The sequence below is a fragment of the Bos indicus genome, chromosome 4, assembly GCF_029378745.1.
Source record: "Bos indicus isolate NIAB-ARS_2022 breed Sahiwal x Tharparkar chromosome 4, NIAB-ARS_B.indTharparkar_mat_pri_1.0, whole genome shotgun sequence".
Taxonomy (NCBI): Eukaryota; Metazoa; Chordata; class Mammalia; order Artiodactyla; family Bovidae; genus Bos; species Bos indicus.
In genome coordinates this window covers 107,982,561-108,045,896 of record NC_091763.1, presented here as the reverse complement: position 1 = coordinate 108,045,896, position 63,336 = coordinate 107,982,561, and the positions used below count along the sequence as shown (strand labels likewise).

Genomic DNA, 63,336 nt, shown 5'->3' with positions numbered 1-63,336 from the left:
TTCTTCCTTCGGCCCTCACCTCACTCTGGGGATGTTTCCCTGGAAATTCTGCCAAGTGAAGGGATGCTGTGCTTCACCCTCTTCCCAGGAAGAGGCTGGAGAAACTCCCACTCCATAATTGGCATTGGAAACGGGTGGGTTGGAAGAAATGGGTCGAAAGCCATTAGGGATAGAGAATGTTTTCAGTCTACCTGAAACATGACTAACTCTGGCGTCTGTCTTCCTTTAGTTCATTTGCTTGTAACCTTTGGCCCCTTGGCACACCTGATTTCAGGAGATTACGTTAAAAAGCAGGCTTTGCGCCACTGCAATCACACAGCTCCTGAGTCATATTTATAGCAGATGCGGCTCTAAGGTAACTGAGCTGTGTGAGTGATAGGGTCAAGTCACCACCGGCAGAAGGATATTTACCTAGAGGTGTGGACAACCAAGTGCAAGCTCGCCCAGGCCTCAGTGATGTGTCTCCGGGTGGGTGGGTGAGGTTCCGTTTTGTCTATAAACGGCTGCTGCACCAAAATACTGCATTTCTAATCTGACTTCACAAACCAGAAGAAGTTATGATAAGGAGAGCATCACTAAGTAGAGACAATTATGGGTCCAAGAGGACACTGGGTTTATTTCAGGGGGATAAGTATGTGTGTGAAAGAAAGAGAGCCAGGGAATGTAACTTCTTTACATTTTCAAAGACTTTTAAACAACTTCTATCCCAAAGACTAATAAAAACAAAACAGGGACCTCCCTGGAGGTCCAGATGTTAAGATTTTGCCTTCCACTGCAGGAGGTACGGGTTCAATTCCTGGTTGGGGAGCCAAGATGCCACGTGCTTCGTGCCCAAAAAGCCAAAATATAAAACAGAAGCGATATTGTGACAAATTCAATAAAAAACTTTAAAAAATGGGCCACATTAAAAAAAATCTTAAAAAAAAATCAGTCATCCTAGGACCAAAGTCCATTTTACTTTGTGTTGTGGATATAGGAGTTGTTTAAGAGAAAATGAAATCAGGGGAAATAAACACATCTCCAACTGTGAGCCTTCCAGATACTGACATGTAAGCTGATCTTATTAAAGTCATTATAAATGACCGTGACAGCGTAAGTGCTGAACTCTAAGAATCATAACATCACAGTTAGCTCTAAATGAAAAGCTGATGGTGAAAATAACCTTTACAAAACAGCTTTCTAAGTCGTGTGAGTGGATAAAATTGACAGACGGAAATTCAGTGGGGTCAAGAGCCCAAAGGAAGTGACTCAGCATATATCTATAGGATTTTTAAGCTCCAAGCTTGATACAGTTCAGCAAAGGAGCAGTAAATAGGACTCCTAAAGACACTGTGCACGCTTTTCCTCAAAAAAAAAAATGCCAACAAAATACCGTCTCTCGTCGTATGCGCCTCAAATGCAGTCTGTCCAGAAAGTGCTGGTTAAGAGTTGTTTTCATAATTTCTCATAAGGAATTGCTAGGTTTCTAATGCACTGATGCCAAGGAGGGGTAAAGAAGAAGAACTTGAGTTAAATTCTGAAAAGCTGAAGAAGGAAGGGACAGTATCAAGAACTGTGCCCAACTGTTTGAAACCCAAAGTATAAAAATGTAGTAATTCAATTCAGGAAACGTTCTTCACACCTAAGCTCTTTTGCTGCTGTTGTCGCTTGTTTTTTGTTTTTAAAACAAAGGATCTGAAGACAAGTGGAAATCAACTGTCTCTTAATTTCCCAGATTAGGTGAGGAGAACCTGATTAAACAAACATCTATTAAATACCTCAAGACAATTTCAGCTTTAATAGAAGTCAGCCTAAGGGGACTCAGAAAGCCTTAGCAACTTCAAGCAAAGAAGCAGTCACTTAACTAAAAACATTTTTTTTTAACATGTATATCATTCAGAAGTTGACATTTTATCTCCCTGGGAAAGTAAAGGAGAGTTTGCCTAGAAAATATAAGGTTGGACATGGCTCTCTTTGAGTCATACGGCCAGTGTTCAAATACTGGTATGAACAAAAGATCTGGATCAAAATTACTGTTATTGCTATTAAGAAGAATCAGTTGTTAGTTTACATATAATATATACATTTAACATATATTAATACTTAAAAGCTAGCTTTATGAAAAGACGTAAAATCTCAATTGAACTTCTCTCAAGTCATGTCTATTTTAGACTTTTTAGCACTGTCAGACTGTTTAGGATTAATTAGTATTATTCCGAACTTAATTAACTTAATAGTGATAACTTTTCTAAAGATTAAGTAAGCTAACTTACATTTTAGGATGGATTGTAAACAAAATGTGTTATCAAAAGTGATACTGTTATGTCATATCACAGTTAATTGGGTATGAGACCAAATTTAGAGTATTATTCTTACCTTTGTATAAAGCTGCAGTGCAATTCTACCCTGAGGGCCTCTAAAGATAAAGCATGGCAAAGGAAGAGGCAACCCACTCCAGTATTCTTGCCCGGGAAAGAAATCTCATGGACAAAGGAGCCTGGCGGGCTAGAGCCCATGAGGTCGCAAGAATTGGACGTGACTGAGCAACTAAACCACCGCCGCCAAAGATAAAGCCGAGGGGTAGAATGTCCAGGATGGACCACAATGTGCCCACTTAAAAGATGACGGTACCATTGCTGTGTGACGACTCGATATGAGGAAAAAGATGTAAGCGGGGATGTTCTCCACCTGAGAAAGGCAAAGTGATGGGAGATAGAGAATCATGCATCACAGAGTCGGACGGGAGTCTGGAGGTTACGTGGCTCAATTCTGCATTTTGCATTTAAGGAAACCAAGAAGTAGGCAGGCTGCGTCGTGGTGAGGCAGTAACTGGAAGTGAGGTCTTGTGACCTGGATTCTAGGATTCTGCACCATGCTCTTTCTCACACAGAGGATGATGCAGCGGTGATGACAGCCTTCCAGTATCTAAAGTCAAAATATAAAATCATGGAGGGTCTGAGTCGCAGTCCCACATCCACCGAAACTAGCTTAGACCTTTCAGTTAAAAAAAGGTTTGGAGTTTTCATCACCCATCAACTCATTCTACTTTCTGATACAAACTCTGAGGCCATAACAAGCAGAAAAATTCCCCAAACTCTCCACAGTCAAAGAAAGAATCAGCCACTGATGTAACCCAGTCAGCATCGTGGCCTTTTATAACATCTGAACCACGGGATCCCATGTTCTGAACCTCACTCAATGCTCAGGAGTCTGGGGAGAAAACACTCGGAGAAGTGCCAACTTTATTAGAGTGAGAGCGTATCACCTCACATAGCCGACGACAGACCCCAGAGACCCAGGCACTGACCTTGCCCAGTAATTATGGGATATCTCCAGGGTTGGAAGATACCTTAAAAGGTCACCGGGTTAACCCTCCCATCTGATTTGTCCATCCTCCTTAAACATCTCCCTCCAGATTCTGTTTAACACACGGCCATGATGGAAACTCTGGTCAGCTCTGAATCTGTACTCTGAAAGCGTTTAGCTGCAGAGCAGGAGAAGTAAAGTTCCTTGGCTTAGGCCCCATGGATCCCTTTTTCTATGAGAAAAGGTTCTCAGAGTCCAGTGCAAAGTCCCTCAAAATCCCCGCACCAAGTACAAAGCACAAAAAAAGAGGAGGCTTGGGACTAGCTCCTGGCAGCTGGGTGTTGTCCTTGGGCTTTAGAAGGCCTAGTTCCTGATGCACAGAAGGCCTCCACCACCGTGTCCTGGGCCAGCCCTGTCCAGGAACATCTCGTCCTTAAGCTCGGGGGTTTCCTCCCAGAAAACGGCTAGGTCTGCTGCTCCACCAGCTGTAGCTTGGCAGTCTTGACTCGGTGGGCTTCCTTCAGGTTCCGTGCGCGGACCTCTGGGTTGGAGATGAACTCTACTTGTTGTAGAGGGAACCAGCCTTGCTCCCCATCGGACAGTCTCACGCCTTCCAGCCAGCCTATGGGCATAGGGTGGGTGGGAAGAAGAATTACCTGCAAAAGACTCACAGTAATTTCCCCCGGACCTCCTTCCTGGACACACTTGTGAATTGAAGGCTAAAGGAACTGGAGAGTCCCCAGCATGGGGAATTCAGCCTCCCGGTGTACTCGCCCCGGCTGCTCTAGGTCTGATACAGTCTATAGCTGCCCACCTCTGAGCCTTCTCCACTCTTATGGGTGATCTGTATTTCCCCAAAATATATGTTGAAGTGCTAAGCTCAAGAGCCTCAGAATGCAGTCTTATTTGGGAGCAGAGTTGTGGCAGGTATTATTAGTGAGGTTAAGATGACGTCATGCCTGAGCAGAGTGTGCTGTTCATTCAGTATAATTGGTTGTTGTTGTTTAGTTGCTAACTGTGTCCGACTCTTTTGTGACCTCATGGACTGTAGCCTGCCAGGCCCCTCTGTCCATGAGGATTCTCCAGGCAAGAATACTGGAGTAGGTTGACACTGCCTTCTCCAGGGGATCTTCCCAACCCAGGGATCGAACCCAGGTCTCCTGCATTGGCAGGTGGATTCTTTACCACTAAGCCACCTGGGAAGCCCAATCTAATTGGTATCTTTATTAAAAGAGGGAAATTCGGACACCTACACATACACAGAAGGAAGAAATAGAGCTTGGACTGATACTGCCAAAAGCCAAGCCAGCTGGGGCCACCAAATCTGAAAGAAGCAAGGGAAGACCTTTTCCTAGTCTTCAGAGGGAGCATGGCCCGCCCAGCACTTTGACTCTGGACTTCTGGCCTCCAGAACCATGAGAGGATACATTTCTACCCATTTAAGCCACCCAACTTGTGGCACTTTGTTAGAGCAGCCCTAGGAAATGAGGCCGTCCACCCACACCATCCCACTTTCCATACCCAGCCTGTCCCCTGTGGATTCCTCTCTTACCATCACTGCTCTGCTGGGTCACCATCACCACGTCTGCCTTCTCGAGCGCCAACTCGTCATTCTCTCGGGGTTTGTAGGCTCTAAGGCACTGCACTTGTGGGGAGTCTTGGAAGAGAAGACCGTGAGAGGGGTAAGGAAAGGCAGGAACTAGAACATGAAGGAGGACCCGCAGGGGTGGTAGCTTGAGAGGACTTGGAGGAGAGAGAGTTTAAACTGTTGAAAGTTACACACAGAGAGACAATTGGAAAAGTCTCCATCTTCTCCCAGGGAACGAGATGGGTGATTAAGAGATAGAAATGCCATCACTGAAATGAATCAAAGATTCTCTCTAGTAAAGATGAGTTGAGAAACAGGTTGTGACCGCCTTTTAATAACCACTGTTACAAAGAACTGAGATTCTGCTAAGCACTGAAATCCTCCCTGTGTCTTTCATCTGCATTGGATTCTGAACTCCTGTAAAACTGTCTACAACAAACCATTTATCTTTTACCTAATTGTTCCAAGTTTGTGTTCTGCCTCTCCAACTCCATTGTAAACTCTGAGACTCATTTTTCATTCTTCTCCATGGTACATGTTGTGGGACTAAATGAGACTTATCCAGTGGGCTTCCTGGTATAATCTAAGCACCGCATGCCCTCTCGTTTTGGTTTCCTTTTCTATAAATGACTGAGCTGATCAAGATGACTCAAGGACATTCTGGATTTTCTGTGGTTTTGTGATCCAGGGGAAATTTCCAAAGTTTTGAAGTTCAAAATTGAGAAGCCCCAGAGTATGCCTGACCCACAGTCTTCTATCTTACATGGGTTTATAGCTCTTTACACTTTACCACACTGCATTGGTTCTCTTAGAGACTAAATAGACCATGCACTGTTACCTGTACTTAGCTTGTCTGTATCTCCCATTCACAAGATCACAGTGATGCAGCAAGAATTGTCTTGTTTTCTTTCTCTTCTGAGAAAGTGAAGTGCAGCAGATGGATTGCACACTGAACAGAACTCCATTTATATCCTAGTTCTCCTACATCCTTTCCCAAAGTGCCCTGTATTTGTTTGTTCTTTGGAGTCACTAAAAGCTCAGTGTTCCTTTGAGTTCAGTTCCTCTCTGGATGTAAATTAGAGTCCTTGCTGGAGGACAACTATGAGGCTTAACACAGACACTTCCTAATGAGTGGGTCTGCGGGTGCCTGGGGGTGCCTGGAAGCCTAGAGTAGAGGCAGGGTCTCAGGTCGTCCTGTACAGGGGAGGGGTGCTCAGGACATATCTACTATATTGCTATACCCCCCAAACCCCACTCCACATGGACTTTCTCCCCCTATTTCCCCAAGACCTTCAAGTCAGTGAAATTTAGGCAAACAAGTAGCAGGATAGACTTAAAGGGATGAATATTCAAAACGAGTGAACTACTGTCCAAGACAAGGAGTGTATGGGGGGTGGGGTGGGGCACTGCCACGGCCATGAGCAGTTTTAAGCAGATGCCTCTTGGTACCACCCAGCCTCCTAAACTGCATCCACAGCAGACTTCTGACCACCCCTCCCTCTCTCTTGGACTCTAACCCACCGTAACACTCCAGAAGGTCCAACTCCTCCCTCGGCATAGCCAAGGCTGAGATCCAGCGAAGCTTTTCACTTCTGAGAAAACAAAGCAGGGGCATGCTTCAGCAGCAGCTCTGGGGGTACAGGACAGGGGCAGGTGATGGGGAAGTGGAGGGACCGTGGGAAAGACTTGTCTAGTTCAGCAATATCCAGGACAAAAATCAGTGGGGCTCTGCTGGGATGGAAATTTGACCAGATCATGAATTACACTTTCATGTGTCTTGTCACCATTTCTCTTTCTCTTTCTCTTTCCAAGCTTACCCGCTTAAGGACATCTTGTGTCTTTCAAGTAGAGGCATAAAGTCAATGTCAATTGTGCGTATGTAGATTTTCCATTCGGGGAAGTCTACTGAGTGAAATGTTCAGCTCAGTTGAGCTTCCCTCTGCCACTCTGCATACTTTTTGACACTCTGCCCACCTTCCTTCAGTCAAGATCTCAGAGACGAAATTATTCTGTAATCATAACTGGGTCAGGTAGCTGTATCTACCTTTTTTTTTGGTCATGTAATAATGGGTTGGTCAAAAAGATTGTTCGGGTTTTTCCATAAGATGTTATAGAAAACTCCAAACGAACTTTGTGGCCAACCCAATATGATCGGAGCCTAATTCTGTAATTATCTGAAGGTTTCTGTACTATCTGAGCCTCTGCCTCCAACCACGCTGGAGTAACTGAGAGCTGACACTACCACTGTTCCAGGAAGATGCTGCCCAAAGTACTAGACAAAGAATGTGAGTCTGTATCCGATGATCTGGCTTTGGTGATATTTTGCACCTGTACAGCCCCTCTGTCCTGTAAGTGAGGGTAGGCATTACTGATCCTACCCTGAAGTGCCTTCCAATGGGACAAAATCGTAAAGCATCTACAACGTGAGGACCCTCGGACCATTAGGTGTCAGGTCAAATGTTTCAAAGAGGAGGTTTCTTATATCTTCTGTAACAGCTGTAATAGCTACAACTGTTCATTATGGTAGGTACTGTGTACCAGACTTTGAGACATTATTTTGAATACTCTTTGCACTGCAGGCATGGGTGAATATATTTTATTAATATTATTATTATTAAAGAGATGAGCCAATCATAGTTCTCAACACTATGAATTTCTGTTCAACAGAGGACTGGGTGGGAAGATGGCAGCAAAGAAAGCTAAAGGCACCCAGTGCTTATCTAATTCATGGCTTATTCACGCATACACCCTCCAGCCATGGGCACTGAGGAATTTCTGGCTCATACACATTCAGTCGTGGATGTCAGTAAACCAGTTATGCACTTTGTCCTTCTTAGCATAACAGATGCTAAGCCTTGGCGGTAACAGCGACTTAACACCTTCTCTCACCCCAGGCTCCTCAAAGTCATCTATCAGCTCTAGGAGTTTGGGTTTAGCTGGTCTGTAGATGCTCCCTGGTCCAAAACGGACTGACTGGTGCTGTAGCTGTTTTCTGGATATGTTTTCTGCCCTGATCCCTCTTCCTTGCCCGACTTCCCCCTTCCCTCCCCACAGCTCCCCTGAGCAGCCCCATCTCACTGGGTCTCTGTGCGGAGGAGGAACTCGGCCTGGGAGCCCTGGGCGTTGCGCCGCAGGAAGAGTCGGAAGAGGTTTTTGTGAGCTCCATGCAGCTTCATTTCACACTTTTCCCCACGGACGGCAGAGAAGGGAGCATGGTCGAATACCAGGAATCGGCTACCCCTGAAAAACACAAGGCTTTTTAGCCTGACGCTGGGGTGCTTGGACTTCATCCACCCGCTTATCTTTACAATTCAAAATCCCTGTCCTTAGCATGTTCAGCCTGTAAATTCTCATCTCCTCATGCTAAGATGGTGTCAGCGTGCCCCTGGAAGGGATCTGTCAATGGCTTGGCAAACTACGTAGCCAGGGCAATGGATGTTCACCACTATAACGAGTTGAAGAAACAGAACCAATATAAAGTTTCTAAGGACCAGAGTTAGGATCTGGAACTGGCTAAGTATTGCTAAGCTAGTAGGCTGAGCTCAGCCCAGAATGTGTGTTAGTTGCTCAGTTGTGTCTGACTCTTTGCAACCCTATGGACTGTAGCCCACCAGGCTCCCCTGTCCATGAGGATTCTCCAGGCAAGAATACTGGAGTGGGTTGCCATTTCCTTCTCCAGGGAATCTTCCCGACCCAGGGATCGAACCCAGGTCTCCTGCATTGCAGACAGATTCTTTACCATCCGAGCTACCAGGGAAGCCCAGAGATAACATACTTATTCAAAAAAGTGATAAAGCCTAATACGCTGCATTTTGTCATGCCTGTAACATGGTCGAGGTCCTCCTGGGTGATCTTGGGATATAATTCAGTGGGATCCCCCTCTTTGGCTTTGGATCTTTCTTCCTCTTCTCTAGGTCATGACCAGGACTCCATGGGGCAAACCATTGAGAAGGTTCCTCTATAGGACCAGGACCCTGCTCTGTCCCCTTTAGCCCTTCCCTCTCGCCTCATCCCACTTCCCCCTCGTGTTCTGGCCTCCCATTCCAGTCACTGACTCTCGGGGCCGAGACAGCAACAGACAGTCGTTGAAGAGGTGCAGGTGGACCGGGCGGGTGGTCAGCTTCCTCCGCAGCGCCTGGGAGACGCTGAGCTCCAGGGCCGTCAGCTCCCCACTCTTCACCAGCCAGCGCGATTGTGAAATGAGCGGGAATATCTATACGGAGCAGGAAAGAGAAAGTAGGTGGCGTCACACACAGGATACGCACGAGGCTTTCTCCCAGGCCAGCCTTCATCACCATGCCTCTTCCTCTGAAGTCCCACCACCGACAGTGATCCCTTCACATCTTCCTCCTTGCTCACAGCCCATCCACTTAAATTCTGCTTCTCTCTGAAACATCTGACTGCCGCTGTCTCCTGACTACTGCTGGGTGGCTCCCAGGTCCCCAGCTCATGCAAATGGAAGATGCCCTAAGGTTCAACCCAGGAGAGTGACTCCATGAGACTGCTCAGCTGTGGAAACTAGAACTGAAGAAGAGATGGGAGAATCTGACTGGGACGGGGGGACGATGCCCCAGAGCTGAGACCAGTATATGATGTGTCTCGTAGAAGTTAAGGGTTAGGGTGCTTCTGACGTCTGTTCTTTCTTTGATTATAACCTGAGACATGAGAGGAGCAGTCAGAAACAGATGTGGATGAGAATACAGAGAACTCAGTGGGGTCTGCCTGGAATTTGCATAACATTAAGGGTGCTGGACACCGATGAACATGTAGATGAGGGATTTTCGTCTCCTCTGGGGAGGTAAGGATAGTATCTGAATCGAAATTTGAACGTGGAATGTCTATTTTAAATCTGGATTTGGATGCCAGATTTTAGCCCTATATCTGGATTCAATTTTATATTGCCTTGGTTAGACCAGATGGAGATGTGATAAAATACTGAATAATTCAACTACCAAAAGTATATCCTTATAAAGGTATACATTGATAAGTTCTCTCTCTTCTGCCCAGGTGTCAAAGGTACTCTCTCCCCGTCCGGTAACCACTGTCCTTTATTTCTTAGTTATCTTTCCAGAGTTTCTTTATGAATACACAAGCAAATACATATAGATTTTTATCCTACTTTTTCACCAAAAGTAAGATACTGCAATACATATACAGCTGCATCTTCCCTTTTCCCCTTAACAATATTATCATGGAGATTGAACTTTGCTGTGTGACTCAGGGAATTCAAACCAGGGCTCCGTAAAAACCTAGAAGGGTGGGATGGGGAGGGAGAATGAAGAGGGAGGGAACATATGTATACCTACAGCTGATTCATGCTGATGCTTGGTGGAAACCAGCACAATATTGTAAAGCAATTATCCTTCAATTAAAAATAAATAAATTATACATATAAAAAAAAGAAGTAGGCACGCGGGTATTCCAGAAATAGGGCAGAAGAGAAGGTGTGCAGCAAGGAGCTTAGAGGCTGGGATACTGTGAGCGAGACTGGTTCTGTGTTAGAAGGTGACCCATGGGGACCTGAGGGACGAACTTACTTTGCACTCAAACTCAATCTTCTGGCTCAGGTAGATCAGCTCCTCCGTCCGTCGCATCCTCTGGACATTGTTATTGCAGTCTCGGATCAGCTGTGTGTTTAGCAGGGCAAGGAGAGAGGAAGAGAACCATGTTAAGAGGCTTTAGCTTGAAGTCCCCTGCAAGAAATCTGGAAACTGGCTGTGATAGCTCTCATCGTTCTACTGGCCTGGAACTGAGCAAAGACAGGGCAAGGATGATGGCCTACTTTGTGGAGACCTGCTAGAACATTCCTGGCTGTGTCAAAGGAAGATGTAAACTGGGGGTTGTCCCTCCGTGTGGACTGTCCTTGCAGCTGGCAGGCGTGAATGCTTGGAGGTTTGGTGGGTACAGTGAGGCAGCTGAGCGATTGCATTGGCCAGGATCTGTGCCTCCTGGTGTCATGGGCCGGGGCGGGGGCAGACTTCTCTGAGAAGGACAATCAGGGAGTCTGAGCAGGGATGGTGGCCGCCTACCTCCTCCAGGGCATGGTGTGCTTTTGTGGCCTCTGCTTCCTCTGCGGAGCCGGGCTGTGTTCTCTTCAGAATGTTCTATAGAACAAGGCGTAGGCAGGAGGCAGGTGGAGAAAGGGATGGGCAAAGGGGAGGAAGAGGTCAATGGAGACGGTCAGGAAACAAACTGTAGCAGCCAACCTTTCTGGGAAAGGAGGGAGGGGGCCGTGGGGAGATGGCTCACTGTCCACCAGGCGTGGGAGCATGGCACAAGGAGGGACCAGCCTTTGGGTTCAGGGGAGCGGGCTGAGGGGGATTTGCAGTACCTGGAGCAGGAGCTTGAGACGGGTGATGCGCTGGAAAGGCAGAATCAGGAAGGACTTGAGGGAAAGGCGCTGGCAGATAGGGGCACTCTCCAGCTTCTCCAGGACCTCTCGGAAACTGCTGTTGCTGTTCCTGCAGGGCAGGGAGCCTCGGGTGAGGAGGGGCACAGGGCATATGGGGGACACAGTGAAGGCACGAGGCGTAGGGGCTCAATGGAATGTCTGTAGGTAGAGAAAGACCAGTGGGGACCCAATGCAGAGGAGACCCACGGGGGATGGCTGGGGGAATCCTGGAAGTCAGGTGGGGGTGGCAATCGCAGGGTAGGCACAAGAGCATGTGCTCTCAGGGTGGCACGCTGGGCTGGCTACTGGGGGTCACTGCAGGGCCCTCGTGGGGACCGAATGGGAGAGCAGGTCTCACAGCAGGCTTTGGAAGGTGCGTTCCTGGTAGGTCTGGTTGGTGACATAAGGCAGGTAGACCCGACGGAAGTTGGGGGCATGGTTCAGGACCACATCACACACTTGGAAGGTGAAGATGTTGTTCTCAAAGTTCTCTTCCAGGTCAGAAAGGAACCTGCACAGAGTTGAAACAAGTCTCGTGAGACCTGTGGGTCTCAAGTGAGGAGTCGGCTGACCCCTGTTGTAGCTTGAGCTTGGAGCTTCTTCTCTCCATCAATCAATAACGTCTACTGACTGTCCTTGGCTCTAGAGTCCTTGTCATGCACCAGGGTTTTCTCTGTTGCTACTTTGCCCCTGATCTAAGCCTCTGGTTCTAATAGTCCATGTCTTGTCCTTCTTTTCATCTGGTTCTGATTTTCTGATTGTCAGCTGTTTCCCATCTCATCTCCTGGAGAAGGGAATGGTTACCCACTCCAGTATTCTTGCCCAGGAAATCCCATGGACGGAGGAGCCTGGTGGGCTACAATCCATGGGGTTGCAAAGAGTTGGACATGACTGAATACGCAGGCGCCTCATCTCCAATGCTGTGCACACCCCCAGGACATCCAAAACCTCCATCCAGGGAGCATTTCTTACTCATTTATCCATTAATGTTCCCATCCACCTGCACTCCTTCTCCTCTCCTTGCTCTCCCTATCCCTACAGCCTCTGGGAATCATGCAGGGAGCAATGAGAGGGCTCTGAAAATGGAAAAACCCAATGAGAGGTTTACAGGCTAAGAGCATGAGGCTGAGTGAGTGGTCTCTGGGAGAAGGGGATGCTCACATGGTGCTGACGTCACGCACATCCTGCAAACGAGAGAAGAGCCATTGGTGATCCTGGTTGGAAAGGGTGGCCCGGAGCTGCTCTGAATGTTGGAAGTGATCCACAGCTATATGCAAACTGCGCAGGTAGGAGGCCTCTGACACAATCAGCTCAAATTTGGCCTAAGAGGTTAGGGAGGAGGAAGACTAATTAGAAACATTTATTGAATCCCTGGCGCATGTTAGCCACTGTGTAATATTTTAGGGATAGAGCGGTACACATGACACATCTTATTAGAGTTCACAGTCAATACCAGAATCCAACCTGGTCTCAAGAGACAGAGCATTTGAAGCTGAGTGAAAGACATGTGCAGACTCTCAGGTGGAAGAGAAAATGCGGCTTTCAGGAAACTCAGGTACACTGAGTATCAATGAAAGCAAGGGTATCAAAGGAGAGGACGCTGGACAGGCAAACAGTGAGGAGGTCTGAGGATTGTCTAAACGAGGTAAGACATGACAATGGGGAAACGCAAAGAGCCTTTATGTAGGGGGATAACTTAGTCTCATTTGTTTTATAGGAAGATATATCTGAGCACACCACGGAGAAAATATCAGAAGGGGCAAGAAAGACACATGAGGAAACCGTGATAGTAACTCCAGAGGAGAGATGAAGGCTTAAAGAGCCATGAGGATGGAGAGATATATGCCAATTTCATAATGATATAGGAGGGGGATTTGGAAGCACCTGGTTATCTGCTAGAAACAGAGGCCGAAAGAACAAGAAGAGTCACAGCTAATGCCTGTTTTTGAGTTTGGTAACTGGGGCTTCTTCCCTGGGGACTCAGAGGGTAAAGAATCTCTCTTTAATGTAGAAGACCTGGGTTTGATCCCTGGGTCAGGAAGATCCCCTGGAGAAGGAAAGGGCTACCCACTCCAGTATTCTTGTCTGGGAAGTCCCATGGACAGAGGAGCCTGGCGGGCTACAGTCCATGGGGTTGCCAGGAGTAGGACATGACTGAGAGACTAACACACTTCAACTGGGTGAGTGATAGAGTTCCTAAATGATCTAGAGATCTCTGGAAGAGGAATAGATTTAGGTGATGAAGGTAACTTGGGGTTTGAGGAGCAATGGAAGGAAGCAGGATATTTGAGGTTTAGATGGTGCAATTGTGGTTTAATGGAAACATTCCAATTGTTGGGAAGTTCTAGCAGGAGGCACAATGACTCACAGCCCTGTTCTCTAGCTGGGCTGCTCAAGTTCATCACCCAAGCATGCAGCTTCAAGACAGATGCATGGACAGAAAAGAGAAAGGGCACGCACACACCTGGGAGATGACGTGGATAACTAATGGCATGGCTGGAGGCCACTCACACACAGCACTTCACATGCATCCTGGCTCAAATATTCACTCATTCATTATATGGCTTTGGGTGGCTCATTTAACCTCTCTGAACCTCAGGTTTCTCATCTGTGTTGATACAGTGGCCCCCTCCTCACAAAAAAAAAAAAAAAAAAAATTGTGACAGGCAAAAGAAATGGAGTCAGTGAAAGCACCTTTTCCCAGAAGTGCTAATTCAGGAAAGGAATGTATGTGTATAAGCACAGAGGCTTTTCTTCTCAGAAACGTGAGGCCCGCGCTGGCCCAGGAATGCTGGCAGACTTCCTTGAATTCTGGTGTTGGTGAAAGAGCTATAGGGTTCATATCACCTGCCCACTCATTGGCCCACACATATGGGCCAACTAGTGATTTTCTAAATATCTCCCGCATGCTTTAAAAGTTGGGGTCAGCACAAGGCGCTCAGGTCTGAGCTTCAAAAAAACCTAAAAATGTTTACCTATTTAGCTTGGTAAAAGCACTGTTGTTATAAGTCCTTACAGCCAAAATTTTACTCCTTCCCACTTCCCACATAGGGGGAAGACTATGGTACTAACATGCATCAAACTATGTACCAGATGGGCTTCTCTGGTGACTCAGGGTTTAAAAACCCACCTGCCAATGCAGGAGATGCGGGTTTCGATCCCTGTGTTGGGACGATCCCCTGGAGAAGGAACACTCCAGTATTTTGGCCTGGGAAACGCCATGCACAGAGGAGCCTGGCAGGCTACAGTCCATGGACTTGCAAAGAGTTGGATACAGCTTGGTGACTAAACAACAACAATGTACCAGACACCATGCTCAGGGTTATATAAGCATTCTTTCACTTAAACCATTCAGCAACTCTTCAAAGTAGTCATTATCATCCTTGATTTTTAGATGAGGAAACAGATTTACTCATTATATAACTTGAGGTTATACTGCTGCTACTGCTGCTGCTGCTGCTAAGTCGCTTCGGTCGTGTCCGACTCTGTGAGACCCCATAGACGGCAGCCCACCAGGCTTCCCCGTCACTGGGATTCTCCAGGCAAGAACACTGGAGTGGGCTGCCATTTCCTTCTCCAATGCATGAAAGTGAAAAGTGAAAGTGAAGTCGCTCAGTCATGTCCGACTCTTAGCGACCCCATGGATTGCAGCCCACCAGGCTCCTCTGTCCATGGGATTTTCCAGGCAAGAGTACTGGAGTGGGGTGCCATCGCCTTCTGCTAGTAAATGGTAAATATAGGATTCAAACTCAGGTCAGTTTGACTTGAAACTAAACAGTACATATTTTGTATATAGTGTCAGGAAATGTTCTAAGCTCATTCTTTTACGTGGAGCTGTCCAGTTTTCCTAGCATCACTTGTGAAGACACCACTTATGTCTTTAACTCCATTACATAGACTCGCCTCCTTTGTAATAGATTAATAGACCATAAAATAAAGGAAAACAGTGACAGACTTTATTTTCTTGGGCTCCAAAATTACTGCAGATGATGACTACAGCCATGAAATTAAAAGGTGCTTGCTCCTTGGAAGAAAAGCTATGACAAAGGTAGATGGTGTATAAAAAAGCAGAGACGTCACTTTGCTGACAAAGGTCCGTCTAGTCAAAGGTATGATTTCTCCAACAGTCATGTATGGATGTGAGAGTTGGACCATAAAGAAGGTTGAACACCGAGGAATTGATGCTTTTGAACTGTGGTGTTGGAGAAGACTCTTGAGAGTCCCTTAGACAGCAAGAAGATCAAACCAGTCAATCTTAAAGGGAAACAGTCCTGAATATTCATTGGAAGGACTGACGCTGAAGCTGAAAACCCAATACTTTGGCCACCTGATGTGAAGAGCCTACTCATTGGAAAAGACCCTGATGCTGGGAAAGATTGAAGGCAGGAGGAGAAGGGGAAAACAGGATGAGATGGTTGGATGGCATCACTGACTCAATGGACATGAGTCTGAGCAAACTCAGGGAGATGGTGATGGACCGGGAGGCCTGGTGGGCTGCAGTCCATGGGGTCACAAAGAGTCCAACACAACTGAGCAACTGAACAGCAACAACAAATAGGCCATAAGTGGATGCATTCAGTTCTGGGCTCTCTACTCTACATTGATCTATGTATCTGTTTTAGTGCCAGTACAATACTGATTACTGAAACTTTGCAGGATAGTCTGAAATCAAGGAGCATGACACCTCTAGCTTATTCTTTTTTCCTCAAAATTCCTTTGCAATTTGGGGTCTTTTGTGGTTCCACATAAATTTTAGTCTATAGAACAGACTATAAAAAATAAATTTTAACGTTATTTATTCTAGTTCTGTGAAAAATGTCATGGGTCTCTTGATAGGGATTACATTATATACCAACTCAAAATGAATTAAAGACCTAAATGTAAGACCAGAAACCAAAAAATGCCTAAAAAACATAGGCAGAACACTCTTTGACATAAATTGTAGCAATATGTTTTTGGATCTGTCACCTAAGGCAAAATAAATAAAAGCAAAGATAAACAAATGAGGCCTAATTAAACCTAAAACCTTTGGCATAGCAAATGAAACCACTGACAAACAAAAAGACAACCTATTGCAAATTATGTGATTGACAGTGGCTTAACACCCAAAGTATATAAACAGCTCATAAAACTCAATACCAAAAAAGCAAACAACCTGATTAAAAAATAGACAGATGACCTGAATAGACATTTCTCCAAAGAAGATATACAGATAGCCAACAGGCACATGAAGAAATGCTTAACACTGCTAATCATCAGAGAAATGGCAATCAACATTATAAGAAATCACCTCACACCTGTCAAATGGCCATCATCTAAAGGTCTACAAATAACAATTATTGGCAAAGATTTGAAGAAAAGAGAATCCTAGCACAGTGTTGCTGAGATTGTAAATAGGTGCAGTCACTATGGAAAACATTATGGTAGTATCTCAAAAAACTAAAAATAGAACTAACATATGATTCAGGAATTCCACTCCTGGGTATATATCAAAGAAAATGAAAACACTAATTCAAAAAGATTAATGTACCCCAATGTTCATACCAGCTCTATTTACAAGAGCCAAGATATCAAAACAACCTAAGTGTCTATCAACAGATGAATGGATAAAGAAGATGTAGTATACATACATACATACAAATACACACACACACACACACACACACACAATGGAATATTACTTGGCCATAAAAATAATGAAATCATGCCATTTCCAACAACATGGATGGAAAGAGTATTATGCTTAGTGAAATAAGTTAGAAAGAGAAAAACAAATAGTCTATGTTCTGTAGACTACTGTATGTGGAACCTAAAAATAAAACAAATATATGTATATAATAAAAAAGAAACAGACTCGCATATATGAGAACAACTGGGATCACCAGTGCGGATAAGGAAGAGGAGAAGGGCGAGATAAGCCTTTGAGATTAAGAGGTAAACACTATTATGTATAAAATAAATAAGCAACAGGATATATTGCACAGCACAAGGAAATATAGCCATTATTTTCTTATAACTTTAAATAAAAAATAACCTATAAAAATACTAAACCACTAATATAATACTGTAAATCATTTATACTTCAATAAAAAGAGAGACAAACATTTTTTGACTGACTACTATGCACTAGGAACTTTTTAAAAATTATTTTTCAATTGAAGTATAGTTGATTTACAATGTTTCAAGTGTATAGCAGAGTACAGAATTCAGTTACACACACATATATATACACATGCAAAATACATATGTATATACATACATATTTCTGCTTTATTGACTATGCCAAAGCCTTTGACTGTGTGGATCACAATAAACTGTGGAAAATTCTCAAAGAAATGGGACTATCAGACCACCTGACCTGCCTCCTGAGAAATCTGTATGCAGGTCAGGAAGTAACAGAACTGGACATGGAACAACAGACTGGTTCCAAATAGGAAAAGTAGTATGTCAAGGCTATATATTGTCACCCTGCTTATTTAACTTATATGCAGAGTACATCATGAGAAATGCTGGACTGGAAGAAGCACAGCTGGAGTCAAGATAGCCGGGAGAAATATCAATAACCTCAGATACGCAGATGACACCACCCTTATGGTAGATAGTGAGGAGGAACCAAAAAGCCTTTTGATGAAAGTGAAAGAGGAGACTGAAATAGTTGGCTTAAAGCTCAACATTCAGAAAACTAAGATCATGGCATCAGGTCCCATCACTTCATGGCAAATAGATGGGGAAACAGTGGCCGACTTTATGTTTCTGGGCTCCAAAATCACTGCAGATGGTGACTGCAGCCATGAAATTAAAAGACACTTACTCCTTGGAAGGAAAGTTATGACCAACCTCAGTTCAGTTCAGTTCAGTTGATCAGTTGTGTCCAACTCTTTGCAACCCCATGAATCGCAGCACACCAGCCGTCCCTGTCCATCACCAACTCCCGGAGTTCTCCCAGACTCACGTCCATTGATTCAGTGATGCCATCCAGCCATCTCATCCTCTGTCGTCCCCTTCTCCTCCTGCCCACAATCCCTCCCAGCATCAGAGTCTTTTCCAATGAGTCAACTCTTTGCATGAGGTGGCCAAAGTACTGGAGTTTCAGCTTTAGCATCATTCCTTCCAAAGAAATCCCAGGGCTGATCTCCTTTAGAATGGACTGGTTGGATCTCCTTGCACTCCAATGGACTCTCAAGAGTCTTCTCCAACACCGCAGTTCAAAAGCATCAATTCTTCGGCACTCAGCCTTCTTCACAGTCCAACTCTCACATCCATACATGACCACTGGAAAAACCATAGCCTTGACTAGACGGACCTTTGTTGGCAAAGTAACGTCTCTGCTTTTGAATATGCTATCTAGGTTGGTCATAACTTTCCTTCCAAGGAGTAAGCGTCTTTTAATTTCATGGCTGCAGTCACCATCTACAGTGATTTTGGAGCCCCAAAAAATAAAGTCTGACACTGTTTTCACTGTTTCCCCATTTATTTCCCATGAAGTGATGGGACCAGATGCCATAATCTTAGTTTTCTGAATGTTGAGCTTTAAGCCTACTTTTTCACTCTCCACTTTCACTTTCATCAAGAGGCTTTTGAGTTCCTCTTCACTTTCTGCCATAAGCGTGGTGTCATCTGCATATCTGAGGTTATTGATATTTCTCCCGGCAATCTTGATTCCAGCTTGTGCTTCTTCCAGTCCAGCATTTCTCATGATGTACTCTGCATATAAGTTAAACCAGCAGGGTGACAATATACAGCCTTGACGTACTCCTTTTCCTATTTGGAACCAGTCTGTTGTTCCATGTCCAGTTCTAACTGTTGCTTCCTGACCTGCATATAGGTTTCTCAAGAGGCAGGTCAAGTGGTCTGGTATTCCCATCTCTGAGAATTTTCCACAGTTTATTGTGATCCACACAAAGGCTTTGGCATAGTCAATAAAACAGAAATAGATGTTTTTCTGGAACTTTCTTGCTTTTTCCATAATCCAGCGGATGTTTGCAATTTGATCTCTGGTTCCTCTGCATTTTCTAAAACCAGCTTGAACATCAGGAAGTTCTCGGTTCAAGTATTGCTGAAGCCTGGCTTGGAGAATTTTGAGCATCACTTTACTAGCATGTGAGATGAGTGCAATTGTGTGGTAGTTTGAGCATTCTTTGGCATTGCCTTTCTTTGGGATTGGAATGAAAACTAGACAGCATATTAAAAAGCAGAGACATTACTTTGCCAACAAAGGTCCGTCTAGTCAAGGCTATGGTTTTTCCAGTAGTCATGAATGGATGTGAGAATTGGACTATAAAGAAAGCTGAGCACTGAAAAATTGATGCTTTTGAACTGTGGTGTTGGAGAAGACTCTTGAGAGTGCCCTGGACTGCAAGGAGATCCAACCAGTCCATCCTAAAGAAGATCAGTCCTGGGTGTTCATTGGAAGGACTGATGCTGAAGCTGAAACTCCAATACTTTGGCCACCTAATGCGAAGAGCTGACTCATTCGAAAAGACACTGATGCTAGGAGGGATTGGGAGCAGGAGGAGAAGGGGACGATAGAGGATGAGATGGTTGGATGGCATCATCGACTCAATGGACATGAGTTTGGATAAACTCCAGGAGTTGTTGATGGACAGGGAGGCCTGGCATGCTGCAGTCCATGGGGTTGCAAAGAGTTGGACATGACTGAGCGACTGAACTGAACTGACTGATACATACATATGCATACACACCTATATATTCTTTTACAGATTCTTTTCCATTATAGGTTATTACAAAATATTGAATATAGTCCCCGATACACAGTTAGTCCTTGTTTATAACTTTATATATAGTAGTGTGCATCTACTAAACCCAAGCTCCTAATTTATACTCTTTCTTGGTAACTATAAATTTGTTTTCTATGTCTGTGAGTATGTTTGTATACACACCACATCTTCTTTAGCCCTTCATTTGTTAATGGACATGTAGGTTGCTTCCATGTCTTGGCCATTGTAAATCGTACTGCTATAAATACTGTAAATAGAATTTAGAATTCTGATTCTCCCAGAAATTCTTTGCAACCAAGTTTTACAAACGAAACAGAAGCTTGGAAAGATCAAGTATTGGGCTAGCCAAAAAGTTTATTTGGATTTTTCCTTAACATCTTATGGAAAATCCTGAATGAACTTTTTGGCCAGCTCAATAATTTGGCCCAAGTTAAATAGCTAGTATATATTAAAGTGGGTCCAGGTCATTTAAGCCAGAACCGAAATGCTTAAACATTGTTCCAGAATGCCTCTCCATTGTGCCATGTCATCTTTCCAGGAAGAAAGGTTTAACCCATATTTTAAATTGATTTTTAAGATAAGCACTCCATGTAAAATATATTAATGACAGTAACTTAACATGAGACCAACAGCCTTTACTGTAGTCTTGCTAATGGAAGGAAGGACCAAGCAGAGCTTGATGGTCATTCAAAAGCTTCTATGAAACCCATGAACCACAGAACAGCTGCAAGGGCCACTCACCAAGGCAACACCAAAAAGCCCCTGCATGTGTCTTGGTTGAAGAGGAAAACTTCAGTGTAGGCTGAACCTTTGGTTGAAGAGGGAAATTTAAGTCTAGCCTGAAGCTAGACTAATGAGATTGAGTGTATACTTCTCCCATCAAATTCAGGGGCATGGTCACTTTGTATGAGCTCAGACCAATAGCACGGAGCAGTAAATGGTTGATGGAGTGAGGAGGAGGTAGATAGGAGGGAGAGGGGTGATGTTCACAAAGCAACTCGAACCCAGCAAGCTGGGGGTGACCCAGTGTCATGGTGGTGAGTGTGGTAGGGACACCCCGGTCATGGTGGTGGTGGTGGTGGTGGTGAGTAGGAGACATGGACGTGAACAGAGGAGACCCCGCTTTCCCTTCTGCAGCCCCTGCCCCACCCCACCCTGGTGGTACCTCCTGGAGCTTCTGGTCTTCATGGGTCATGGAGAGCAGCACGGTGCTATTGCGCACCACGGGGATCTCCTGCCACAGGGAGCCGCTGGAGGCCATGGAGAGGCGACGCAGGTAGGACTCCGAGGAGACCAGGGCCTTTCGGGGCTGCCGGGGCGAGATGGGCCCCGGTGATTCCGTCAGGCTGTCCAACCGCTGCTGGCTCTGAATCTCCTTGTTCAGAAACACATCACTGTACTCCTGGTAAAGCAGCTGAGCTACAGGGGTGAAGAGGTGCAGGAGAGGGAGAGAATTAGGGAGATAGGGAGTTGAGGCTCCGAAACAGGTCACCAAGCCCCGTGGCTCTCCTGGCATGTCTCCCTACAGTTGGCCAAGTCCCACTGCTGATGACTACGAACCCCTCTCCGGCTCAGGAAGAACACTCACGCAGGTCCACAGTCATATTTCAAGGTACTCACAGGAGTTGATAAGCTTGGAGCACCGTCTTGAAAAGTTTCCCATCACCTCCTTTGGCTTTTTCTCCCTGTGGGATAAAGAAGGGCTCCATGGTGTTTGCTGGCCATCAGACATGGAGAAGCCCCAAGTGACGATAAATAAGATAATCTCTGACCACTGGGACATGTGCTAGAATATCAAGGCCAAAGCCTCTGGAGAGGCAAGCTGTAGCCTGACACACTTCTGCATAGTTCGACGCTCTTATGGATGTCAGGTTGAACTTTTATGGCGGGGTTTAGTTCACAGCCAAAGGGTCTAGATGGATAGGAGACCGGGATTCAGCTGCAAGAACCAGGTAGACGAAAGATCTCCCTACCCTGGAATCCTGGTGTCGGTCCCTTCCCCTCCCTACCCCTGGAAAAGACATGATCTCAGCACCTTTGCCAGCTAATAAAAATCTCAGTATCCTAGGAAAGAGAGAAAACTGTACCCATTGGGAGAGAGGGTGACTCACCGGAAAACAATGGCGTCCGACAGGCCAGGGGATCCTTCCATGGCGGGACCTCTTGTGTCTGAAAATGGAAAACGGATAAAGTAACCGAGATTTCGAGGGGGTGTTCAGACGGAGCCAAGGAACCTAAGACCTAGAGTGAGACATGTAGGCATGGGGGGTGGGTTAAAGGTTCAACTGGGCATCTGTGAGAAAGGGAAGAGCCAAAGTCAAAAGCATTTGAGGACACTGGTACCAGATCTGCTCCCATTGCGTCAGAATGTGAAATGGACAAGTAGAAGATGCCTTCTCTGCTAGTGGAAGGGCATCGAGCAAGTGTTTGTAACTGGAAAGTACTCAGGGGTGGGGGAGGGGAAGGTTCCAGAACAATGTTGGCAAACAGAGATGCACCATCAAAGTGCACCCCACAGTAGAGCGAGAGAGACGGAAGGGGAGAAGAAAGAGCCTCGCCATGAGCTCAGAGATGTTTTAGAGGACTTGCCTCTGCCTGGGGCTGGGTACATGGGTGAGGGAAGCCAGCAGGGGGACCAGTAGGAGCCTGGAGGACAGAAGACGGATGAGGAGGGGAGAGCCGGACAGAGTCTGCTCTGAGGCGAGGTCACCGCGGTCCCGGCTCCGCACTCACCTACAGGGCTCTCGGGGAGGATGGAGGGTCTTCGCAGGCCCTGCCGGTGCCAGTCCTTGTGCTTACTCGACCCTTCACCGGGGACCGCCGCCGCCTCACTGCCGCCCTCCACTGGCCTTCTCGGGTCCCGTCGATGGGGCCAGCTCGATGCCTTCTCCAGGAGGATGTGGCCCGATTTCTCCGGCTGCCTCACCGGGCCTACCTCTGACCTCCTCAGGCCATTGCTTCCTTCCTGGGGGGCTGTTCTTCTCCAAGACCCTCTGGCAGGGGCTTCAGACTCTTCTGAGAGCCCGGGTTCAGAGGTGGGTCGCTGGACCTCTGGAGTCCATGGGGTGGTCGGGGAAGATGGGTGTAGAAGGGCCGTCATGTTACTGAAAGCCAGGCCCGGGGGCGTATCACTCTTACACCTGCCGACGGAAGCCAAAGGGTCGGTTGACCGGCCTGTGGCTGGAGGCCAGGAGACCCGTCCTGCAGAAGGTGGGGTGGAGACTGTCCACTCTTGACAAACAGGCCTCGGCCTGCCTTGATCCCCTGAGTTCACGAGTCCTCCCTGCGAGCTCCTGCCCTTCCCCTTGGACTTTGGGGGCAGAGGGGGTGGTTCAGTAGGAGAATCCAGGATAGGGATAGGAGGGAGAGGCTTGTAGATCCTTGAGATGCTCGACAAGACAAGGGGGTGGTGGGGCTGGGGGGCGTCGGGGGTGGGGGGTAACGGCTTGTTGTATCTCTGCCTGGAAGAGACAGAGTGCTGAGTGTGGGGTGGCGCGTCCGGCGTGGAGGGCAGCGGTCGGTGCTCCCTCGCCACCAAGGGGTCAGGAATATGGGCTGGAGGTACCCTGGGGGGGCCGTGGAGCCCCGGACCCAGGGTGAGTGGTGGAGGATGGCTGTACCGCTTCAGCATGGGGATCACCGCAGGGGGATGGCCGTCTGGCTCCACCGTGGAGGGCTGGACGTGCCTTCTCTCCAGGGGAGGCAGGGGCGGAGGTTCATGGATCATCAGGTCCATGGGGGCTGCAGGGGCTGGGGAGGAGCCACAGGCAGGAGACCCGGGGGCAAAGGCCCAGTGCTTCGTGGGTCCCCACGGCTGACTGTCAGGGGGGCTGCCGGCCATGGCTGGATTTGAAGCCGGTTCTCCAAAGTCCTGCCCCGGAGCGGGTGGTGAACTCGAGGCTTCCGGAATGATGGCACAGTCCCTTACAGTTCTCCTGCCCCTTCTTGGGAGCACAGAGCCATAGATGACAGGTTTGGGAGGCCTCTGGGGCAACTCTGAGTGGGAGGAGGACAGGGATATTCCCGCCAGGTGTGGGGCTGGCTCTGTCCCATGAGACCCGGGGAAGGAGTTGCTCCTCACGGGCTGGACCGCTCCGGTGGGGCTGCCCAGGGACCCCGGGGGGTTGGCCCGGCCCGCCAAGGGGAAGCCGTAGCAGGCTGCTGGGGGAGTCTTAGGAGCCCCACGGGGAGATGGACTGTCAGTCGGGCAAGAGGCTCTGGAGGTTTCTGGAGAACAGGCAAGGACAGGAGGCTCCCTCCTGGGAGAGGCAGCCAGGGGACGGGCCATCGGTGTGGCAGCCGTGCCAGGGGGCCCTTCAGGAGGACTGGGTGCAGCTGCCTCTGGGCTCCTTGGAGGGGTCGCAGAGGGACTGTAGGCAGAGACCACCTCTGCCCCCACGCTGCGTGCGGTCTCCTGCCCCAGCTCAGAGCCCTCTTGCTGGTGGCGATGAGCAGTTTCTGGGTCCAGGGACTCCTCGGCAGGACAGGAACCAGGTAAAGAAAAGGGCTGGTGGGAGCATCCTGTGGGTTCTGGGGCAGGACTCGGAGCTATGGGGGATGGAACCTCGGCTCCAGGCTCTGTTTGAGTCCCCGGGATCCTGCTCAGGGGAGAAGAGGCCTCTAGAGACAGGTCACAGGGAGGAGAGACCTCAGGGGCGACCAGAGCCAGTGCAGTGGGACCCTCACGCTCTCCTTGTTCTATGCAGCTCTCTTCTCCTCCTCGGCTGGGTGTGTCCCCCTCCCCGCCCTCTGGTTCCTCCTCCAGTGACCCCACTTCTTCCTCCTGCCCCTCTGCTGCCTTGGCTTCCCACTGTGCACCCGGATCTTCGGGCTTTCCACTTCCTTTCTCTGACTTACTTGCTGAGCTTTGATTCTCCCCGTCCTGAGCACCCACCTCATTCTCCTCTGGCCCTGTTAACTCCCTCCCTTTCTGCTCCCCTTGTTCTGGATCCCCGTGGCTCCAAGTCCTCCAGTCCCACTCCCCATAATTCAGACCCCCCAACTCCTCCCTGCAGCACCACCCCTCTCTTTCTCCTGGATCTTCGAGCACCATGTCATTTTGCATCTGCTGCTGTTTCTGTCTCCCTTCTTCCTCTGCACCTTTAACCTGCTCTCCCATCTGCTCTGGAGCCCCGGAAAGCCCAGCAGAGCCAGCAGCCTCTCCCTGAGGTCCCCCTTCCTCCAGCCCCTCAGTTCCCTGGAGACACACGAGGCCTGGACTTTCCTGCCTTGCAGGTCCACACTCCGAGTCCTCCAGGGGCCGGCTGGTCTCAGCCGGGTGCTCGTCATCACAGGAAGGCCTGTGTCTGGTCCGGGCATAGGCGTTGGAGGATGTTTCCTCCTTCCCTTCTGCTTGTCCCGTTTCCAATATCAAAGACGTGAGTTCTGGTTTAAAGTCCACCTCCACGCTGGTGTCCAGATCCCTGGATACCGAGGCCGTGTCCAGACAGTCACCCTGGTCAGGGCAGGCCAGGAAATCCAGGGAAGCTGGCATCCTTGCCTGTCTATCTTCCAGGCTCCAGGGCCCGGCCTCCTGGCATGAGGGGGTATCATCACAGGCCTCAGCCATCAGGGTTTCCTGGTCGGTCTCCACCTCTGGAGAGGCTTCGTTGAGGAGAGAGGTCATGCTCTCAGCTGCACGGTCATTCTCATCCCTCACGTGTCTCTGCTGGGTCTCCAAGAGTGTGCAGCCCTCAGCCCACTGACACCGCGGGTCCTCACCCTCTTCGGCTGCAGGCTCCAAGGCAGGGGTCTTGCTGCTCCTCATGGGAGCTGCCCAGATAACAGGGAATTCTGCTCTGGCAGGGATGGGAGTCGAGGCTCCATGCTGGGGCTCCTCCGCCTCCATCAGCACTGAATCCTAAAGAGGAATAAGAGACCAAGTTTCCACCCCCTCTTCCGCTTTATTTGTTATTTATCCAGAGGGACAGACCATAAAGAACAAGCATGGGGCATTTCTTTGGTTCCATTTGCAGTCATTCTTTGAGACAAAACGTCCTTCACAAAGTAAGCAGTGGCTTCTATAAAATTTATCATTGATTTGTTCATTTAATAAATATTTGCCGAGTCACCCTTTCAAGGGTGGGGCATTCAGTAGCAAACGAGGCAAACAGACTGTGTCCTCATGGAGCCTGCAGTCTTGTGAAGGAGACAGATGAAAACAATTACGTTAGGGCACCAGACCGCTGTCAGAGAGCTCCCAGCATTCCCCAGTGGTCATTAAGCTCTAGGTGGTATGACGTCATGGTGTCTCCCTGTCGACTCTCTGGACACCAAGAGTGACTCAGGCCCATATAACTCCCAAACAGTGTGAGGGACACACCCTAGATCTTACAGCCCAGAGGAGCAGTGTCTGGAGGGGAATCCTCCTTCTAAACTGCTGACGGGATTAAAACAGGTCTGGCCATTATGGCCGGTGCCTGAGATACCACAGCACCGTATAATCTCCTTTATAGAGGGTCTGAATTTCACTCACCTTATTTTACAGAGTGTCTAGCAAAGCCTGTGACTAATTAACAACAACAAAAAAATTGTGTTTCAATTATATAACAGCTTTAGTAAAGTGGAATGATAACTAGACTTAGATGAGAACCAGATGAGATTAGACAAGAACAAGAGTAGATACAAAGGGTACCCACTCCAATGAGGGCCATCAAACTGGGGACCCCTCATCATCTTACTCCCCCCTTCTCTCTAGCATGAACTCATCTCATCACTTGTCATATTTTGATCTTCCCACCTCTCTTTGCTACTTTGCAAAGAATTTACAAACCAATGGAGAGGAATTGCTTCTGTTTCTTGCAGTTCAGAGCAACCCACACTTCCCTCTGTCCATCATTCCCCTCTGACTATGCCAGAGCACCCTCACCTCCAAGTGCCATCTTCTGTAGCCTGCCTTCTCAGGACCTGGTGCAGTGGGTTAGCTCGTTCTCTAGCACCTTCACCTTCTCTGTTGGAACCATCCCACCAGCCTTTAAGCATGTTTGTGGCTTTCTTCTCTTTCCAAGATGCACTTGGAGTTCTTCACACCTGCTCTTCTCATATCCTTGCATCTCCTCTACCTCCAACCGAACTTTAAGGGCACCACTTTGCTCACCTCCCCTACAACCTTCAACGTGCTAACTCTAAACAAGACTCTGTGGATGCTTATTTTCGGTGGTTCTTGCCAGCATCTGACATTTGACACTGCAGTGGACACCAATTTGACATTACACATACAGGTAGTTATTTGTGAGACTACATTTTTTCCTCTTAAGTTTTCCCCAACCCTTTAATTGACTCATTAGAACTGACTCATTGGAAAAGACCCTGATGCTGGGAAAGACTGAAGGTGGGAGGAGAAGGGGACGACAGAGGATGAGATAGTTGGATGGCATCAAGGACTCAATGAACATGAGTTTGAGTAAGCTCTGGGAGCTGGTGATGGACAGGGAAACCTGGCGTGCTGCAGTCCGTGGGGTCATAAAGAGTCGGACACAGCTGAGTGACTGAACTGACTGACTGACTGAACCCTCTAACTGGGTTACTTTGCTCCTCTTTGTAGCACTTATCACCTAGAGTTCACTTTATTTCTCCTTTGTAGCACTTACACAATTGTAATTATGTAGTTACGTGTGTATTTTAGTTTATCATCAATCTCAAACAATGAGCTTCAGAAGATCAAGAACAACATCTGTTTTGCTCAATTGTCTATACCTACGACAGCTGACTCACTGGAAAAGACCCTGATGCTGGGAAAGATTGAAGGCAAAAGGAGAGTAGGCCAGCAGGGAATGAGATGGTTGGATGGCATCACCAACTCCATGGACATGAACTTGAGCAAACTCCAGGAGATAGTGAAGGACAGGGAGCCCTGGCAAACTGAAGTCCATGATGAGGTTGCAAAGAGTCAGACACGACTTAGCAACTGAACAACAGAATATAATACGTGACCCATACTAAGCACTCAGTAAATATTTTTCCATGATGGAATAAAAATTCTTGTTTCCCTCCTGGCTGACATTCCCCATATTTAATTGAGCATTAACTCCTCTGGATCCTTCCTCCTAAATCTCACTCAAGTCTGTGCACTTTTCTCCATCTCCACTGCTAGAGTCTGGTCCATGCGGCTGCCCTCTCGTACCCAGTTCACTGCAGCTGGCCACTGGCCTCCACACAGCTTCTCTTGCCCTCTTTCCGAGGCATTCTCTCCTTAGTGCCTGAGTGATCAAAGGCCCCACTTCTGGTTAAATTTCTTCAGTAGTCTCTAACTATTGGAGTGAAACCCAAATATATATTTTGGGTAGCATGCCCTCCACAACCTGGCCTCTGTCTTCCCTACAGCAGCATCCTTGTCGGTCACCACTTCCCCCATCCCACTGGCTTCCAGAGCCTTCAGCTCCCCTTCCTGTCACCTGGAGGCCTTCACGGGTGTGGCTCTGGGACCTGGAGTCCTCTTCTCCTGCCCAGAGGACACTTGACTACTTCTTTCACACTTGGAGTTATGCATATAGTGTCTACTTTCTGGGCCAGACCATGAGCTTCAGGAAAACACAGATGCTGCCATGTTAACTGTTCAATTCCTTCTTCCCGCAGCTTAGCTGGCCCTCAGCAAAGATTTATTGCACAGATGAAGGAAGGAAGAACATAGACTTACAAGAATGTTGTCCAACTTTTAGTTCTGCCTTTTTCGTATCTTACTAATTTTAACATAATTGTAGAAATCATGTAGTTGAACATTTTTTTTCTCTTATTCTCAGAAAGGGGATAATATATGCTGTTTGCAAAGAGTCCTAATAAAGATTAAAGAAGGCAACATAAAAAATGAAGAAAAAAAAAAAGGATTGGTAACACTGGTGGTAGCAGACATGTCAGGAATTGTATGTGTCTTGGGAGAAAGAAAGTGTAAGAGGCAAATATTGGATTTATGAGCAGGATGGACTTTTGGAGACACACAGAAAATTTTGCCTAATCTACAGATGAGGAAACTGAAAGTCAGCTAACCTTCAAGTTTCCTGAGTACAGGTGAACTCAAAACATGGTCTCCTGACTTCAGTCTACCATGAGCAACCGGAAGTCCAGCTGTAAGAAAGCTGGCCGGTCACTAGTCTAGAGGAGACCCTGGGGCCCTATAGAACTCACAGCTCCACCTGGACTCACCCTTCCCTGTCTGGTCTAAGCTTAGAGAGGAAACCCACCACCCCCAATGCTGGCTCTCTTGCTGAGATATTGCACGTGCATAGACACTCACATAAGCACACACGTGCATGCACACACACACACACAAAACACTAAACCACCCTGCAGACTCTACAGGGACAGCTTGACATAACCAAATGAGCATGTCCCTCGCCACCCGGCAGCTGTCGCATGAGACAAGCTCCTGGTCACTTCACACAGGTACCATCTCTATGGGCTAAAGGGCCATGTCTAACACAAGCATACTGTGTACAAGGGCTTTTATGTCCTTTTCCAGTTAATTGACACAGTGTGTGATTTGCCCCCGACACTCAGCCTAAGTACAGAATAGTATAATCACTATAGATGATCCTGCAGTGACGTGACCTTCTTCTCCCAACCGCACATTAAATAATATACCTGCTCACCGTGAACACTTTCTGAAACTTGGCTCCTACCTGCCTAAGGCGACCCAGTGATTAAATCTGTAGTCTCGCCTCCCTGACATGTGTATTGTCCCGGTCCTATACCCATACACAGGCTTCCCTGGTGGCTCCGTGGTAAAGAATCTGCTGCCAATGCAGGAGACGTGGGTTCGATCCCTGGGTGGGGAAGATTGCCTGGACAACTCCTTCCAGTATTCTTGCCTGGGAAAGCCCGTGGAGAGAGGAGCCTGGTGAGCTCCACGGTGCTGCGAAAGAGTCTTCACGACTGAACAACAACAACAGACCCAAACACTGTCACGTCCTCAAGCAAGCAGCCTCTAAATACATAAGCGTGTTTCTGCTACATTCAGGTTGTTATCTACGGACAGTATGTGCTGCACGAACATCTTCCGTTCCACTCTAGTCAGTGTCTCCCACTGACACTATTCTCAACACCATCTTTACGCCTTTGGCATTACTGGTGGTCACCGGCTCAGCCCTCATATGCCTCAAGGCTCCACTGCCACCTGCCAGCACATCCCCAGCCTGCCCTACTGTCCCTGAAGCCCCAGGGCCACTGCCTGCGGTGCCCTTGGAGCCATCACTGCTGTCTGGAGTGGTACAGGCCCCACGAGGCCGCCTCCTGCCCAGCCTGCGGCCCCCTGGACCAACCCGGGCGTCACCTGGACCCCACACAACAGTCCTGTCCCCAGAGGATGAGGACGATGTGCTGCTGGTGCCACTGGCTGAACCTGGGGTCTGGGTGGTCGAAGCGGAGGATGAGCCACTGCTGGCCTGAGGTGACCTAGCTCCCTTGGGCATTCTGTTCACAGGGACAGCAACCCTATAGAGGGCAGCTCAGCTTCCCATCCACTACTTCCTTCCCTGTCCCTCAGTCTGAGGGGACTTGATGGGCCTCCTGTTGATCCCAGGTAGCTGCTATCAAGTTAGGTGTCCCTCTTCGTCCTGTGCTATAATCCTATGGGAATCAGGCATTACAAACCAAGAATGTACCAGAGCTAAAGGAAATCTGTAAAACTTGGTTTTACTCACATAAAGGCATCAAGAGAGAGATTTTTTTGCACTTCCCATTATCTTAAAGCCACTGCCTCATCGCTTTCTGCGCTGGGGGTGAATGATCATCTTTATCCGAGTACAGGCAAAGACAGAGCATGGCACCATGGTGACCTGGTCTTCCTCCAGGCCAGGGTCATTTTTGCATCTGCTGCCCCTGTTCACTTATGACTTCTTTCAGGACAAAACTCCAAGTCACCCACATGACAGTGTGTGACAGAACTCAAGAACTCAACCCTCCCCCCATAAAGCCCCCAATACCTTAGCTCAGGTCTATTTCAACTCACCAGATGTGAATTTGTATTTCAATGATATCCCTCCTCCTCACCTGCACCCCTCATCACACTACTGCTTCTTCAGTCCAACACCAAGTACCAAGTGTACTTCTGGAGAGGATTTTTCAGCAGTGTTAGTTTCAAATATCCTGACTTACACCACAAATCACTGAAGTACTCTCGCGATTACAGTACTTCTGCATTTACACTGTGTCATCTGTATTCTATTTTAGGAAAATACCAACCAAATCAAAAGACACATTCTCATTTTGTTTTCAAAAATAAGACCCATAGATGGATGCCTTTATTCACTGTTTGACATTACTGGCCTTGATGCTACATCAAAATAAGAGTAGCTTTCTGGACCGTTATCTGCTAAGACATGTGTTCTACCTATCCGAGGAAGATAGAACCCCCATCATTGAAGTGAAAAACTGTAATGCTGCTGCTGCTGCTGCTAAGTCGCTTCAGTCGTGTCCGACTCTGTTCGACCCCATAGATGGCAGCCCACCAGGCTCCCCCGTCCTTGGGATTCTCTAGGCAAGAACACTGGAGGGGGTTGCCATTTCCTTCTCCAATGCGTGAAAGTGAAGTCGCTCAGTCATGTCCAACCCTCAGCGACCCCATGGATTGCAGCCTTCCAGGCTCCTCCATCCATGGGATTTTCCAGGCAAGAGTACTGGAGTGGGGTGCCATTGCCTTCTCCGGAAAAACTAATAAACACCTCTATTTCCTAATGTCTAAAAATATTGCATCATCCACTGCTTTGTAGCATTTACAGTGTCATCTATATTCTATTTTAGGAAAATGCCCACCAAATCAAAAGGTATGTTCTCATTTTGCTTTCCAAAATAAGACCCATAGATGGATGCCTTTATTCACTGTTTGACATTACTGCCCTTGATGCTACATCAAAATAAGAGTAGCTTTCTGGACCACTAACGCTAAGATCTGTGTTCTACATATTTGAGGAAAGCCCCACCATCCAAGTGGAAGCTGTAATAAACACCTCTATCTATTCCCTAATGTCTGAAAACACCACATCATTCACTGCTTTGTAGCCCCAGTGGGCTTACACAGACCATCATTAGTGGCAATGCTAACACACAGCCCACAAACCCACCGGTGGCCCTGGTGCCATCCACACAGAAGTGTGAGTGACCTGTTTGTGTCCTTAACATAGACCCTGACGGTCACCTTGTTGACACTGTACGTGACCAGCTCCAGTTTACTCCACAGACGTGGTGAGTGACTCACCCGTCTGCACCAAATGCTGTAAATCATCTGCTTGGGTCTACACCACTTGAGTAAGCCGGATCCCGTCCTTGTCCACACCACAGTGTGACTGACCACTCCAGACACCACGAATGACATACTCTTTGTCTATCCCACAATCACTATGCTTAATGAGGCCGCAGACAACCCCAGACAGACCACATTGTGGACAGCCATACACTCCAGGAACCCCGAAATGATGCAGACTCTTGACTAAGAACCACCGTGTCCTTCTGATAAGAGATTCCTCCTCTCATCTCCTGCCTGCTCTTTCTGCCCCACCAGGACAATGACCTACATTCCTCCTGTGGGACAGTCTCATTTGATTGACGCCCCACATCCCTTCCCCTCCCCAGCCCCCCAAGAACCCCCTCCAAGGACATGATTCCAATTTCAGGCCCACAGACTGGCGAACAGATGATCCCCATTTTGCCAGGGCCTGGGGTTGGGGGGTGGGGGGGCGGGTAGGGAGCTAAACCAGGAAGTCTGAACAAGAGGCCACATCAGGAGCTCTTTAGTCAGGGGCTGGGAATTCTGGAGTCGACACAGGATGCAAGATCCTGGACAGCAGTAGGGGAACAGAAGGGGACAAAAGACAGAAAACTCACCCTATCTCCCTTGTCTGTCAGACACACCCTTCCCCTCAATCTGACAAGAGGCTTGGCCAGAGTTCACGTCTAGGCAGACAGGAGGGCAAATCTGCCTTGGGAATCCCAGATTCAGGAAGGCGAGCAGGGGCTTAGATCTGAGAATTGCGGAACGGAGTTGGGAGGGATGCTGCGAATCGGGGCTCAGAAGGGTGTTCTAGCACCCCCGCCCCCACCCCAGCTCTGAACAGCTCCCTTCCGACCTCGCCGGGTTCTGAAGGCAAAGCTAGGATCCGCAAGAAGCTTTGGGAGCCCTCCCCGGGTGTGGGGAAACAGGGGAGGGGGGCAGGGCGCGAGCCCTTGTTTACAGGTTGAGGCACCTCCTCGGCTCCCAGCGAATAGCTTAGACACACACACAGTAGGCGAGTCCACAGGCAGATAAGCGAAGGAAGGCCCGGCCCGAGTAGGAAAAAGGAGACGGCAAAAGACCTCCAGGGACGGCGTCCGTCCACAAAGGGAATCTTGGCTACATCTTATTACAGGAGCGGGCTTTCCCCAGGGCCTGGACTTGGAAAAAAGAGCCCTGATTACCGGCCCGCGGAACATCTTAGGGGCAGGGTGCCCATTTCCGAGGCGGGGAGCAGGCCGGAAGCAAAGTTTTCCAGGCAGGAGCCCTTCCTCCCGCTTCTCTCCCCTCTCCCAGACCAGGTGCTCGGGCCCCGCACCCCACCTCCGCCCACCTGCCCGGCGCGCTCCCCGCCACTTTGTGGAGCCCGCGCCCCGGGAGCCCGCGGGGGCTGCTCCCAAGGTGAAGGCCTCGATTCCCGGGCTTCCCGCTCCCTCCCTTCCCCTCCGCCGGCGCGCCACAGCCGCCCGCCCGGAGCCGGGCACCGGGCACCCACCTGGGTCAGTGTCACATGCTGTCCGGGCGCCCCCCCGCGTGCCCTCGGGTCCCCCGCCGGCCGGCCGTCCCCAGCGCAGGCCCCGGCCGCCCCGCCCGGCCGGGAGGGAGGGATCTGGTTCTCCTCGGAAGTTTCAGGTGAGGAAACCAGGGACACACCTTCCTGGGGGAGGGCCGGGGCCGGTCCGCGCCGCGGCCTCATTGGTGTGAAGGCAGCGCCCGCGTCAGAGCTGGGAAGTGCCGGCCGGGCCGGGCTGGGAGCCCGGGGCCGGGCGGGGAGCCCTGGGCCCGCGGGCGGGCCCGAGGGCGTGGGAGCGGAGAGCGGACCGCGGGGCCTCCCCTGGGCCGGCTAGGTCTCTCAGATCTGCCTGGTTTCTTCTCCCGGGTGTTTCTCCAGGTCTTTACCTGAGCTGGCCCCTGACCGGCCCCCGCTTCGGTGTTCTTCTGATGCTCACCTCTTGGCCAGTCTGTGTCTCTTGAGTTTTTCTGTGTTCGTCTGTATTTGAGTCTTTATCATGAAGCCTCAATGTTAATTTCTCTTCCTTCATGGCTACCAGTCTCTTCCTACATGAGGAAGGGTGTATCCGGCTCCTTTTTCACTTTTCTGCCTGCACTCCTGCCCCCTACTCCTCAATCCCCCAGTTCCCCATCTTTCCCTTTCCTCCTGGCTTTTGACTCCCTAGGAGACCATCTCTCCCAGTGCCAGGCCTCTCCGAAATAGTTTGTCCATGTCTTTTCTCTTTGTATGATCTGAGTTCACATCTCTCAGGATATGGGTTCCTTCTGGCTTCTTCCCAGGACAAGTATGTGTGTTGGTATGTAAGTATCTAAGCCTACATCTCAGGCGTGTGCATTTTCTCCTGCCTATATTTTTTTCCTCTGATGTTTTCAGGGAAACTTTGTGTTTTCTGGGTCTCTGAGACCAAGGTTGAGTGGGTCTGTCTTTATGCCTCTTCACAGACTTCAGGGAGGACTTCCTTGGTAGCTAGCTCAGCTGGTATGTCTAAAATGCGGGAGACCTGGGTTCAATCCCTGGGTTGGGAAGATCCCCTGGAGAAGGGAACTACTACCCACTCCAGTATTCTGGCCTGGAGAATTCCATGGACTCTATAGTTCATGGGGTCACAAAGAATCAGACTCAACTGAGTGACTTTCACTTTCATAGACTTCAGGGAACCCATAACATTCTATGGTATAGTTCCCTATGCACGTAGGGTAAGAATCCCTCATGTAGGGGACAGAGATTTTTGGTATGTTCATTTCAATTAGATCAGCCCCTAACCTCACTCCTTACTCCAGGGGTTTCCATGAAATAAGTCCATGAAATTTCCATGAAATAAGTCAAGCGTGTTAAGTTGCTTCAGTCGTGTCTGACTCTGAGTGACCCCTGGACTGTAGCCCACCAGGCCCCTCTGTCCATGGAATTCTCCAGGCAAGAATACTGGAGTGGGTTGCCATGCCCTCCTCCAGGGAATCTTCCCAACCCAGGGACTGAACCTGCCTCTCCCGTGGCTCCTGCATTGGCAGGTGGATTCTTTACCATTAGCATCACTTGAGAAGGTAAGTAGAATCTTAATGGGCTTTCTGACTGTTTTGTTCTTAGGACTGCCATGGTCTATAAGCCCAACAGCTAGTTGGTTAGACCATTTCCAGATTACTGTGCCCATTGGCTACTGCACTGATCCCAGCTGACCAGGCCTACCAGCATTGGAACAGGCTTTAGGACAGAATGCCACTTGGTCTCTTCTCCAATAGGGTCCTGATACATGTCTATATTTAAAGAATGTGCTACTTTGGCTGTATTACTCTGAGGAGTTAAGCCCTGAGTAGTCCAGAAACCTTTAACCTACTCTGAGCTGCTGTGTAAGGTGTGGGTGGACATGGGGAAAACCAGGACTCAGAGTTAAGGTGTGTAAGCACAGGTCTCTCACTTGCCATACGCTCAGCAAGAGGAGAAGATTGGGGAGTGCAGTTAGTCAAAAAGTTTAAGCTAGAACTGTCTATTTCTCAACTGGGAGAGAGAATTCAGTCCAGAGTGTGAGATAGCCCTTGATTTCTAATGGCTGAGCTGGGCCAGTTGGATCCTGGGCAGAAGTGACTGATCTCTGCTGTTTCGTCCTATCTCCTGGGAGTGGGTAGTGTGGTCAGAGGTGCTGGGACTGCCTTCTTCTTTAATCTTTTGGCTGCGCCATGCAGCACATGGGATGTAGGATCTTATTTCCCCAACCAGAGATCAAACTCATGCTCCCTGCATTGGAAGCACAGAGTCTTATCACTGGCCCACCATGGAAGTTCCTGGCACTGCCTTCTAAACCAGCCTGATTATTCTTCCTGCTCCACTCTGACTTCCCTTGGTTCTCCTTCTAGCCCTTCATCTTCTCTGAGTGTCAAGTCTCAGAGACTTGACCTTCTCTTAATCTGCCAGCTTTGACCTATCAGCGTTTGTTTTTTTTTCTTAAGTCACTACCCTTGAGTCAGTGATCTTGGGGTCATTGAGAGTTAGGCATACAAGGCTTGACCTGACTTTTCAACTAGTAGTAAGATGTAGGAAAGCTGAAAATTACCACTTAGGGGGTTGATTCTCCCCATGGAGCAACACTGTCTGCAGGGTATTTGCAATGTGGGAATCACCCAGCACTCCAGTTTTCTCTTCCCTTCACTGTGCATAGCATTCTTCTTCCTTTTCTCTTTTCCATGTTCTTGGTGAGTGGGCTTCTTAATAAGGCCAGTCATCCTATTCCAAGATCTTGATATTTTGCTTGGGCCGTTTCCTCTATAAAGGACCAGAAACGAGAGAGAATGATACAGTAGAAAGAGGATGGAATTTAGATTCAGATACGGGTGGATTTGAATCCCACCTTCACCACTTTTCAGTGGCTCAGCAGGTATAGAATCCACCAGCAAAGCAGGAAACACAAGAGACATTGGTTCAGTCTCTGGACCAAGGAAAATCCCCTGGAGAAGGAAATGGCAACCCACTCCAATATTCTTGCCTGAAAAATTCCATGGACAGAAGAACCTGGTGGGCTACAGTCCAGTGGGTCGTAAAGACTCAGACATGACTGAGAACACGCAGCACAGCTCACCACTTACTTAATGCAAAAATTTGGCATTATTAACCTTCCTGTGCTTCCTCTTTGTCCTTCTATGCTTCGTTTTTCTACTGTCTTATGTGGGGAAAGTAATATTTAATAATACCTACCTCCCTAGGTTGTTGTGGTGATTCACTAAGCTAATATATAGAATCACCTTAGTACAAGGGTAGAAGGTGATTGATATGGGCTAGTTTTCTTTCCTAACAGTGCCTGATAGTTATGCATGTTAAATGCATTTACAATAAGAAAGCGGTAAGAGCTGGGAAAGGTAAACTAATTCAAAGTAAAGTTATTTTAAAATGAGAGATGTATTCAATGAGGGAAAAAAAAGGTTCTGGATTTGGGGAAGGTGGTGCATTTTAACTGGAGTCAGTGCCTTTGAAATCCAGCACGGTGTGGGAAGGACAGGGAACTGTCCTGTGTAGTTCTAGGTTTTGAGAGCAAAGGGATTATTATAGTGACCTTCTGGAGCATCGGATTTCTCCCCCGGGCTGTCGCTGACCTGACCAGATGTCCTCCCGGTCCCACCATCCCACAGTGTTGGCTCTGTGGCCTCCCATTTAGTTAAATGACCCTCAGCTCATCCAGGATCAGTTCTTTCTATACTTCTCTGGCCTTTCTGATTCTGCTTTCTACCTGATCCCCGACCCACCTTTGAATGATTTTGAACTCAGTTCTTTTCTTAATTTGACCAACTGTGGTCTCTCCATCTTTCTCCTTTAAATCCACCCTGACTTGACCAGTGTGGTTCTTAACTATCCTGTTCTATTCTGATGAACGTGTTTTTCTTTCTCACCCTTGGTTCCCCTTTATTTCTTTTCTCAAACTTTGCACATTGGCTCTAGCCTGAATGTAATGCTATTCAAGGTGTAAATAGTGATTGCCTACACTTTTTTTCCCTTCATTTACTTAATATGCATTTTTTTTTAGAACTCAATATACAAAACCCAACTCTCTGCCCCCAAAAGAACTCTCAATCTAAATGAGGAGAAAAAGTAGCGAATAAGGATAACAGAATGTGAGGAGTATTATGTTGGGATCCACACAAAGTGTGATGCACGCATAAAGGAGAGAGTACTGCTTGGAGAGTAGGAAAAGGCTTCATGGATAAGATGATGTTTGAGTTGACTTGTCTTTAAAAAGTATTCTGTTTCATGGTGGAGAGGAGGAAAGGCATACCAATAGCAGGAATGGAATACGCCAAAATAGAAGCATAAGCCCCAGGGAAGCCCCTTTCACCGTGAAGTGTGGTAAAGAATTAGCAGAGAAGAAAAAGAAAAAAGAAGTGGTAACTATGTAAGGTGATGAATGTTAATAAGCTGCATTGTGGTGATCATTTCATAATGTGTATGTATATTGAAACATCAAGTTGTGTACCTTAAACATATACAATTTTTATTTGTCCATTATCCTCAATAAAACTGAACAAAACCCTTTAGAAGAGCCCCATCTCTGGAAGCATAAAGTCCAAATTCAGTAGCCTGTATGACCTTCAAGATCGTTCATGGCTTGACTTCACACTCTCCTTAGGTCTCTAGAGGTTCACAGTTCTTGAAATTTTACCTATAGGTATTTTTAGCTTGGGCACATATATCATAGGATAATATTAATATGTAGACCTCTGCGTCTTATTTGGGTTTCCTCAATGGCTCAGCAGGCAAAAAATCCACCTGCAATGCAGGAGACACAGGAGATACAGGTTTGATCTCTGAGTTGGGAAGATCCCCTGGAGGAGGGGGATAGCAGAGACATTACTTTGTCAACAAAGGTCCATCTAGTCAAGGCTATGGTTTTTCCAGTGGCCATGTATGGATGTGAGAGTTGGACTATAAAGAAAGCTGAGCACCAAAGAATTGATGCTTTTGAATGGTGGTATTGGAGAAGACTCTTGAGAGTCCCCTGGACTGCAAGGAGATGCAACCCATCCATCCTAAAGGAAATCAGTCCTGAATTTTCATTGGAAAGACTGATGGTGAAGCTGAAACTCCAGTACTTTGGCTACCTGATGCAAAGAGCTGACTCATTTGAAAAGACTCTAATGCTGGGAAAGATTGAGGGCAGGGGAAGAAGGGAACGACAGAAGATGAGATGGCTGGATGGCATCACCGACTCAATGGACATGGGTTTGGGTGGACTCTGGGAGTTGGTGATGGACAGGGAGGCCTGGTGTGCTGCAGTTCATGGGGTCGCAAAGAGTCACACACGACTGAGCAACTGAACAACCACCACCACCTGGAGGAGGAAATGGCAGCCCACTCCAGTATTCTTGCCTGGGAAATCCCATGGACAAAACACCTGGAAAATAATATCTGAGAATGACCACATCTTTTCCTAGAATGGTTACAGTGTGTTTTATTCTGTTGTAAATAATATACAAAGTGAAAGTGAAGTCACTCAGTGGTGTCCGACTCTTTGCGACCCCATGGACTGCAGCCTACCAGGCTCCTCTGTCCATGGTATTTTCCAGGCAAGAGTACTGGAGTGGGGTGCCATTTCCTTCTCCAGGGGATCTTCCCGACCCAGGGATTGAACCCGGGTCTCCTGCATTGTAGGCAGACTCTTTACCGTCTGAGCCATCAAGGAAGCCCAATAATATACAGGTACTTTATAATATAGAAAACAGATATTTAAAATAATGAGATGAAAATAAATATAATGAAAGGTTCTAATATTTTCATCCCATTCTCCCAGTAGATCCACTGAGCATCCTGCTGTGGATATCCTTTCATTCCTTGGTTGGACCTCAACTCTTAGAAAGAATGGGGTCAATATTTCCTTGGTTGGACCGCAACTCTTAAATTTTACCATCTCCAATAGTTAGTCTACAAGCAGAGTCACCCTCTTCAACCCAAGTAGGCACTCTCATTCAATTATTTAATTTCCTCAATTATTCAACATAATATTTGTTGTGTTTCCATTTTGTGCAAGGCATTGAATAAGAGGCTAAGGATATTATGGTCCACATACTCCTTACCATGTCAGTTTATATTGTTGTTCTTGTTCAGTCGCTAAGTCGTGTCTGAACAGTATGAAAAGGCAAAAAGATACGACACTGGAAGATGAGTCTCCGAGGTTGGTAGGTGTCCAATATGCTACTGGAGAAGAGTGGAGAAATAGCTCCAGAAAGAATGAAGAAGCTGGGCCACAGTGGAAACAATAGTCAGTTGTGGATGTGTCTGGTGGTGAAAGTAAAGTCCAATGCTATAAACTCCATGAATTAATGTAAATTGGACATGTTCAAGCAGGAGATGGCAAGAATGAACATCAGCATCTTAGGAGTCAGTGAACTAAAATGGACGGGAGCAGGCAAATTTAATTCAGATAACCATTATATCTACTACTGTGGGCAAGAATCCCTTAGAAGAAATAGAGTAGCTCTCGTAGTTAATAAAAGAGTCTGAAATGTAGTACTTGGATAAAATCTCTAAAACAACAGAATGATCCCGTTTTGCTAACAAGGCAAACCATTCAACATTGCAGTGATCCAAGTCTCTGCCCCAACCACTAATGCTGAAGAAGCTGAAGTTGAATGGTTCTATGAAGACCTACACCTTCTAGAACACCAAAAAGAAAAGATGTCCTTTTCATCATCAGGGATTGGAATGCAAAGTAGGAAGTCAAGAGATACCTGGAATAACAGGCAAATTTGATCAGCTTATATTATGACAGCACATAAACATTAAACAAGTGATTACTTAATGGCTATTATAATTTTAATTCGTGCAGAATGTTTATATGTTTAACTTAAGAGAATAAGTCTGTGGAGTTGGAGAAATCAATAGTTTGGGAGTAATACTTCAGCTGACTCTGAAGGATGAATAGAAAGGAACTAGGCAAAGAGGATGGGGAAGAGGGTTTCAGGTGGAGGTGAAGGATTTGAAAACCCCAAGGCTGGAAGGTCACTGGCTCATTTTAGGAACTGAACAAAAGCTAGAGCATTTCTGATCTAGAGGATGGGGGAGGGACACTGGCACAAAATGAAACTGTGATGTGAGTGGAGACCAGAGATCCTGGGGGTCCTGGCTGGACCACAGTTAGGATCTGAGTCTTTATCCTGATGGCAGGGGAAGCCATTGAAGGATCTAAAGCAGGGATTAAGGGCCAGATCTGCATCTCAACATGGTCACTTAAGAGTATAACAAACTGAGACTTCCCTGGTGATCCAGTGGCTAAGACTCTGCACTCCCAGTGCAGGGGGCCCAGGTTTGATCCCTGGTCAGGGAACTAGATCCTATAAGCCAACCGACTAGAGATCCCACATCCTACAAACAAGATCGGGGATCCAACGTGATACAACTAAGCCCTGGCGCAAATAAATATTAAAAAAAAAAAAGTATAACAAATGATCTCTAATCTTTCCTTTCTTATCTTTTAATTGTACTTAGAAACCTGCTTTTCCATCACCCTCAGCTTATACTTTCCTGTAAACTTTTACACTCACTTCAAGATTCAACATTAAGGTCACTTTATTTGGTGAAGTTTCCCTCTTCTCTATCCCAAACTTCCACACCCTTTGGAGCTAATCTCCATAATGGCACTTCCTAAGTTTTTTTTTTTACTATAATTTACCTGTTTAACTTTGATTTGGGGTGGGCCGGTGCAGAAAGTGGATTGATTACACTCTTCAAGGCACACTGTCTCCTCTGGTTCCTTTGGTTTCGAGTTTCCTCCTTTGTTTTGAATCTTTACTCCTTGTGTATTATAGAAATGAACTCTGTATTGTTGGTATTTTTAGTTTACATAAATGCTGTTGTGCTATCAACTCTTTATGACTTTCACTTTTCCCAATCAGAATAAATTTTGAAGGTCTAGTCATTTTTCCTTGTGAACCCTTACACCACTCTTATGGCAGAAAGTGAAGAGGAACTAAAGAGCCTCTTGATGAAGGCAAAAGAGGAGAGGGGAAAAGTTAGCTTAAAGCTCAACATTCAGAAAACGTAGATCATGGCAGCCAGTCCCATTACTTCATGGCAAATAGATGGGGAAACAGTGGAAACAGCAGCTGACTTTATTTTTGGGGGCTCCAAAATCACTGCAGATGGTGATTGCAGCCACGAAGTTAAAAGATGCTTACTTCTTGGAAGGAAAGTTATGACCAACCTAGACCTCATATTAAAAAGCAGAGACATTACTTTGTCAACAAAGATCTGTCTAGTCAAGGCTATGGTTTTTCTATTGGTCATGTATGCATGTGAGAGTTAGACTATAAAGAAAGCTGAGCACCGAAGAATTGATGCTTTTGAACTGTGGTGTTGGAGAAGACTCTTGAGAGTCCCTTGGGCTGCAAGGAGATCAATCCAGTCCATCCTAAAGGAGATCAGTCCTGGGTGTTCATTGGAAGGACTGATGTTGAAGCTGATACTGCAATACTTTGGCCACCTGATGCAAAGAGCTGACTCATTTGAAAAGACCCCGATGCTGGGAAAGATTGAGGGCAGGCGGAGAAGGGGACGACAGAGGATGAGATGATTAGATGGCATCACTGACTCAATGGACATGAGTTTGGGTGGACTCTGCGAGTTGGTGATGGACAGGGAGGCCTGGCATGCTGCAGTTCATGGGGTCGCAAAGAGTCAGACACGACTGAGCGACTAAACTGAATTGATCCCTTCTTCTTTTATTTTGCTCTAGCCCTATTTTCTTCTTTCACCCACCTTTAATTTTACCTTATGTGTGAATGTGTGTGCATATATATGTTTATGAGCCATATTATATTCTTTTTGCACATGCGTACACAAATACGTGCTCATATATACATAAATTTTTATACAGCTCTTAACAGTGGCAGGATGAGGGACTTAGGGTCCCAAGAATTCCTGTGATGTGGGCTTAAAGTCAAATATTTCTCCTATCATTTTGTAGATATATATTTGATTTTTTTTTCTTATTTAGGAGAAGCTGGGAAATGTGCATTGTATCTTTTTTTGATATTTTGTCTTTTTTAGATGAAAATCTCATCATATTATTGAAACAAAGAGTTGGGTTTTTGTGTATCACCTCTCCTGACGGTAAAAACTGATAACCTTGTTATTGGCCTCATTCTTAATCTCAAGTCCTTAATGTCTAATTCTCGAAGTATCTTGCTCCAGGTCTCAAAGTCCCCAGGGATTGTCCTTAGGTGTAAGGACAATCTTCTACCTTTATTCATATTATTCCATTCTTCTTCAGAAGGCAGCCAAGTCTCCCTTAGCTGCACAGCAGTTTTTCCGTCTTACTCCTAAGAGCAGACCCAGAGCATCCTGTTGATATTGCACCCCTAGGTTCCCACTTATCTGCCTGTAACTCCCTGTGGGGGCAGAGAGGTTTCGGCAACAAGAGGGAGAGGGAGTGACCAGCCATGGATTGCTGTGTCCCAGTTTTGGTTGTCAAGGCACAGAATGGGAGACAGAAAAATGGAGACGAGAATAAAGATGGAGAGAGAGAGAGAGAGATGCTATTCACTTTAGCAGAAAAGTCCTAATTCCCTTATGATACAGATAGTTCTGCTTCCATGGTTCCCTCAGGACAGGGATACTGAAGCCATTAAAAATACAGAAATAAAACATTTGAGAGTTAGGTGGAGAGTTCAATCCTATCCTTTTGGTGATGATCAAAGAGTTCCAGAGAGGTTGTGACTTAAGACATCACACCCCTAGCGCCTAGGTAGTGGCCAGGTGGTTAGCATCCGCCTGATTACTCAGGCTACCAAGGCAACGGGGCACTTTCTTTAGATGGTCTGCATTTGTGATATCATGACTGTGCATGAATTCAAGGTAAGGTACTCACTGTGGGATAGGCAAAGGGCAATTATGACATGGACTGTGTCCCAGAAGAAGTTGGCGAATTTAGATGCAAATGATAATATTCTAAAGCAGCCTCTGATAAGCCCAAAGGGAGATTAAAAATACCAACCCAGGGAAACTTAAAGGAAAGTATGAGTAAAGTGGTAAGGAAAGGCTGAGTCTTGAGCTGCCCCTGGATAGAAAGTGTGGGTGGGTGTGGGAGATAGATTCCCATAATCGCTGACACTCTACACCACTCCTTAATACGCACATTCCATTCCTGACACAGGCCTAAGAGGGGTTAGAGCAGCATTTTGGAAAGGTGTGGGCAGCAGGTGAGCATGAGCCCTGAGACATTGACCCGGGTATGTGTGGAGGTGGTGGAACCATGATCATCTGAAACAACCTTCACCCTCGTAGCACACATCAAGCTCCACCAGAATGTCTTTCTACCAAGTATTTCTTTGAAAGACTCATCAACCAATTTGGTCCCCAGTCCTAGCATACTTAGGATTTCTAGTTCCTGAAGGAAACCTGAATCTTCTGCTTGGCAGAAGCTATAGCACCATCTGGTGGAAATAAATGCTTTAGGTCACAAGTCTTTCTGGTCACAGAAGCTGTCTTTGCACAGATCAATCTTGAAATGCTATCTTGGCTCTAAATCATGCTAGGAGCACACCATTTTTAAGTAACAAAAGGTTTCTCATATATTCTAAATCTTGATCTCATATATTCTAATGGTTAAGTTATCAACTCTTAATCAGTGGCAGCTTTCTCATTTTCAGAATAATTCCATATACTTAAGGAAATGGCAATCCACTCCAGTGTTCTTGCTTGGAGAATCCCAGGGATGGCGGAGCCTGGTGGGCTGCCATCTATGGGGTTGCACAGAGTCGGACACGACTGAAGTGACTTAGAAGTAGCAGCAGGGTATAATAATTCCATACCATAGTGTCCGCTATACTCTTAGCTTCCCTCATAGCTCAGTTAGTAAAGAATCTGCCTGCAATGCAGGAGACCTGGGTTCGATTCCTGGGTCGGGAAGCCCCGGAGAAGGAACTGGCAACCCACTCCAGTATTCTTGCCTAGAGAATCCCCATGGACAGAGGAGGCTGGCAGGCTACAGTCCACGGGGTCGCAAGAGTCGGACATGACTTAGCAACTAAACCACCACCACCACCACCATACTCTTATCTCAGAATTGTTTCTTTTAGGCTCTGCATCCTCAGATTTGGGTTTTAAACATGTCCCAAGGGATCCTTTTCATTGTGTTCATGGGAAAGATTGAGGGCAAGAGGAGAAGGAAGTGACAGAGGATGAGATGGTTGGATGGCATCACCAACTCAATAGACATAAGTTTGAGTAAACTCCAGGAGATAGTGAAGGACATGGAAGCCTGGAACGCTGCAGTTCATGGAGTCGCAGAGTCAGACATGACTTAGCCACTGAACAACAAGGGATCCTGTCCTCTTTGAATTTACCAAAGCAATTCTAAATCCCCAAAGAAAATAAAAGGAAGAAATGCTGACTGAATGGCTCTTTTCAGTCTTCTCCAGAGGAGTTGGAAAAAGGAGGTCCCTTATAGTAAAGGAGCTAAAACATTGTGATGGTGAGCTCAGGGAAGAATTAATAGTTGCCAGGAGCTTACAGAATCATTTTCTAGAAATTTTATTGGTTCCACTAAAAAAAAAAAAAAAGTCCCTGGGACTATGTTTTAATTCAAATAATAAATGAGTTGCATCATTGAATAACTACTGAGACTTTTGAATGTGAGCGCTCTGCTTCTCAATCTCTCTTTACTCTGGTTTGGTCTACATCAAATATGGATTTGATTCTCCCTGTGAAGATTTGGGACTTCAATAGGCTGCCCTCTAAACAGTTTCAGGCTGCTTTAGAGTTTTAGGTTAGGTAGTATGAATTTTGTGTAAACATCTGTCTTAACTTTCTCAAAATATGATTTTGAGAAAATATCATGTTTTACACATTGACATGTTTTGAAATTTAAAGGTATAAAACTTATCCTTTGATATACTTTGCATGCTAAGTTGCTTCAGTCATGTCCGACTTTGTGCGACCCTATGGTCCGTAGCCTGCCAGGCTCCTCTGTCCATGGAATTCTCAAGGCAAGAATACTGGAGTGGGTTGCCACGCCCTTCTCCAGGGAATCATCTTGACCCAGAGAGGGAACCTGTGCCTTTTATGCCTTTATGTCATTGGCAGGCAGGTGCGTTACCACTAATGGCACCTGCAAGCCCCTCCTTTTATATAAGTCCTGGTTAAATGACCAGGAGTGGGGTTGCTAGATTACACGGTCGCTCTATTTTTAGTTTTTTAAGGAAACTCTATATTCCTATAATCCACAGTAGTTACAGCAGTTTACATTTTCACCAACAGTGGAGGAGGGTTTCTTTTTCTCCATGCCCTCTCCAACATCTATTATTTGTAGACTTTTAGACTCGATAGCAAGTCTGATTGGTGAGGTGATACAGCATTGTAATTTTGATTTAATAATTAGTTGAGCATCTTTTCATGTGCTTTTGGCCATCTGTATATCTTCGAGAAATATCAATAACTTCAGATATGCAGATGACACCACCCTTATGGCAGAAAGTGAAGAGGAACTCAAAAGCCTCTTGATGAAAGTGAAAGAGAGTGAAAAAGTTGGCTTAAAGCTCAACATTCAGAAAACGAAAATCATGGCATCTGGTCCCATCACTGCATGGGAAATAGATGGGAAAACAGCAGAAATAGTGTCAGACTGTATTTTTTTGGGAGCTCCAAAATCACTGCAGATGGTGATTACAGCCATGAAATTAAAAGATGCTTACTCCTTGGAAGGAAAGTTATGACCAACCTAGATAGCATATTCAAAAGCAGAGACATTACTTTGCCAACAAAGGTCCGTCTAGTCAAGGCTATGGTTTCTCCAGTGGTCATGTATGGATGTGAGAGTTGGACTGTGAAGAAGGCTGAGCACCGAAGAATTGATGCTTTTGAACTGTGGTGTTGGAGAAGACTCTTGAGAGTCCCTTGGACTGCAAGGAGATCCAACCCATCCATTCTAAAGGAGATCAGTCCTGGGTATTCTTTGGAAGGAATGATGCTAAAGCTGAAACTCCAGTACTTTGGCCACCTCATGTGACGAGTTGACTCCTTGGAAAAGATTCTGATGCTGGGAGGGATTGTGGGCAGGAGGAGAAGGGGACGACAGAGGATGAGATGGCTGGATGGCATCACTGACTCGATGGACGTGAGTCTGGGTGAACTCCGGGAGTTGGTGATGGACAGGGAGGCCTGGTGTGCTGCAATTCATGGAGTTGCAAAGAGTCAAACATGACTGAGCGACTGAACTGAACTGAACTGATATCTTCTTTGGAGAAATGCCTATTTAGGTCTTCTACCCGTTTTTGATGGGTTGCTTGTTTTTTCTTGATATTGAGCTGTAGGAGCTATTTATGTATTTTGGATGTTAACCACTTGGTTTCATTTTTTGCAAGTATTTCCTCCCATTGTGTAGGTTGTCTTTTAATTTTGTTGATGGGTTCCTGTGCTGCGCAAAAGCTTATAAGTTGATTTGGTCCCATTTGTTTATTTTACTTTTAATTCTTTTGCCTTGGGAGACTGATCTGAGGAAATATTGCTACAATTTATAGATTGTTTTGTTAATTTAGCTGTTCAGTAGGTAAAAGTGGCTCAAATGGCAAACAGCTTTCAAAAGTTTTTCTTGACATTCTGCTTCCTTTACTTGTTTTAAGAGGTAGATTTATTGTGATGCTGGTAAAACTTAAGCTTCAGTGTCCCTACCAAGGGCCCCTTTCAAGGCCAGAACTAATTTTATAGTCATAAATGTATGTTCTTTTTCCTAAAGAAGTTGAAGTTTTATAAACTTCAGCCTAGTTATGTTGTTGCTTGTCACCATCATTCCAGTTTGCAGCCTCTCTCTTTGGTCTCTTATGTATCCCTCTGGAGTTATTTTATGTACATATAAGCACATATGGCCATAGATTATCCATACCTTCTATTACTTGCTTTTCTTAATGTATCACAGAGATTTTTCTATATAAGATACAGAAGAGCATCCACATTATTTGTTTTATTTTTTGCCATGCCAGGTCTTATTGTGGCATGTGGAATCTAGTTCCCTGATGAGGGATTGAACCTGGGCCCCCTGCATTGGGAGCAGAGACTCTTAGCCACTGGACCACCAGGCAAGTTCCTCCACATTGTTTTTGTTTGCTGCTAACTGCATGACCTTCCATTGCATGGGGGTGGGGGTTACTGCTCTTTATGTAATTGGCCCCCACTTGTGAAACTTAATGGATATTTGTTTTGTGTGGTTTTGTTTTTGCCATTTTCTTGTCTTCTGGCAGATTTCAGAGACTTTAGAGACTTCAGTTCAGTCACTCAGTCATGTCCAACTCTTTGCGACCCCGTGGACTGGAGCACATCAAGCTTTCCTGTCCATCACCAACTCCCAGAGCTTGCTCAAACTCATGTTCATTGAGTCCGTGATGCCTTCCAACCATCTCATCCTCTGTCATCCCCTTCTCCTCCTGCCCTCAATCTTTCCCAGCATCAGGCTCTTTTCCAGTGAGTCAGTTCTTCTCATCAGGTGGCCAAAGTATTGGAGCTTCAGCTTCAGTCCTTCCAATGAATATTCAGGACTGATTTCCTTTAGGATGGGCTGGTTGGATCTCCTTGCAGTCCAAGGGACTCTCAAGAGTCTCCTCTAATACCACAGTTCAAAAGCATCAATTCTTTGGCGCTCAGCTTTCTTTATAGTCCAATGCTCACATCCATACATGACCACTGGAAAAACCATAGCTTTGACTAGATGGACCTTTGCTGGCAAAGTAATGTATCTGCTTTTTAATATGCTGTCTAGGCTGGACTTAGATGGTAGCTGAAAATCTCCTGTGGCCACTGGTTTCAGAAGAGGTGAGGATCAAAATAGGTGAAATTGGCAAGAGGAGTGTCAGTCTCTAGGTATCCAGGACTGTAACTCTTATCAAAACAGATTCCCTAATACCTACTATTTACAACCTAGCATGAATATATGCATCTGCATGCTTATTTGTGATTGTGAAACAAAGGACAGTCTTGGTAAAGAAATTCTGGGTATCTGAAGGCAAGAGGAAGAGATCATTGTAAGCCTAGGTTGCCTCTAAAATCCTACTGGGTAGGCCTTGGCTTCATAAAAGGAAAAATAGCTCAGGAAGTCCATATTACTCTATCAGTAGCATTGCTGTAGCCCACAGAAAGATTCCCACTGCACACACACTAATATTTGTTCTGCTGAATTCCATGGAGAAGGATCCAGGCATGGAGTACTGGACGACTACTGCACACTGGAAGATTCAATCATTTAGCATCTTGACTTTTTACCAACTTCACTCTCTAGTTCCTTTCTGCTCTTCCAGTTCAATACAAACAACATGGGAAAAGCATTTTGGATAACTGGAAATGCAGACTTCTCCACTCTCTCTACCATCTTCAAGCATGAGTGTCCAATCTCCTATTATATCCTGCCTTCTGGGAAGAAAGTATCATTTATCTGTCTAATCAGATCAGATCAGTTGCTCAGTCCTATCCGACTCTTTGCCACCCCATGAATCGCAGCACGCCAGGCCTCCCTGTCCATCACCAACTCCCGGAGTTCACTCAGACTCATGTCCATCGAGTCAGGGATGCCATCCAGCCATCTCATCCTCTGTTGTCCCCTTCTCCTCCTGCCCCCAATCCCTCCCAGCATCAGAGTCTTTTCCAATGAGTCAACTCTTCACATGAGGTGGCCAAAGTCCTGGAGTTTCAGCTTTAGCATCATTCCTTCCAAAGAAATCCCAGGGCTGATCTCCTTCAGAATGGACTGGTTGGATCTCCTTGCAGTCCAAGGGACTCTCAAGAGTCGTCTCCAACACCACAGTTCAAAAGCATCAATTCTTCGGTGCTCAGCCTTCTTCACAGTCCAACTCTCACATCCATACATGACCACAGGAAAAACCATAGCCTTGACTAGACGAACCTTTGTTGGCAAAGTAATGTCTCTGCTTTTGAATATGCTATCTAGGTTGGTCATAACTTTCCTTCCAAGGAGTAAACATCTTTTAATTTCATGGCTGCAGTCACCATCTGTAGTGATTTTGGAGCCCAGAAAAATAAAGTCTGACACTGTTTCCGCTGTTTCCCCATCTATTTCCCATGAAGTGATGGGACGGGATGCCATGATCTTCGTTTTCTGAATGGTGAGCTTTAAGCCAACTTTTTCACTCTCCTCTTTCACTTTCATCAAGAGGCTTTTGAGTTCCTCTTCACTTTCTGCCATAAGGGTGGTGTCACCTATATATCTGAGGTTATTGGTATTTCTCCCGGCAGTCTTGATTCCGGTTTGTGTTTCTTCCAGTCCAGCGTTTCTCATGATGTACTCTGCATATAAGTTAAATAAACAGGGTGAGAATATACAGCCTTGACGAACTCCTTTTCCTATTTGGAACCAGTCTGTTGTTCCATCTGTCTAATGGGTTATCCCAAATCTAACCCTTTGCCCAATTATAACTTTTGCTCAGACAATCTTCTTTGGATCTTTCCCAATATCTTTTATAGAATCGAATTATAGTGGGTTTTAGTTAAAGAGAGCACATTTTAAATCCTGTGTGTTTTATAAGGGGTCAGGTAAAAAGTACTGATGCCTAAAGCAGAGACATTACTTTGCTGACAAAGGTCTGTCTGGTCAAAACTATGGTTTTTCCAGTAGTCACGTATGCATGTGAGAGTTGGACTATAAAGAAAGCTGAGCGCCAAAGAATTGATGCTTTTGAACTGTGGTTTTGGAGAAAACTCTTGAGAGTCCCTTGGACTGCAAGGAGATCGAACCAGTCCATCCTAAAGGAAATCAGTCCTGAATATTCATTGGAAGAACTGATGTTGAAGTTGAAACTCTAATACTTCGGCCACCTGATGCAAAGAATTGACTCATCGGAAAAGACCCTGATGCTAGGAAAGATTGAAGGCGGGAGGAGAAGGGGACGACAGAGGGTGAGATGGTTGGATGGCATCACGGACTTGATGGACATGAGTTTAAGCAAGCTCCAGGTTTGGTAATGGACAGGGAAGCCTGGTGTGCTGCAGTCCATGGGGTCGCAGAGTCGGACACAACCGAGTGACTGAACTGAAAAAGTACATAGAGAAAGTAAGGGGGGGGGGGGAGAAAAGAAATAAGGTGAGAGGAGGGAACTGATGATTTTCAATTTCATAGATCTAAAAATAATGTTTAGTACTTTTCAGCTTAAAAATTGTTGATGTGTATATTCAGTTCAGTTCAGTCCAGTCACTCAGTCGTGTGTGACTCTTTGCGACCCCATGAATACTACCATTTTGGAATTCCCAGCTCCTCTTTGGAACTGACAGGGTGGGTGGCATCTTATTAACACTTCAAAGATGGGGCAACCCCTCCCCCTTCCCTCCCCAACCTATCATGGTACACCTGAACTCAGATCCATGGGATTTCCTACTATCTGAAGATTTGATGATCAAGGCTGACACCAGCCCTCAGGAAGTGATCTGGGGAGTATTAGCAATTCAGAACGTCTGCTGTAGTGGGGCCCAGAGGATTTGCCTTGAAGCTTTATTTGGATTGCATTTCACATGACATTAAACACAAATCCATCTGTATCACTGGCAGTGCTGCTGCTGAGGACCTGGGAGGAGGCTCAAGTCTCTCTTCTCCAGCCTTTAGTACCAGCAGGTCTCTCAAATTTCCCTGATGTCCTAAAGGGCCAGAGAGTTAGGAACTCAGAGCCTCTGATTACTTGTGGCAGAGGCTGCTAGATGGTTAACAAAACCGTTTCCTATTATTCCTGGGAAGTAACATACGCTGACCATATATCCCAGACATCTTTGTGTTTTTTTATGATCAAGTACTATATCAATATGACTTTTTCTTACTTATGAGAATCTTCCAAATATTACTTGTTTACCCATACTACTTGTTTATTATAATAGTTATAAAATATTCCATAATGTAGGCTTATATAATGTTTAACAACTGGACTGTTGAAGGATATAAGGTTATTTGTGGCATTTTGCTATTACCAAATTTTCAATTTAAAATAAATTTACACATACATGTTTTTAACATGTATATGTGAATATTTCTATAGGATATGTTTCTAGAATTGGAATTGCTGCATACCAGGTGTGCAAATTTTAATTTTGGAAGACATATTCCCAAATAACCATGAAATCAATTTATACTTCCACCAAGACTATGGGGAAATTCCTAATTGCCTGTATGCTCAGCCACACTATAAAGTATCAATCTTTTTCTTTTTGTTCAGCTGATGGGCAAACAAATGGTATCCCATGCTTTAAAATTAATTTCTCTAATCACTAGAGAGGCTGTGCATCTCTCATCATATTCATTAGTGGTTTTCACTCGTTCTTCTCTGTGTGGTTCATTTGTCTCTACTGTATCCAGGAATTTTTGCTCAGTTAAACAATTCATTTGTATATTACTACTTTGTTCATTATATTTATTTCGAAACTCTGTTAGCTATATCTTTATCTTTTTCTTAAAAAGGAATTTCAGAATATTCAGAGTGATTTTCTTGAGTCTAAGTTTACTGTATGTAGGGAAAGATTCCCCAAGTCCAGGCTACAGGGAGGCAGCCTGCTTAGTGATTACGGGTGTGGTTGTGGTGTCAGGCTGACCTAGATTAGAACTCAGGTTGTGTCATACACTTTCCTGTAACTCTTACCATCCCTGTGCCTCCATTTCTTCTTGTTAAAAATGACTGTAATAAAAGTACTAAACTCGGACCTGTTTTGAAGCTTAGACAAGATAATAATCACATATCTCTGTTGATGTTTGGCAGAAAGCAACACAATTCTGTAAAGGAATTATCCTTCAATTAAAAAATACATAAATTAAAAAAACACTGTTGTGTTAGTTTCAGGTGGACAGCAAAGGTGCTCAGCCATAAAAAACATAATGCACACATGTCACCACAATACCTGAAACTTAATAATGCTCAATAAATACTACAAATTAAAATTATTATTTTAGAGATACAAAATTAGACATTATTTAAGTTTATTACAGGTCCCGGAACCTATCCAGTGAAATTACTCTTAACAACACCTGAGAAGGCTAATAAAATTTAACTTTTCTTAGAGTGGGCATTTCACCTTATGCTTCAGCCAGCCTTATACAATTCCTATTTCCTGGAACACTAAAATGTTCAACTCATTTATTAATTCAGCCGTTACTCTTGTGTTCCTACTATGTTTAGAGCCCAAGATATTCAATTATCTTAAGAATCCACTTCATTTTCTCTGCATGGAACTCATTGTGTATTCCTTTGGGAAAATTCAACATCCAAATTCCAATGAAACGTGAGGAAACTAACAGAGACACAGGAAGTAGAAAATCAGAAAGACCCGCAAAGATTGTCTAGTTCAACTTCTCATTTTATAGATGAGGAAACTATAGGCCAGAGGAGTAAAAAACGTCTCTAAGGTCACAAGCGAGTCAGTGGGGGAACTGGGATGTCCTGAATCTAAGCCAGCGCTCTGTTGACTGAATCACACTGTATTCAAGGACCCACCTCTACTTTTGGCCCAACACAAACTTCAAAAATTAGAAACAAAGAGAAGCACAGGTTAAAGAAAGATCAAAATGAGCCAATGCTATTCAAAGTTTGTCAAGAAATAAGAAGTATAAGACACTCCCCTTGCTGGTTGGGAAAACATAGCCGTGTTTTCACCCAGTCGGACAGCATTCCAGCTCTCCGCTCATTTGTTTTTGCCCTCTCTCAACAGCCCCTATTGACAATGATAATCTACATTTACAGTAAGTGGTAAACAGCAATCCTACAGGTCTGTGGTTGGCAATCCCCAGTCCACATGACAAATATGCTGCAGGTGCCAATTTCAGGCTGCAAATGAGCCCGCTGCCACACGTGAATTCCCGTTCCTATCATTACTGCAGCTATTACTGATAACAGTCTCCACCCTCTTGACTGGGTTTTTTAAGGACAGCACCTCCCAGGCCTTTCCATCAAGCACCAGTCCCATCCTGGCCTTCCAGAATCACAAGTTCAGCAGGTGGACATGCTCCTCTGCAAAGCGAATGACCACTGTTCCCTGTGATAGAAATGAAGAAACAGTCCTAGCAGTTTTTACAGTAAATGCTAAAGGCAAAGGCAAGTCGCTCAGTTGTGTCCGACTCTTTGCAACCCCATGGACTGTAGCCCACCAGGCTCCTCCATCCATGGGATTCTCCAGGCAAGAGTACTGGAGTGGGGTGCCATTGCCTTCTCCAAGTAAATGCTAAATTTCTACCCAAATGTGTTTCCTTTCCTCTCTGTGATCTTAGACCAATACTACATTCTTGATTATTAATATTCATCAAATAAGAATACACTAAAAACAAGAACTGGATAAATCTAAGGGATAGTAAGATCTTTGACTTAAACAGATACAAGGTAACACATTCCCAGGCCTGTAAGGTATGGGTAGAAATCTGGACACAGGAACTATGATTTGTTCATTCAGTTTACTGAGAGTCTACTATGAACAGTACTGATGTCAGCCATTCAGTTTATGAATATCAACAGATACTCTACAAAAGAGTGGTTTAGAATCATTTTAAAGCCAAACTGCCTGACCTTGAATTTTATTTCCTTGAATTTTAAAATAAATAAAATTAAAGGAAATACAATTTATTTATTTATTTTATTTTGTGTCCTTGGGTAAATCAATTCACTTTCCTGAAGTTCATTTTCCTCATCATTATATAAGGATAACAATTGTACCCACTCTACAGATTTTGATGCAAAGATTATTTGAAAGTATTTTATATAGTTCTTACCATAGAGTAAGCACTTCATAATTATCAGATACGATTAAACTTTGTAACTATAACTCACAATTAGAGAGACTTTAGGAAGATTAGCAATCAGAAGATAGCTCCACTGAAAATTTGGAAATGCAGCTGATTGCTGAGTGCTTATTCTGTGTTAGGAGTGTTAAGGCAGTAAGGATAAAGAGAGAAACTGATACTCGTCCTTCCCCACATGAAGAGATGATATATAATTGAGAAATGTTCTATAGATCCCAGGTGAAAGATCAGAAAGTGTTGAAAATAAAAAAACAAAATGTGAATCTCTTTGCCCAAGGGAAGGTCCCACATATTTTCTTAGTATTTGGTTGTCTAGGAACAGGTTCAAGGGGAGAGATGTCAGTACCCTGGAGCCTCTGCCAACTGACTCGTTAAGGGGCCGCTGAATCTGAGCTCTGGCTGGGACCCCTTATCACGTTGTTCCCTCCAAGGCTGAGCAGTCCCCTGTGCTGCTAAAGGGGATATGCTTCTGCACATGGCAACGTAGTATGCAACATCCGTCATGAAATGAAACAACCATTTAACGACTGTGTTAGGAATTATTGGAACTAAAAATTGTATCCATGCTGGACAAATGACAAGCACTCTTTCTAATGCTCTGGAATTTGGCGAACCATCAATTTAAAGCTTCACTGTTACCTCTTTCTTGCATTTTTCTGTTTCACTATCCTAGTTGACAGGCTCTTCCTCTACCCTGGACCCTTGGAGTCCCAATCCTTTCTTGCTCCTTCATTTTCACACCAGTATAAAGTGAAATTGCTTTCTTTGACAAACTTAAGTACTTTTTCTTCATGAAGCTCAAGGCCAATCTTTGACTGGATATTGAAAGTTTTTCTTTTCCTCCACTTCCTTCTTCTCCCGGAACATCACACGCTATTTGATTTTTATATATAGGTATGTCTATGTGTTTGGTAATCAGATTGCCTAGGTCTGATTCTGGACTAGGTACTTAATAGCTGTTAGGCTTTAGTTAAGTTACTTAATCTCTTTGTGCCTCTGTTTCTTCATCTAAGAAATAGTGATTAGTCTCTATCTCATAGGTCTACTATGAAGATTTAAAAAGGTAATACTCGTAAGATGCTTAGAACAGAACCTCACCATAGTGAACACTCAGTAAATATGTGTGCATACATGCACACACATGTGTATGAACACGTGAGTGGTGTATGTGACACTAGGAATGTCCTAGTTCTGGGTCTTAACACCATGCAAGTCTAAACCAAACCTCTAATTTTGATAGCCTCCATTCCCACCCTCTTTCTGTTGCTACAAAATTTTGAACATCTTTAGCAACTATACCCACAGAACTCTCTGACCAGGACCAGAAGCCTTCAATAAATAATACCTAGCTCTCCCAGATTCACTGTGGCACACCCTGGGCTGAGAAGAAACACAAAGCTTCCCAACATATCCTAAGAATAAGGTTCACTTTATTCTTAATTTAATAACTGATAGTGAGGTACTACATTGTCCTGTTAGTAGAAAAGACTTGGGAGTCATATTGTTGGGATATGAGTCTCACATTTGCCATTGCCTTAATGTTTGCATCTATAAAATGGGATGATAATGAAAAATGCATTTGTTATGATGATAAAAGGAGATGATCTCTATAAAGTATCAATCAATGTGAAGCAGGTGGCATGGAGTACTTAATAATACTTTTAACTATTGTTATTACACCCTTTTTCCATTCAGTTGCCTCTGTGTAGGGCTCTCCATTTATATCCAGCAATTGAAAGTTGGGCTGCAGCACTTGCTGACTCCTCCTTGGTGAAGAGTGTATGTCTATTCAGAGAGAATCGTAGATATTTTTTCCTTGAGAAGATAAGAAGAGTTTGGAAACAAGTGGCCATCAAAAGACCAGCGGAGACTGGACAATGGGTTTTGTTGGGCAGTTCCCTGGGATGCCAGCTATATATGAGACTCAATTTCTGATCACAGAAATTGTAAGGCAGATTACAGGATTTGATCAGCAAAATCAATTTCCCCTAAGTAGGCATTTTGGTACAGCTTCCCTGGTGGCTCAGAGGGTAAAGTGTCTGTATGCAATGCAGGAGAACTGGGTTCAATCCCTGGGTTGGGAAGATCCCTTGGAGAAGGAAATGGCAACCCACTCCAGTACTCTTGCCTGGAAAATTCCATGGTTGGAGGAGCGTGGTAGGCTACAGTCTGTGGGATCGCAGAGTCGTACACGAGTGACAAAATACACTACTTCTAAGAGGATTTACAATTGAGAGGAAACATCCGAGTGTGGGATGAAAGTGGACAAAGTTATTCATGGATTCTGCATCTCTGCCTGTAGCAACAGTATTTTTAAAAATTGTTATGAATGTGGTTATATCACTAACGCCTGTTGTTCTGCTGTTATTGCACACACCTGGTGGAGTCCGAGGTAGAGTGTCTATTTTAACCTTTTGGGCTCCTTAGCAGTGGATAAAATAATTTTTCCCCCCTCTGGATCATCTTAATTCACCAAGTAGTTAAATGAAAAAGTAAATAAGTAGTTAAATTAAAAAGTAAATACGGTTGATAGAATTAAATATAATGAATGCAGCAAAACCTAACTAATTTATGGGGAGGAAAAGAGAGTTCTTTACAGAGTGTCTTGGGTGACTTAGTCTCGGAGACACAGAGTGATGAGCTTTGGTAGATACTCAGTACCGAAGTTCCAAGTAAACTCTTCAGGCGGGGGCAGTGATTCAAATGTTACTCCAACAGGAAATGACTCTCCTTGAACAGTACTCTCCTCAGGGCACCCTTGACCTCTGCATTCCTTAGGCTGTAGATGAGCGGGTTCAGCATGGGGTTGAAGAAACTGTGAAACAGGGAAAGGCTCTTCTGCTGCTCCTCAGGGTGGCGGGACTTGGGGGTCATGGACATAACAATGGCACTGCCAAGAAGAGCCTGACCACGAAGAGGTGGGAGGAGCAGGTGGACAAGGCCTTCCTGTAGCCCTCAACGGACTGGATCCTCAGGATGGTGGCCAGGATGTGCGTGTAGGAGCCCAGCAGCAGGCAGAGGGGCCTGACTAAGAAAAACATGCAGGCAACAAAGAGGACAAGTTGGTTGAGCCCGGTATCAGCACAGGCCAGCTTGAGGACAGACAAGATTTCACAGAAGTGGTTGATTTCATGAGGCCCACAGAAGGGCAGCCTCAGGACGAGACCCGCATGGACCAGGGCCAGGAGGGAGCCACATGCCCAGGAAGTCCCCTCCAGGCTGATGCCAACTCTCCAGCTCACAATGACAGAATATTGGAGGGGGTGGCAGATGGCCACACACCGATCATAGGACATCACCCCCAGGAGCAGACACTTGGTGTGAGTGAAACTCACAAAGAGAAAGGTCTGTGTAATGCAGCCAGCAAAGGAGATGGGCTTGGCTGAACTCGGGAGGTTGAGCAGCATCTGGGACACTGTGCTACAGGCGTAGGCCATGTCAGCAATGGCCAGGTGTGACAGGAAGAAGGACATGGGGGTGTGCAGTCTGCAGTCCTCACCTCACCTCACCTCACCAGTGAGGTGAGCCCCAGGATGACCCCATTCCCCAGCAGGGTGAGGACATAGAACAGGGAGAAGAGCCCAAAGAGGAGCATCTGAATCCTTGGGCCAAGACAAAGAGCCAGTAGAATGAACTCTATAACTATTGTCTGATTTTCTCCCATTTCACTATGAAAACTATAAAACAGGGTCACTTAGGACAGAATTGTTGAAAACCTCTAGACATTATTTCAAAGAATAGCGTTTTTAAGGGACATGATTTCAAGATGATGACTGCTGCTGCTGCTGCTAAGTCGCATCAGTCATGTCTGATTCTGTGCGACCCCATAGATGGCAGCCCACCAGGCTCCCCCGTCCCTGGGATTCTCCAGGCAAGAACACTGGAGTGGGTTGCCATTTCCTTCTCCAATGCATGAAAGTGAAAAGTGAAAGTGAAGTCGCTCAGTCGTGTCTGACTCTTAGCGACCCCATGGACTGCAGCCTACTAGGCTCCTCCATCCATGGGATTTTCCAGGCAAGAGTACTGGAGTGGGGTGCCATTGCCTTCTCCAAGTTATACATTAAGTTAATCATATAACCTGACATAGAGTTTTACAGAAAGGGATTGTGTCACCATGATAGGTTACCTAGAGCCACTGATGCGTGATGGGCAGAAAGAATGTCCAATCAAAAGAGAAGATAAAATAACCACGACATAGGAATCATTCTGAAGCTGCATGTGTCAAGTTACTAAGGCACATTCCTAAATGACGACAAGTTGCTAAGCTGCACATCTGTTACTAAGAGAATTTCTGGAATGTAGAAGTAATCAGTAAAGGAAGAACACCAAAGATGAGAATTAGAGTAGTCCTAGAGAGGAAATGTAATTCCAGTTTCTCAACAGAAATATCAACTGTGTTGCCTTCAGCAAATCAACCTTTGCTCTCTAGATGTAGAGCAGTTTACATGATAACAGGAGGAACGAAAAGATAAAGGGCAACTTTTATGACAATGTGATTGTTTAAGTTGCTAAGAAGGAATCAGTGGATATGCTCCACATGAACTCTAGTGAATACCTGTATGTTACAATGAGTGATGAAATCAAACCAACCATTGGCTGTGAATGTACTGATGCCATCATAGTTACTAATTTACCAAACAACTGTTTTGAATAACAACCTCTACAATTTGTAGGAATTGGGTTTGGGAGTGCTGCATGGCATTTGTGTATTGTGAATCTAGACCTTTTGTGCAAGGGTGTAAATGACCGTAAAGTCAGCACTCACACGTTGCTTTGAAGGCTGTGATGAGTGTGTGTGGACACAGGTGAAACACTTGAAGATGTAGCTTCCCATGTGCTACCTGTAACCCTACTACTCTACTCCTATTAAAAGAGAAAATCTAGGTCATAGAAAAAGTGGGAAAGGCCATACCTGGAACAAGTGTGTGGTAGGCTTCAGTGTTTGTGTGATGGTTTAGCATTTGCATCACGTACCATATGTGAAATTCAAAAAGACAAGACATGACAATTCATTAAAAAATCAACTTGGTCCTACTTCAGCAGCACAAGAACTGATATCTGCTTTACAGATAGCCAATTGTTTTTGAAAAGTAATTTAGTCAATTTGTCATTTTAGAGATGTGTATAGCATTCATTTGGTGGTTCAGTATTTGATGCTTCTGTGAATTGGTGATGTTTATTTGTCCTAAGTCCTGGATTACAGCTTCTGCAAAATACCATGTACAAATATAACATCTTTGCTGGTGCAAACATTTAGTTAGCACCTTACGGCTAGGCAAATATGACCTGAGGCTGATCTATTGAACTTGGGCCTGCTTATTATGGAAGAAGCAGCTTCTCCAGGATTAATGTACAGAAAGGTGCTTTTGTTGATAATATCCTGGTCTAGTTGTCATTAATATAAATTAATACCAGTCATTAATACCAATGGAGACAATAATGAGATACTCCCTGAGGAACTCGGAAAAAAGAGGAATAAAACTTGTAAAGTCCACTCATCGTGAATGGAGAGAACTGGAGAAGGAAAACAAGAGAACTGTGTAGACATACAACTGGAGAATTCTAAGTGCATGCAAAAAACTCCACTCAAGGAGCTTTGATGCAATCTCATGGAGGAAGGGCTTCCCTGGTGGCTCTGTGTGGTAAAGAATCTGCATGCAATGCAAGAGACCTGGGTTCAGTCCCTGGGTTGGGAAGATCTCCTGGAAACAGAAATGGTAACCCACTCCAGTATTCTTGCCTCAGAAATCCCATTTTCAGAGGAGGCTGGTAAGCTACAGTCCATGGGGTGGCAAAGAGTAGGACACAACTGAGCGGCTGACACTTTCACTTCACTGTTTTTCATGGAAGAAGGAAGAGAGGATCTGACTGTGACTCAGGAATCCAAATATAACAATCGTGTGAGGTCCTTATCTGTGGAAAGACTGAGGAATAAAGCAGGCAGTGATCCATGGGCCAGTGGTTATCAGCACATCTTCAGCAGTGTCCCGGGGTGTCTGGCCTGATGGGATGAGCGTGCTGTCCTGCAGCAGGTCTGTGTCTACAGTTCAGATGGCTTCAGTGATCAGGGATCAATACTCTCACTGGTAAGACCTCCAGTTAAGCACCTCCCCACCTTCCACCCTGATTCCATGCTCACCAACCAACCAGGAGGTATTGATTTGCCTTCTTATGCAGACATTTTGACAAAGAGGATATGCTGATAATCAAAGTTCTTGCCAATTTGTTATAACAAATAATTCCATTCAGGGTTATTTATGCCTGGAAAATCCCATGGAAAAAGGGGCCTGGTGGGCTACAGTCCATGGTGTTGCAGAGAGTCTGACACGACTGACCAACTAACACATCAATAAGTTATTAGCAAGACACAATTAAATCAACTGTACTACCAATTTCTAACACATGATGAAGGCTTATTTTTTTCAGGATTGTATTAAAAATCATTGTTCTAGGACAACCTTTTAAATTTATTTGGAAAATACATAAAACATAATAAAGCATTTAGCTGTGAAAATGCATCTGAATCTACCTCTTATAAAATGCTTAATCTCTTTTTAAAGTCCTCTTTTATTTCCTTTTGTAACTTCCAAGTTAATTACATAAAGAAAAAAGAAACACTGCTTACAAAGTAGGAATCTCCTTGAAACCTAAAGGCAGAGACAGGAGGAAGGAGGCCTATTGACTATATTAAAATTCTTTATGAAGAGTTGTCAACTGGATTGTAACACATCCCTTGTGAACAAAGAACAGGTGTATCCATTTCTGTAATTCTGGCACTTAGCAAACGTTTACTGAGTGGACAAATGAATGAATGAGACACATGAGTGAATGAATGCCTAAATATTGAATGCTTGGACCATCCTTGAACTGGGTCTGGTACTTCAGACTTGCTTAAATTTTTCTGAGCATCAGTTCAGTTCAGTCACTCAGTTATGTCCAACTCTTTGTGATCCCATGGACTGCAGCACGCCAGGCTTCCCTGTCCATCACCAACTCCCAGAGCTTGCTCAAACTCATGTCCATGGAGTTGGTGATGCCATCCAACCATCTCATCCTCTGGCGTTGAGAATAATCATACTAAATTAAGGACATTCTTCCCAAGGCCAAAAAGAATGCTGTCTAAAGTTTGGTAATAACAAGTGTAGAATCTCCAAAATATTTAAGCATTGAACACCTGAAAAACACTTCTACTTTCTTTTTTCCCTCATATTTTATGCTGGTGGTGGTTTAGTCACTAAGCTGTGTCCAACTCTTTATGACCCTGTGTACTACAGCCTGCCAGTCTCCTCTGTTCATTGGATATCCAGGCAAGAATACTGGTGTGGGTTGCCATTTCTTTCTCCAGGGGATCTTCCCAACCCAAGGGTTGAACCTGCGTCTCCTGCCTTGCAGGCAGATTCTTTACCAATTGAGCCACCAGGAAAGCCCTATTTTCATTCTACATGGCATTAGAAGTCTCTTACTTGAACTCAAATGGATTAGTTTACTAAAGATTATGAGAACTGAAAGATGAGACTAAGAAAGAAATGAAATTCCAATTTTCAAATACAACATTCAAGCATCATTTTATGCTATAATGATGCATCTGATATGTATGTACAAGTTAGCAATTTAAAAATTGGCAAATTGTTTGATGACTAATACATTATCCAGGATCTCTGTGGTTTCAAAGTAAATATCTAAGATTGGAATCATTTCTTTATACATGAACAAACCTGTCAGCACTATATGGGGCCTCTGTTTCAAAAAGTAAAATTTAAGATCTGGTGGGCTGACAAACTCTTTTCTAATGTTGTGGGTGTGAGTCACAGAGCATTCCTAAAAACAAAAGCTATTTTCAAACCCCCAGTTCAACCCAAGTGCTGCATGCTTACTTCCAAGTTATAAGAAATATCTGTTACAGTTAACATACTCAGTAGAGCCCTTCTTTGATTCTTTTCTAGATCAAAATATTATAGCATTTCTGTTGATCTTTCTTCCTTGAACCATGTGTTATTTAGAAAGTGATTGTGTAATCCCCAAATATTTGGGGGATTTTCCAGCTAAATCTGTTAATGATTTCCATTTTAATTCTGTTTTGATCTAAGAACAGACATTGTGTGATTTCTATTCTTTTAAATTTGTTCAGGTGTGTTTTTTGGCCCTAAATGTGCTCTATCTTGGTGAATGTTACATGTGAGCTTGAGAAGAATGTGTATTTTGCTGTGGATGAAGTAGACTCTAGGTGTCTAGTTGGTGGATGGTGTTCAGCTATATCCTTACAGATTTTCTAACCTCTGGATTGATCATTTATCATAGAAAAGCAAGATGGAGTAGTAATTAAAGAGCATAAATTTAAGGATCAGACATGCATTTCACTACTTGTATGATTCTGAGTTCTTAACCTCTCAAGCCCTAGTATTAAAATTTTTGAAAGAAAAGTAACAGTATCTATTACATGAGGTTGTTGTGAAAATTGGGGTAATACACGTTAAATAGTTAAATGAATTAACTGAGGTAAAAATTAAGCATATTTCTACTAAACAGTGACTGTATTATAGTGTAAGTAAACAATGTCCTTTTGTGGATAATATACAGTTGAGGGATCAGTAAGGCAGGTTTTGGCTTCTGACCTTCAATGTCTTTATTTGGAAAGTGCATGATTAGTTTAAGAGATATTGGGGATTAAAAAGGGCTTAAACCTGACAATTCTATTAAAAACTAAAGAGATTATCCTTTAAGTAGCAACTCTGGCTTTTCTGCATTTTCCTCAACCACACATATACATATACACACACAACCACACACACATACATTCACTTTCATTCATGTACACTCTAGATTTGGGAAAGTCTAATACATAAAGTGTTTTCTGTGTGCCTGACACTGTTCTCCAAGTTATAGGTAAT

General features: G+C 45.3%; 1 protein-coding gene and 1 pseudogene across 1 annotated transcript; both read right to left on the bottom strand.

The window, feature by feature from the left end:
• Window positions 1-3,204: 3,204 nt before the first annotated feature.
• On the bottom strand, window positions 3,205-33,824 carry ARHGEF5 (Rho guanine nucleotide exchange factor 5). The gene is made up of 15 exons (XM_019959239.2): window positions 33,697-33,824; window positions 22,736-25,862; window positions 22,114-22,171; window positions 21,623-21,687; window positions 21,168-21,421; window positions 12,426-12,586; window positions 11,623-11,775; window positions 11,205-11,334; window positions 10,903-10,977; window positions 10,411-10,500; window positions 8,929-9,086; window positions 7,952-8,113; window positions 6,395-6,465; window positions 4,838-4,942; window positions 3,205-3,907 (listed from the first exon to the last, which is right to left on the bottom strand). Exons 2-15 carry the CDS (start codon window positions 25,848-25,850, stop codon window positions 3,750-3,752), a joined length of 4,755 nt encoding a protein of 1,584 aa, XP_019814798.2. The 5' UTR covers window positions 25,851-25,862; window positions 33,697-33,824; the 3' UTR covers window positions 3,205-3,749.
• A 23,330-nt stretch (window positions 33,825-57,154) lies between these two features.
• On the bottom strand, window positions 57,155-58,112 carry LOC109558027 (olfactory receptor 2A1/2A42-like; annotated as a pseudogene).
• Window positions 58,113-63,336: the final 5,224 nt, after the last annotated feature.

Excerpts from the sequence above, each read along its gene's own strand:
- ARHGEF5 (XM_019959239.2), bottom strand. The coding sequence starts at position 25,850 with ATGGAGGCGGAGGAGCCCCAGCATGGAGCCTCGACTCCCATCCCTGCC. Across the intron at positions 11,776-12,425 it reads GTGCGTGACGTCAGCACCAT|GTTCCTTTCTGACCTGGAAG; the intron begins GTGAGCATCCCC and ends AACTCTGTGCAG. Across the intron at positions 9,087-10,410 it reads AGATTGAGTTTGAGTGCAAA|ATATTCCCGCTCATTTCACA; the intron begins GTAAGTTCGTCC and ends TGCTCCGTATAG.